Raw genomic sequence first — 67,600 nt, 5'->3', positions numbered from 1 at the left:
ACTTCAGCGTCCTCCCAGGGGTCACGGCCCCGATGCCCCCCGCCCCAACCCCAGACCAGCAGACCCCGCCTGGCCTGCGCTTTGTAAAAGAAAAGCAGCCAAGCCTTGAGTTGTTCTCATCCGAATGCAAGACAGTTCAAGTCCGTGAAACTGGGGGCCTCCCGTGTGGCAGCCTGAGGGGTTGTGGCTCCCTCTCCAGGGGTCTCTGCTCCACTTGGGCTGGGGTTCCCAGGTGAGACCCAGGCTGCAAAGACCATGAAGGGAAAGACTGACCCTCTTGACCTCAGCAAGGTCACATCAAAGCCAAACCCTCCTGGTGAGAAGAGGCTCCATTAACCAAGTAATAAGCAGACAGGTCCTATCACTCCATGGCAAATAGATGGGGAAACAATGGAAACAGTGACAGATTTTATTTTCTTGGGCTCCAATATCGTGGCAGATGGTGACTGCAGCCATGAAATTAAAAGATGCTTCCTTCTTGGAAGAAAAGCTGTGACCAAACTAGACAGAATATTAAAAATCAGAGACATTACTTTGCCGACAAAGGTCCATCGAGTTAAAGCTATGGGTTTCCCAGTAGTCAAGTATGGATGTTCAGTTCTGTTCAGTTCAGTCACTCAGTCGTGTCCGACTCTTTTCGACCTTATGGACTGCAGCACACTAGGCTTTACCATCTCCCGGAGTCCACCCAAACTCATGTCCGTCGAGTCGGTGACGCCATCCAACCATCTCATCCTCTGTCGACCCCTTCTCCTCCTGCCCTCAATCTTTCCCAGCATCAGGATCCTTTCCAATGAGTCAGCTCTTCTCATCAGGTGGCCAAAATATTGAAGTTTCAGCTTCAGCATCAGTCCTTCCAATGAACACCCAGGACTGATATCCTTTAGGATGGACTGGTTGGATCTCCTTGCAGTCCAAGGGACTCTCAAGAGTCTTTTTCAACTCCACAGTTCAAAAGCATCAATTCTTTGGTGCGCAGCTTTCTTTATGGTCCAACTCTCACATACATACATCATTACTGGAAAAACCATAGCTTTGACTAGACAGACCTTTGCTGGCAAAGTAATATCTCTGCTTTTTAATATGCTGTCTAGGTTGGTCATAGCCTTTCTTCCAAGGAGTAAGCATCTTTTAATTTCATGGCTGCAGTCACCATCTGCAGTGATTTTGGAGCCCAAAAAAAATGAAGTCTCTCACTGTTTCCTTCTTTCCCCGTCTATTTGCCATGAAGTGATGGGACCAGATGTCATGATCTTAGTTTTCTGAATGTTGAGTTTTAAGCCAACTTTTTCACTCTCCTCTTTCACTTTCATCAAGAGGATCTTTAGTTCTTCTTCACTTTCTGCCATAAGTGTGGTGTCATCTGAATATCTGAGGTTACTGATATTTCTCCAGGCAGTCTTGATTCCAGCTTGTGCTTCATCCAGTCCAGCATTTCTCACATAAGTTAAATAAGCAGGGTGACGATATACAGCCTTGATGTACTCCTTTCCTGATTTGGAACCAGTCTATAGTTCCATGTCCAGCTCTAACTGTTGCTTCTTGACCTGCATACAGATTTCTGAGGAGACAGGTCAGGCGGTCTGGTATTCTCATGTCTTGAAGAATTTTCTACAGTTTGTTGTGACCCACACAGTCAAAGGCTTTAGCATAGTCAATAAAACAGAAATAGATGTTTCTCTGAAACTCTCTTGCTTTTTCGATGATCCAATGGATGTTGGCAATTTTATCTCTGGTTTGACCCGTTTCTGTTTGACTATAAAGAGAGCTGAGCACTGAAGAATTGATACTTTTGAACTGTGGTGTTGGAGAAGACTCTTGAGAGTCCCCTAGACTGCAAGCAGATCAAAACAAGTTAGTCCTAAAGGAAATCAGTCCTGAATATTCATTGGAAGGACTGATGCTGAAGCTGAAACTCCAGTACTTTGGCCACTTGATGCAAAGAACTGACTCCTTGGAAATGACTCTGATGCTGGGAAAAATTAAAGGTGGGAGGAGAAGGGGACGACAGAGGATGAGATGGTTGGATGGCACTGCTGCCTCGATGGACATGAGGTTGAGCAAGCTCTAGGAGTTGGTGATGGACAAGGAAGCCTAGAGAGCTACAGTCCAGTCCATGAGATCGAAAAGAGTTGGACACGACTGAGCGACTGAACTGAACTGAAGCAGACAGGGCTGGGAAGAGTTCTTGCAAGAAATGACTCATGTCCAGGACTATAGGCCTGTACAAGATCTCAGGCTAGTCAACCAGGCTACTGTAACTTTACATCCCACTGTTCCAAACCCCTATACCTTGCTTAGCCTCCTCCTACCGAGGACTAAAGTTTACACTTGCCTAGATCTCAAGGATGCCTTCTTCTGCATACGCCTCGCCCCAGCGTCACAGCCCATCTTTGCCTTTGAATGGGAAGATCCAGTGGGGAGCACCAAACAACAGCTCATCTGGACTCCCCCACAAGGGTTTAAAAACTTCCCAGCCATCTTTGGGGAAGCCTCGGCTTCTGATCTAGACTCATTCCATCCGGAAGAGTATGGATGTCAGCTCCTACAATAGGGGGATGACCTGCTGCTGGCTGCCTGAGACCAAGGAAAAATGCTGGAAAGGGACAAATGCACTGCTCCAGCTGTTGATGGAAGCAGGTTACCGGGTGTCGAAGAAGAAGGCACAGATCTACAAAGAGGAGGCCCAGAGCTCTGAGATGGTGGAATGAACCAACCGGACACTTAAAGAGACTCTCCAAGTGGATCACAGAGACTGACTGCTCCTGAGTGGACTTGCTCCCAATGGCTCTGCTCAGACTCAGGATGACCCCACAGTCCCAAGGCTATTCTCCACATGAAATTGTGTATGGGAGGCCTTCTCCCATAAGAAAACAGGTGTCAACAAATTTGCCTCAGGTAAGGGGGGATAGGATTTCACAGCAGATGGAACTGGGTAAGGTAATAAATCGGGTAACTAAGTTTGTACAAGAAAGGGTGCCGTTCCCCCTTGGGGAACAGATTCATGAGTTTACACTTGGTGACCAAGTATGGGTCAAAGATTGGAAACATGATTTGCTAGCCCTTTGATGAAAGGGCCCTTATGTTATTCTAACTACCCCTACTGCAGTTAAAGTTGCAGGTATTGTCCCTTGATCCATCACACCAGAGCAAAGAAGACATACCACGCTGACCTGGAGAACGCCAAGTGGACCACCCAGTAGGACCCCACCGACCCACGGGAAACCAAGATCATTCTGAGGAGGAAGAAGAAAACTAGGTCCCAGATGAGCCCTCTACAGGATGGAGCTGGGTAAACGACTCCTGCTGCTCGGCCTCACCAATGCAATTCTGAACTTGGGTATGTGGGGCTATGCCCCTGTCAGTAATAGACAGACTCCCCTGGTGGGTATCGCCACTCCGTTATGGGGACTTTAACAACAGAAAGGAACTTTCCTCTCTCTCACCAACCATAACCTTTCTTTGCCCTCTGGTGTTAGAAGAAGCCATCAATGGGCCAGGGACATAGGGTTACATTTAACATGAACACCAGCCTTACGGAGATAACAAAGGCTTATACCTCATATATGAGAATTAAAGAGGAAAAGGGCTCCCTTACAAAAGGGGGACAGGCCTCCCGGTACCTTGAGCAATACTACCTGGTCTGGGATGAATATTTCTGGATGACTCCTGAGAAAGGACAGTTGATTGCCCCTGCTACTACTTGCTGGGAACAAAAGGAACAGAAAGTTGGATTTGGAGACCATCCCCTAGACCCAAAAGAATAGTTATTTGTCCCCTGAACAAAGTAAACAAATCTTGGAAGTTACCTATCACCCCAATCAGTCTGCTCAGTGGCCCGGTTCTGACTGGAAATATAATCCTGGAATCCGCTGGGTAGCCCCCAATGGGACCCAGTGGCTCTGTGGGCTTAACTTATGGCCATGGTTACCAGTCAGCTGGGTGGGGCATTGCACATTAGGATTTGCTTTCGCCCATGGCAGAATTAAGCCTAGCCTACACCAGTCTCCAGTAAACCTGCCTTATCTGCATGCAAGATGGACACGATCTGTGTTCCAATGGTATGACTATCTTGCTGCCTTGTTTATACCCTCTGTAGGGACAACGGATATCATGGTTAAGGTAGAGGCCTTAACTAATTTCATTAAACAGGCCCTCTTAGACAGTACTAAAGCCATTCAAGCTTTGAACGAAGAACAGATTCAGATGAGGAAGGCAGTAATTCAAAATAGGATGGCATTAGACATACTCACAGCAGCCCAAGGAGGGACTCTGGCGAATGGTGTGTACATCCCTGACCTGTCTGAAGATGTATCTACTGCCTTGGAGGATATGCAAAATCAAGTGAAAGCCATGTCTAATGAACTGTTGTTATAGTAATCTTGATCATACTGCTTTGTGGGCCCTGCTTCCTACAATGCCTCGTGAATTTTGTAACCCAGAGGTTGATAGCATTCTCTCATGTGGGTGGCAGGGGGCTAAGGTACAATATATCTCAATAAATGATGCTCGTTATGGAAACTAAGAGCATCAAGAGGGGGGAATGAAGAAGGAATTCATAGGGCCTGGACTCCATCTCAGGCCTGTCCGTGCTGGTCGTGCACGGCCACCTCTCCAGTGGACTCTGAACTCTGTGCTTAGCGCCTGTGGGAATGACAATGGAAGGATAAGACCCCCCTCTGGGCAGGGGAATCTTGAAGAAGAGAAAACAGACACTAATCACCCCTGCCTCCGGACACTATCTATCAGAATGTAAGCACAGGCTTATCAGTTATTAACTATTTGGAATGTAACTGCGGGCTTATTGATTATTGACTGTTTGAACACATAACACGTGAATGATGGGGTTATTGTAGTTGTATTTACCCTTCCTTTGTTTATGTAAGTCTCAAGGGAATTGGGATAGTGGGTTTGGACACATGGGGTATAAAAGATTTTCACAAATGCTGGTCGGGGTCCTTGGCTAAGAGGAGACTCTGCCTTGGGCCCACCGGCGTAATAAACTGCACTCCACTAAAAAAAAAAAAAAAAAAAATGACTCATGTCCAGAGCATAGAAATCCTCTTTCATCTCATTGTAAACAGCACAGGGACCAAGGGGAGCCTGGCGGGGGGAAGCGGAGAGGGGACCCCACTCTGAGAAGGACGATGTGCCCGGACGCTCAGGAAGGACAGTGCCCTGGCCCCAGGGTGACACAGCAGGGCGGGCCCGTCTCACACCGAGAAGATGGGCGAGGATGGTGGGGTCGTCTGGGGCAGCCGACCCGGATGACTCCAGGAGCTCCTAAGAAAGCCCTAAACCCAGGCGCCTCAGGCCCAGGCATCACTTCTCTCGAGGGGCTCACCTCTGGATTCAGGGAGCGGGAGGGTCAGGCCAAGAAGGAGGCTTTTGTTTCTGTGTATGTGTGTCTCGCGCCGGTGTCAGTGGTAGAGAACCCGCCTGCCAATGCCCTGTGGGCTCGATCCCTGGGTCCAGAAGATGCCCTGAGGGGAAAAAGCAAACCTATCCAGTATTCTTGCCTAGAAAATTCCATGGATAGAGGAGCCTGGTGGGCCACAATTCATGGGGTTACAAAGAGTCGGACATCACTGAAGCGACTTTGCACGCACACACCTGTCTATGTGCTTGTGAGCACATGTGGATGTGGGCACATGTTCATGTCTGTTTGAAGGAGAGTCTGTTGTCTGTATAGGTCAAACTGAAAACAATGACACAGTTCAGCTCAGTCGCTCAGTTGTGTCCAACTCTTTCCGACCTCATGGGCTGCAGCACGCCAGGCCTCCCTGTCCATCACTAACTCCTGGAGCTTGCTCAAACTCATGCCCATCGAGACGGCGATGCCATCCAGGCATCTCATCCTCTGTCGTCCCCTTCTCCTCCTGCCCCCAATCCCTCCCAGCATCAGGATATTTTCCAGTGAGTCAACTCTTCGCATGAGGTAGCCAAAGTACTGGAGTTTCAGCTTCAGCATCAGTCTTTCCAATGAATATTCAGGACTGATTTCCTTTAGGATGGACTGGTTGGATCTCCTTGCAGTCCAAGGGACTCTCAAGAGTCTTCTCCAACACCACAGTTCAAAAGTATCAATTCTTCAGTGCTCAGCTTTCTTCATAGTCCAACTCTCACATCCATACATGACCACTGGAAAAACCATAGCTTTGACTAGACAGACCTTTGTTGGCAAAGTAATGTCTCTGCCTTTTAATATGCTATCTAGTTTGGTCATAGCTTTTCTTCCAAGGAGCAAGCATCTTTTAATTTCGTGGCTGCAGTCACCATCTGCAGTAATTTTGGAGCCCAGAAAAATAAAGTCAGCCACTGTTTCCACTGTTTCTCCATCTATTTGCCATGAAGTGATGGGACCAGATGCCATGATCTTAGTTTTCTGAATGTTGAGTTTTAAGCCAACTTTTTCACTCTCCTCTGTCACTTTCATCAAGAGGCTGTTTAGTTCTTCCTCACTTTCTGCCATAAGTGTGGTGTCATCTGTATATCTGAGATTATTGTTATTTCTCCTGGCAATCTTTATTCCAGCTTGTGCTTCTTCCAGCCCAGCGTTTCTCATGATGTACTCTGCATATAAGTTAAATAAGCAGGGTGACAATATACAGCCTTGACATACTCCTTTTCCTATTTGGAACCAGTCTGTTGTTCCATGTCCAGTTCTAACTGTTGCTTCTTCACCTGCATGCAGATTTCTGAGGAGGCAGGTAAGGTGGTCTGGTATTCCTATCTCTTGAAGAATTTTCTACAGTTTGTTGTGATCCACACAGTGGAAGTCTTTGGCATAGTCAATAAAACAGAAGTAGGTGTTTTTCTGGAACTCTTTTGCTTTTTTGATGATCTATTGGATGTTGGCAATTTGATCTCTGGTTTCTCTGCCTTTTCTAAATCCAGCTTGAACATCTGGAAGTTCTCAGTTCATGTACTGCTGAAGCCTGGCTTGGAGAATTTTGAGCAATACTTTGCTAGCCTGTTAGATGAGTGCAATTTTGTGGTAATTTGAACATTCTTTGGCATTGCCTTTCTTTGGGATTGGAATGAAAACTGACCTTTGGCCTGTGGCCATCGCTGGGTTTTCCAAATTTGCTGACATATGGAGTGCAGCACTTTCACAGCATCATCTTTTAGGATTTAAAATAGCTCAACTGGAATTCCAGCATCTCCACTAGCTTTTTCGTAGTGATGCTTCCTAAGGCCCACTTGACTTTGCGATCCGGGATGTCTGGCTCTAGGTGAGTGATCACACCATCGTGGTTATCTGGATTGTATAGATCTTTTTTGTACAGTTCTTCTGTGTATTCTTGCCACCTCTTCTTAATCTCTCCTGCTTCTGTTAGGTCTATACCACTCCTGTCCTTTATTGTGCCCATCTTTGCATGAAATGTTCCCTTGGTGTTTCTAATTTTCTTGACGAGATCTCTAGTCTTTCCCATTCTGTTGCTTTCCTCTATTCCTTTGCATTGATCGCTGTACACACAGTGTTTACGTGCCTTTGGGCACATGTCCATGTCTGTGATTGAAGGACAGTCTGGTGTCTGTACAGTTCAAATTAAAAACGACGACGCAGGTGTGGGCAAATGGGAGCCTCGTGCACAGCTGGTGGGAATGTAAAATGATGTGGCCGCCATGGACAGCAGGGTGGAGGGTCCTCAAAATGTTAAACATAGAAGTCCCATGAGATCCAGCAATGCCACTCCTGGATCTGTTCTCAAAATAAGTGCAGACGAGTCTCAAGCAGATCCTTGCACACCTGTGCGCACACCAGCTTCACTCACAGCAGCCAAAGGGGGAAGCAACCCGGGGCCCCCTGCAGACGATGGGTGCACCAGCTGCGGCCCATCCACACGACGGACACTGTGGGTGTGTGAGTCACTCCGTCGGGTCCGACTCTTTGCGACCCCATGGCCTGTAGCCCACCAGGCTCATCTGTTCCCGAAATTTTCCAGGCAAGAATACTGGAATGGGTTGCCATTCCCTTCGCCAGGGGACCTTCTCAACCCAGGGATTGAACCCCAGTCTCTTGCATCGCAGGCAGACTCTCTGCCATCTGAGCCTCCAGGGAAGCACGGTGGAGCATCATTCCGCCTTTAAAAGAAGAGGAATACCGACACCAGCCGAATGTGGGGGACCCTTGTGGGCGTTGTGTTCAGTGAGAGAGGCCAGACACAGGAGGACCCATCCCGCCTGAGTCCTCCTCTGAGAGGTCCCTGGAGGAATCACGTCCTTGGAGACAGGAAGTAGGTGTGGGGACCAGGGGTCGGGCAGGGGCAGTGAGGGAGGGTTCGGTGCGGACAGCGTGGCCGTTGGGGAGGAGGAATGATTTCCAGAAGTGTCTGCGGCGACCGTGTGTCACAGCGAATGCACTTGATGTCCCTGAGCTGCGCGCTGAAAATGGTTGAGACAGCAACTCTTGTTTTATGTGTATTTCACTGCAATTTTCATAAATAAATAATTACTTTACAAGCACAGTAATATAAAGGGCCTTTGGGATGGCGGCTGGGGGAGTGTGGGAGGTGGGGCTGGGGCGCACCCCGGCGCAGTGGGAGGGGTGGGTGGGCTCGGGGTGTGGAGACGGGGCCTGCAGGGCCGCGGAAGGGAGGCTGGGGCTTCGCTGACCCACAGGCTCCCGGCTGGTGGGGCCTCCAGCCCCTCTGGTTTGCCACTGGGAGCTTGATTGAGCCCCCCACCCCCAGATTCTGTCTCTTCGTTTAACAGAAGCGAGGGACCCGCGGTGCAGGTGCTGGGGAGACGAGGGCCTGAGGACACCAAGACAACCCTCCAGGGGGAGACACAGACTTACGCTGATCAGTCACAGCAAGAGACGACACAGTCACGGCCGCGGTTAAGTGCTGCAGTGGGCCGGGCCCAGAAGCATCTCCGCGCCTGGGGAAGTGGGAGGCGGCAGGGGTCCCGGGGCTGTGCCAGGAGGCAGCTCCCCGATCCTGCCCCCGCAGCCCGACCCCCTCTCCAGGACCCCCCAAGGGCTGCCGTACAGAGGACCCCCCGCAGCCGTGTGGTGGTCCAAAGCAGGGGTCTGGCCTCCCCTGGGGTCGGCCGAGAAGAGCTTTGTGCCCAGGAGCTGGGCCCGGCCCCGGAGCCGCCGAGGGGGCAGGTGGGCAGGGGCCACTGGGAGTGGTCACAGGGGCCACTGGGGATGGTGGTCTGCACTCTGGCCCCCGACCCACTCCCAGCCTGGCTGGGCTGGGAAGGTGCTCACCCAGCTCTCCTGGGGCCTCGGCGTGGCCTCTCCCAGCCCATTTCCTGAGGCTCTGCATGGCCCTCCTGTCCCTCGGGAGCAGCCAGGCAGGCAGAAGGGCCCAGAGGAACCCCCACCCCCTCGCCAGGGCTTTCCGAGGCCCAGACATCCGCGGAACTCTCAAGAATTTGGAACTCTCTCCCAGAAACCCTGGGGTGAGGGGATGTGACCCCGACATGCCACCCCTCTCCCATCCTCCAGCACCCCACTCCAGCGGGTGACCCCCGGCCGCTATCTCCCTGGAGCATTGTGGGTTTCCCTCCGTCCCCCTTCCCCCAGCCATGCTGGGTGGGGCCAGGACCCACGAGTGCCCCTGCTTCCCACTCAGGACTCGGCCTGGAGGCTGGAGGCCCCGGAACATTCGCCCTGTCAGGACCGTTCACGGGCCTCTCTGAGCAGCCATGAGACCCCTGATGGAAAGGGCCCTGGTGCAAAGGCGGGCGGGCATGCGAGCGGGTGGAGGGCCTGGGTGGAGCAGAGCTGTGGCCTGTCTACCCCGCTGGCCTCCCCTGGTGGAGGGGCAGGCAGGGATGGGGCGGCAGCCTCGGCTTTTGGGGGCTCTGCAAGACCCACCCCGGTGTGGAGGCCCAGGCCCAGGGCGACATCCCCGAGCACACGGGCTTTGCCCCCGTCCACCCACACGGCAGGGGGAGCCGGCGCTGCCTGGACACGTTTATTTTATAAAACACAAGCTTCAGATCCAGGTGAGCCAGCTCGGTCTCTGCCGAGCTCACCGTGGGCCCCAGAGTCATCAAAGAGAAGAGCGAGCAAATAAGCCCTGTCTAAATATCACAGCCAGCCAGGTCAGCGGCTCGCGGCCCGGAAATGTCAGCCGGCGGCGGGGGCTCCTCTGAGCCGGGATTAGCCGGAGGCAGCTGGAGGGGTTGAGCCGGGGCCCCCTCCCACCCAAGACCCCGGCCGGAACCTGGGCGGAGACGCAGAGGGTCAGGGCAGCCGGGCCCCTTCTTCCAGCCCCTCTGGTCCCCAGAGAGAATGTGCACTGCAGGGGGCGTGGAGCCTGCCCAGACTGGGGACACACACGCGGGCCCAGGCTGAGCGCCCAAGGTCGGGGGTGGGGGGCAGCCCCAGGGAGAGATCTGTCCGTCCGAGATGCCGGCGGGGAGGCCGGTGCAGAGGGGCCGGCAGGGGCCCCGTCCAAGCCTGTCTCACCAAGGTGTCAAGTGCGTGGCTTGTCTGGGAGTCCCGGGCTCCCCGCAAAGGCCCCACCCTCCTGGGGGGAGGTGCTGTTTGTTTGGAGAGCCAGCAGGCCACACCCCCGCCTCAGTTTCCCCACCTGGAAAGCCACATGCTGGTACCCAGTTCTGGGCTCCCAGAGCCAGAGGGAGCTCACACGGAGGGAGACGGGAGTTTGTGGCTGGAGTGCATCTCCCGAAGGATCAGGGGGCTTCCTGAGACCACCTGTTCGGGCAGGAGGTGGGCAACGCCTCTGCCATTGAGCACGGATGTCCAGATTGGGGACGAGGGGGTATTTCAGAGCAGCCCCCTGAGCGTCCCTGAAGCAGGACCTCTGGGGAGGGGGCTGCCCCGCCATCCCCTCCCCCGGGAGGAAGGGCAGTGAGGCTGGCAGAGGGGGGGATGGGGTAGGGTCAGATACAGGGCACCTCGGTCCCAGGCAGCCCCTGGACCCCAGCCCAGCTGCAGGAAGCACCGGTGAGGCCTCCCATGTGCCCGGGGGCGCAGGTGGACTGGCCCCCTGGGCGCTCCCCGCGGGCAGGTCTGAGAGGGGCCCAGAGGGGCTGGATGCCCAGTACAGCTGGGTGGAGCCGAGCCTGGGACCCCGGCTGCCCGGCCGTCCTGCTGACAGGGTCAGCGGCTGCGGCCTGGCCCACACTGACCGCAGCACGGCTGTCTCCTCCCCTGTCTCGGCCAAGATACTCCTGCTGATCCAGCCCCGGGTCACGGTGAATGAGGTGGTGCTGGGAGCCAGGCTCTCCTCATGGGATGTGCGGGAGGCCGGGGGGTGGAGATGCGGCATGGGCCAGCCCCTTGCCATCGAGGGCTCTGGGTGCCCAAGCAGCCGCTGGGCCAGGTGACTACACCCAGGCCCGGGCCCCGGGGTGGGAGGGACTCTGGTCTTGCCGTTAGACCTGATTGCTGTCAAAGCCCAGCTGCCTGGCTGACTAATGCCAACTGAATGTGGCTCTTATTGCTTTTTTCCAGCTAATTTGTCAGAGGGCTGAGAGGACCGGGGGAAGGGGGCCGTGGTGGGGGGCCCCCGGGCAGGCTGAGTCACTGGCATGGGGACGGGGTGGGGGGAGGTCTGAGAAGGGACCCCCAGGAGTCAAGAGCAGCTGGCAGGACCCCGGGGCCTTGGCTGTGACCTCCGGTGAGGGTCCGGAGGGCCGTGGAGCCAGGGGTCGCCCTGCGTGCCGCTGACCGCAGCTGGTCCGGCTTTCTGAGCCCTGCTACACGCCGGTGCACACATGCTCACCCACAGGCACTTGCACAAGCACACATGTGCATACGCGTGGACGCACACCTGGCGGAGACGTTTCGGCTGTTGGTTCCACTCCGCCTCCAACTCCGCCCCGCAGTGCCCACGCCCAGCGCTGGGCCGATCTCTGCTGGGAGGGTCCTGGGATGGGGACCCTGGGGAGGTGCAGAGGGCTCCTCAGGAGACGTGGGTGGGAAGGTGGGGTTTGGAGCGTGAGGGGCTGAGCCAGGACCCCCACCCACCCCCTAAAGACATCTCTAGCACCGAACCAAGGGCCAGCCTCCTGCCAAGGCCAGTCCCAGCCAGGAGAAGACAGAGCTGATGGGAGGGGAGCTCAGAGAGGGGGCGAGAGGGAGGCATGCCTGGGAGGCTGGGGGCAGCTGCTGGGCCTGAGGGGCTGGCTGGGGGTGGGATCGGGGGGCCCAGGTGCGGTGGGGGTGGCACTCCTGAGAGGCAGGGACACGTGGCCCGCTCTGCCGGCTCTCTCCCGACTTCCAAATGCCCAATTATCCCTGGGCGCCTCGCATCGACCGGCAGGGCGGCCAGCCCCAGGCCCAGCTCTGCCGTCCCTCCGCTCCCTGCGACGCTCGTCAGGGCTAATTGCTCTGACATTTCAGCGCTGACAGGCCCGGGTGCCAGGACATCACGGAACTTCTCCCAGTCTCGGGGGCGGTGGGCGGCTTTTCCGGGCCTGTCCCCGGGCGGGGTCTGGCAGGAAGAGGCTGGAGGCAGGCGGGCGGCTCATGTGGGGTCTGCCCCTGACCCCAGGGGGGACGGTGGGACGCAGGCTCCAGTTCCTGCAGACTCGGACCACCGGCCCAGGCAGCGCGACAGCCGAGGGCCCTCGAGTCCCGGACGTGTGCGTGCCGTGTCTGCGTGTGTCACACAGCTCCACGCCTTTCCCAGGGCACACGCGACGCGGGTGCACAAAGACAATCCTGGTCACACCTTGGAAGTGACCTTTAGCCCCCGGATGGCTGGGGACAGTCTCCTGACGGCTCTCCAGAAGGCCCCTGTGCTTTTCTATGGGGGGGGGGGCCCTGCAGAGCCCCAGGATGGGGACCCCCAGAGCTGTGGCCCTCTGGAGAGGGTGTGGGGAGGAGAGGAAGGGCTGGGGTCCCATGGCGCTGACGCCTGTGCCTGGGGGGGCGGCCCGAGGCCTCACGCTGGCCGGCAGGCAGGAAGCGGGCCTGGGTGCTGATTGCCCTGGCCCTGGCCCCCACCAGTGCCCGCCTGATGCCAGGAGCAGGTACTCTATCATTACAGGCTATTACCTCCTCCGGGGCCTCGCTTGTTGAGAAAACACTCCAGCTCAGCGCCTCCTAATTGCCTGGCAAGACAGCTGTGATCACCCAGCGTGACTGCGGGGGTGGGGTGCTGGGGCTGGGGGGTGCGGCGGCGAGGGCCGGGGCCCAGAGCCGGCGGGAGGGAGACCCACGGGTGGCGCTTCGGGGGCTCCAGAGAGTTCTGGTGCCACAGTGCTTTAGGTCTCCGTGTGATGAGCGGCAAAAGGGAGAGATGAGGAGGGTCTTATTCGGAAAGGACGCTGGTGAGGCTCACAGCTGGGCAGGCAAGAGGCGCCGCACCCAAGAAGCTAGCGGGTGACGGTTTTCTAACCCAAGGGAAAGTGGGGCGGGGGAGAAGAGCACCCTCCTCAGTTGGGAGCGGGCGTCACACCTCCGTCTCCAGCTGCCCCTGCAGGTCGGGCCGCTGCCCCTCTGTCTCTCCACGGCCACGCCAGGACTCTGGTCGCACCAGGGAAATATCATTCCAGGTGTCAGTGCACTGAGGGTCTTTCCTTTGAAATGTCACCTTTCCATAAATTATTGTTTCTTACGCATGAGGAGAAGCGTGTCCTAGAGGTCACTGAGGTCCTGAGCTCGCCGGCAGGATGCGGGTCTCCGGACGTCTTTGTTTTCCTGTCTGGAGCATCCCTCCCATTTGTGCTGTGTGGTTCTGTTGCTCAGCCAGCCTGCTTGCTTTGCGGTTAGCCCACCTGCTCTCTTAGCTACTGTTGACTCACAGGGGTGTCCCGAAGCCTGTTCTTTCTTTACCGTCCCCTAGCGGGATTAGCTGTTTAATTACCGACTTTGCCCTTTCACTTCACCCCTGTCCGAAGGGTGGCGACCTGGCCGTGGACCACATCCCTGCGCCCGGCGCCTCCACACGTGGCCTCCCTTCCCAGCTCACCCCCAAGCCCGGCCTGCGGTGCTCGGCCCTCTCCGCCCCGTGGACGTGTGCAGGCCGCAGGGCTCCCTGGTGCCTGACCTCCGCCGGGGACCCCTGTCCAGCCCCACCCTCCTCTGGGGAGTCTGCCTGCCCAGCTTGGGTCTGTTAGATTTCTCCCCTTGGGGCCTGCGTCCCCTTAGCTCCTGGGACAGACTCCACTGAGTCCTTAAAAGAGCTGAATCTCAGGAGATGGGAAATCTGGGCTTGAGACTCACTGCATGACCCAGCGAAGTGGCTCCCCTCAGTCTTCCTGTCTGCAGAATGGGCCTGTGAAGGAGAGCAGGGTGCAGAACCGGGGAGAGGAGGTTGGCGGGGGCAGGCTTGAGGGGCCCTGGGTCCCCTTAGCATCCGGGGTGGGGGAGGGTGCGGCACGCAGTGGGGGGCACAGCCAAAGGATGGGGGCGCTTCTGTGCTCTGGGGGACCCAGCATCAGGCCTGGGGGCGGGGGAGGGCCGGTGAATGGGAACGGCTTCCCAGGACTGGAGGGCAGATAGACACGTGGTCAGGTGTGGACTGGGGACCAGAGGGCCCGAACCGGCTTCTGGAGTGTGTCCATCTGTCTGCTGGCCAGGGGTCTCACCCGGGGGGTCGCCTGGCCCCAAGGCAGGCCCAGAAAGAGGGCTCCACCCAGCTTCCACGCAAGCACTGGCTCAGGGGGACAAAGGGATTAGAAACAGTATTTGTGTCAGCAGACATTTGCCGAAAGGTTAAGTCCACACCCGGAGGCGAGGCGGTGCTCCTCCTGTGGGGCGTTTGGCAGACGTGCCGCCTCCCAGCCCGGGGCCGCCGCTGGGCCCACGAGTACCAAGCGGGCACACAGGAGAGTCTGCGGGCTTCTGGGGGAACAGAGAGCCTGTCCAGGGCTGCAGCCTGAGGCTGGGCGTGGAGGCCGGGCCACCCCGGAGACCACCGGGGACCTGGGCAGGGCGGCTCTGGCCTGGGGCAGCAGGGCGCCCACAGCCTCCACCTCATCCCACCGGGGTCTTGGGCAGATCCTTTCAACTCCACTGGGAGCACACATCCCCGTGGAACCGCCTCTGGGCTGGGCCCTGGGGGCGGGGACCTCGGCGACCCGTCCTCCAGGAGCCCAGGGTCTGGCAGATGAGACGGGCAGGGGCCTGAGCGAGTGACAGGGACACAGACACGGGCCAGGCCAGCAGGGCTCCTCCCTTCAGGGAGTGTGCGGAGGGGGAGGGATAAGCCAGGAGAGCAGAGCAGGGGGAGTGGGTTCGCATCAGGGGCGAGAAAGGGTAGGCGCTGCAGAATGAATGGTAGCTGAGCTGGTTTTGTGGGATGCGTAGGAGTTCACCAGGAGGAGAAAAGGGTGAGCAACAGCATTCCAAACGCGGTGTCATGGAGCCCAAACTCCTCTGGAGCAGGAAGCAGGGATTTGGGGGAGTGAGACCAACAGCGGGGAGGTGACGGGAGTCCCTCGGGCCGTGGGGAGCCTCGGGGAGCAAGGCGGGTCACGGTCAGACCCCTCTGGGGAAGCGCCAGGAGGCGAGGCGTGTGGCGGCCACCGTGATGAAGAACGGGTGCTGCCTTGGGGCCGATGGGTGCTGAGGAGGTGGACAGAGACCGCTCAGTGACCAGCCAGGGATGGACCTCTGGGAGCGGAGAAAGGGGATCCAGGGCAGCCGGCTCCTCTGTGTCCAGTACGTGGCCCTGGGCGGCCAGACATGAGGAAGTCTGCCTCAGGAGGCGGCCCCAGCAGGCACGCCGCGCCCCCCCAGGTGGCCCTCCCTCACTCCCCACTGCCACTTCCTGGAGGCCCCGGCACAGGCCAGCCCTGCGGAACCCACAGGGCCCAGGGCCACGCGGAGACGCCCCCTCCAAGAGATCCCTTCTCAGAGAGGAGAGGCCTTCCCGAGGGGCCCCGGAGCCGCCCGTGGTTGGGGAGTGCTCACAGTCAGGAGGCCCCCACACCCGCCCGAAGCTGCGTATGAATGAATGTGCGTGGGGAAGGGCCGGGCTGCCGTGCAGACACCGCAGACTCACGCTGCCTGGCACTGAGGTGCGTCCCCGCTGGTCGCCCAGCCTCTGGGGCGGGGGGTGGGGTGGTCCCACCAGAGGGGCCTCGTGCCTGGAGCTCAGGAGACACTGGACGGGAGCTGTCCTAGGAGCCCCATGGTGCAGGGACCCCCCGAGAAGGGCCACAGGGGCCCGAGCACGGTGCTCGGGGCTGGGGTGTCCTCGAGGTGGGGACCCCCCTGGGGGAAGTGGTCAGAGGGCCTTAGGGGGACACTGGGGGGCCAAAGGTGGGCTGGGGGAGCCAGGAGATGGCCGTGTAGGAGCAAGTGAGACAATTATTAGAGACCGCATGGCCCTGCCTCCCTCACCCTCCTCCACACTGGAGTTCAGGCCCTGCTGGAACATTCTGGGCCCTGCTGGGTGTCCCTGGGGGCCGGGCACAGGGGGTGGTGGGGGGCAAATAATGCTCCTGCTGAGGGCGTGGAGCAGAAACAGACCTCCGGACCCTGCTGGGAAGCGGGGTGGGGTGAAGGATCTTCTGGAAAGGCAAGCTGCCTTCAGACAGCTGGGGTCAGAGCCTGCGTGCCTGGACCAATGGCCACCAAAGATCAGAGTTTTGTGTACCGGACACCCTGGGGTGTCCGGAACACCCCCTCCCCGCGAAGCCGCCCATCACACTTGTGCTGGGCTGAGGGGTGGCTGCACCCCGCCCTGCAGAACACGCCTGCCAGAGTCCAGATGATTCAGAGGCGGGCCGGCCACCCGCCCGGGGGCCTGCGACAGTGGATGCAATTAGATTTAATGGGACAGAGCCCTTTCTCAGCGGCTCAGAGCTCCGCTCCCACTCCGCCTCCCTCCGGCAGCAGAGGGAGGGAGCTGTGAAGGAGGTGGAGGTGGGAGGTGGGGGACCCGGGGGGCTCTGACGTCAGCCCAGCCTATAAAGGCCGCTGGGCAGAGGGCTGTGGAGACGGAGCCCGGACCTCGCCAGCACCATGCCCACCCCCAACGCTGCCTCGCCGCAGGCCAAGGGCTTCCGCCGGGCCGTCTCCGAGCTGGACGCCAAGCAGGCCGAGGCCATCATGGTAAGAGCGCAGGTGCCCACGGGCCGGAACGAACCCGAAGCCCAGGGGTGGCCCCCAAAGTCTGGCGGGTGGCCCCAGGCTCAGGGTCCACACGGCCACCCGGGGCCAAGGCCCGGCATCCAGTCCTGGCCACGAGTGCGTCCGTGCTGGCCCAGGGAGCGAACCCTGAGTCCCGGGGTTTGAATCTCTGCGGGGGGTCCTGCTGGACCCAGAGTGTGCGGCAGGGTCCTAGGCCCTGCAGAAGCGCATGGTGGGGGGGTGGAGCAAAAACGGTTCCGGCTGTTCTGCTGAGCTGAAGGCAGTCTGCCCTCAGGGGCCATTCCCACCCATCACCTGCCTCTCCGCCTGCCCATCCTCCATCCACCTGTCCGTCCACCATTCACTTGCACACCTGCCACACGCTCTGTCCCACGAGGAATCTCCAGTCTTGAAACCCCCCTCCTGTCTCCAGAAAACCTGAGCCTCCGTGACCGCCAGGAATGGTCCCCAAAGCACGGCCCACCCCATGGGGGCTCCGAATTCGAGAGAGCCTGTGCTGGGAAGACCCACTGGGCCAGCCCTCTCCCTGAGACTGAATGACTGGGGGCTTCTCGGGCTGGAGGAAGGGTCTCCAGTTCCCTCTCAGGGATGGGCTGGGATGATCAGCTCGTTTACAGAGCTTTAATGAAAATGTGGGTAGGGTTCTGGACATTTAATTTGCAGGCACTGTCTCAGGGGACCCGCTGTGGGGTAGAGGGTTGTTCCCCCTTCTTGGGGTCCCAGGGAGGTGCCCCCCGGCCCTGGAGGCCCCTGACTGTCCACACCCTGCCCGAGGTCAGGTGGAGGGAGGTCTCCCCCAGGCCTGGCCATGTTCTGAGACCCGAAGGCGCCAGAGTCTTCTTGGAAGTTCAGCTCCAGGTGGTGAGCCCAGAGGGGCTTCTGTGTTCAGGAGGGGTTGGGGGCAGACACACCAACTCCAGGGGCTCATGGTCTCAGGGACAGATGGTGGGTAATGTGCTGTCAGGCCAGACTAGAGGTGGGGACATGAGGAGGGGTCATCCCAGGCCGGACGCCGTGTCCTCTGGCCCCAAGGCAGCCCCAGACGGCTCCCGACCCACCGCCTCCCATCCCCTGACCCGGTCAGGTGGGCACAGAGGCCGCCCGCACCCCTGGCCCCAGGCGGGGCGATGCTGGAGCCAGGCCCAGAGCTGCAGGCAGGCCGAGGGCGGGGGCAGCTGGTGTGCCTGTCCCCACAGTCCCCGCGCTTCGTCGGGAGGCGGCAGAGCCTCATCCAGGATGCACGCAAGGAGCGAGAGAAGGCGGAGGCCGCGGCCTCATCCTCGGAACCCAGGGAGGCGGGCAGCCTGGCTGAGCAAGACGGGAAGGCGGTGCTGACCCTGCTGTTCGCCCTGCGGCCCACCAAGCCCCCCGCGCTGACCCGGGCTGTCAAGGTGTTCGAGGTGAGGGGCGCTGGGGGCCGTGGGGGCCTCGAGGGGAGGGGTCCCTCCCGCCCTGGAAGCTCCCTGAGCCCGGCCCCCCGCCCACCCCACGCCCACCGCCTCACTCCAGGGGAAGGCCTTGGCGCTGGTCCCCACGCCCACGGAGGGCCTGTCCCCGGCGGGGCGGGGCTGAAGGGCAGCCATTGGCGTGAGCTGCTCTGGTCACAGCAGGCCGGGCGGGGTCCGGGGACTGGCTCCCCCCACAGGCGCCAATGACAGGACTGCAGAGCCCGCTCAAGCTCCCGTGTGGCCCGAGGGCCTTGGAGACCAAGGCTCCCTGGTCACTGGGGCCGCGCGCCCGTAGGGAAGGAGACCCTTCCTACCATCCCTCCCCCCACCCTCCTCGGTGGGCACCAGGGACTCCGGACCAGGCTGCGGCGGGGTCAGCGCCCACCCTCGGCCACCGGGGTCTGCACGGGGCCTGGACGAGGCCACAGGGAGGGAAGTCAGGCCTCCTGGGGTGGCCGAGGGCACACAGAGGCCCCGTCCAGAACGCTGGGTCTGGGGGGCCCTGAGACAAGTGCGTTCGCCCAGGTTTCCCGCCGAGACTGCCCCGGGCAGCGCGTCTGGGACGTGGTGTGTGTGCTCCTGGCCACCGGGGTCCCGGGCGGGGCAGGGAGGGACCCGTGCCTGCTTCCCAGCCCCCCGCCCCCTCCCGTGTCTCCATCTGTCCATCCGTGTGTCTGTCCACCTCTCACCCCCTCCTTCTCCCTGCTCTCGCCCCAAGACATTCGAGGCCCACGTCCACCACCTGGAGACCCGGCCGGCCCGGCCGCCGCGGGCGGGGAGCCCGGCCATGGAGTGCTTCGTGCGCTGCGAGGTGCCCGGCCCCGCGGTGCCCGCCCTGCTGAGCGCCCTGCGCCGCGTGGCGGAAGACGTGCGTGCCGCCGGGGAGAGCAAGGGTGAGGCGGCCCTCGGCCCTGAGACGGGAGGCCGCGGGGACCGGGGCGTGGCCGGGGCCCCTCCCCGCGCGCCCAGCACTCACTCCTGTCCTCCCACCTCCCCCCTCCCCGAAGTCCTCTGGTTCCCAAGGAAAGTGTCCGAGCTGGACAAATGTCACCACCTGGTCACCAAGTTTGACCCTGACCTGGACTTGGATCACCCGGTGAGCTGGCCTCCCCAGGTGATGGGCGGTGGGCGTGGACCTGAGTGAGGAGGGTGAGTCTGTGGGCCACCCGGCGCCCTGAGGCCTGGCTGGAAGCAGCGCCCCGGCGCCTGCCGGGGTCACCAGCTGTGTCTGGGTGGCAGGGCGGCTGGACGGTCCCCAACGTCGCGCCCTCTCTGCCTCCAGGGCTTCTCCGACCAGGCGTACCGCCAGCGCAGGAAGCTGATTGCCGAGATCGCCTTCCAGTACAAGCAGTAAGGACCCTCCTCGGGGCTGCGTCCTCTGGGACCCAGACCCCCATCCTCGGGCCTCACACTAGACCCCCCACCCCGGGAAGGGGGCGGGATGTCCTTGTCACCAACGCCATTGCCTTCGCTGTGACCGTGGTCACAGCAGGGAAACCTCGGCCCAGAGAGGTTAAGCAAGGCGCCTCAGCCACACAGCCGGTGGGGCGCTCAGCCTGGGCCCCTCCCGTCCACTCCCCACACGTCCTCCCTGAGGGGGCCTGGACTGACTGCAGACCCTCCCCAGAGGTGACCCCATCCCCCACGTGGAGTACACGGCCGAGGAGATCGCCACCTGGTGAGAGTCCGTGGCAGAGGCGGGCCGGGCGGGCACAGGGGCCCGGGGAGGACCCGCAGAGACCCCGTGGCCTCCAGGAGGACAGACTAAGTCCGAGGGGAGGAGGGACTTCCTGGGGCCCCCCAAAAGTCCCCCAAAGCCGCGCCCAGTGGCCGGCTTCTTGGGCTGGTGAGAAGCCTGCAGTGCGAGGCTGCCGGGGCCTGCCGGGGGCAAAGCAGAGCCCATGGGGTGGGGGCGCTCTGGATGCAGGGAGGGTCTGGGGCAGGCGCCGGCCTGAGCCCCTGGCCCGCAGGAAGGAGGTCTACTCCACGCTGCGGGGCCTGTACCCCACCCACGCCTGCCGCGAGCACCTGGAGGCCTTCGAGCTGTTGGAGCGCTTCTGTGGGTACCGCGAGGACCGAATCCCGCAGCTGGAGGACGTCTCCCGCTTCCTGAAGGGTGCGGTGCCTGCGCAGGGTCCCCGGGTCCGCAGCCCGCGCCCCGCCACGCCCTCCGCCCCCGCCACCCTGCCCCTGACCGCCCCCCCCCCCCCGCCCCGCCCCAGCAGAGCGGACTGGCTTCCAGCTGCGGCCCGTGGCCGGCCTGCTGTCCGCGCGGGACTTCCTGGCCAGCCTGGCCTTCCGCGTGTTCCAGTGCACCCAGTACATCCGCCACGCCTCCTCGCCCATGCACTCCCCCGAGCCGTGAGTGACCAGCCCCTGCCCCCGGCCTGCGGGGGAGGGCGGGAGGGCGAGTCTGGGGTTGGGGGGGACAGGCTGCCTGCCCGGAGGGGCCCCCAGCCCCACCCACTCTCCGCCCCCAACACAGGGACTGTTGCCACGAGCTGCTGGGGCACGTGCCCATGCTCGCTGACCGGACCTTCGCCCAGTTCTCCCAGGTGGGTTCTGGGGGCCTTGGGAGCCCGGTCACCCAAGGGGCTGGCCACCAATGGCCTCCCCCCGCCACACCCCCGGGCTGCACAGTGCCCCCCTGGGCCGTGAGACTCCAGGGGGCGTGCGTGGTCCTGGAATGGAGGGCTGGGTGGCCGGGGCCGGGCATGCTCAGGCCCGCATGGGCAGACCACCTTAGCTCGTTGTCCGGGAAGAACCCTTCCCACGGTCCCAGGGTCCAGGCTAGGGCCGTGTCCCGGGCCTTGTGCTGCCACCTGCTGGCTCTCCCAGGAACGGCGGGGAGCGGTCCTGGGCCCCCAGCAGATCCAGGAGGCTCTCTGCAACCTAGCAGCATCCAGGAGACCCCGGGCGGGGGCCGCGGACACCCCCAGCACCCTCACTGCTCCCCCCTCCACAGGACATCGGGCTCGCATCCTTGGGGGTGTCGGACGAGGAAATTGAGAAGCTGTCCACGGTGGGTTGTGTCCCCTGCAGGGCCCTGGGCTCAGGCCGGGCCCTCTTGTGCAGGCTGAGGTCTCTGCTTCTCGTGCCGTGACCCCACCCGGCCCCGGAGCCGGCTCAGCTCTGCCCAGGGCTGGGGGTGCCGGGGCCTCGGTGAGCGGGACGGCTGTGCTGACCACAGCGTCTCCCGCCGACCCCGCCGCTGCCCCATCAGCTGTACTGGTTCACCGTGGAGTTCGGGCTGTGCAAGCAGAACGGGGAGGTGAAGGCCTACGGAGCGGGGCTGCTCTCCTCCTACGGGGAGCTCCTGGTGAGACCCCGCCCCCAGGGAGGGCCGGGGCCTGGGCCCAGCAGGCAGGACCCCCTTGGCCATCCTCCCAGACTCAGGCCGACCGGGAGGCTGAGCAGGGGGCTGCCCTACCGGGGGGCCCCTGCCGCCTCCCACGCGCACCATCCCCAGGCCTCGGGAGGACCCGCGAGGGGCGGGCGGGTGCCAGTCGGGCCCTGGGGCTCCAGCCACCTCGGGTGCTAAGAGCCCGGCCCCCCTCCTCCCGCCAGCACTCCCTTTCCGAGGAGCCCGAGATCCGGGCCTTCGACCCTGACGCGGCGGCCGTGCAGCCCTACCAGGACCAGACCTACCAGCCCGTCTACTTTGTGTCTGAGAGCTTCAGCGATGCCAAGGACAAGCTCAGGTGGGCTGAGGCTCCCGGGCAGAGAACCCCCCGCCCCCGCAACACTGCGCCTCCCAACTGGGCAAGCCGGTCAGCAGGCCGGGCCTGCGGACCCGTTTCACAGGGGAGAAAAGGGCGCATCTCAGTTACAGCGTCCCTCCCGCAGCGAGACCCCCTACAAGTCTGGGGAGGGGAGACCTGCAGGGTTGGTGGCCAGCTCAAGGCCAGACTTTTAGAAGGTGAAGTTTGACTCCGTAAGACAGATGTGTCTGACCTTGTAAGACGGGTCCTTCCTGGCCTCCTGCCCTCTGAGCACCTGGGGCTGTGGGTCGGGGGGACAGAGAGGGGAGGCCCTGCTGGGATGGCTGAGGGCCGGGGGGGAGCCTGGCGGGCAGGGAGTTTCCTGGGCTCCAGGCACGGTGGCCAGCATTCCCCAGGGGAGGGGGCAGAGCCCGACACACCCGACCCGGTCACTCTCGGGAGGGGCCTCTTTCCAGCCAGACTCCCGTTGTCAGGAGGGAAACTGAGGCCCAGGATCTACTGAGCCTGGAGTAAAGGGGTTGTGGATCTCATACGCGAGCTTATGGACAGGGACATAACGGACTCTCCAGAGCACACGTCTGGAGGCCTTCCTGGAGGAGGAGGCCTGGCTGCGCCTCCCTTGGGAAGGAGCAGGGTGGGATGGAGTGCCTGGTAGAGGTTTGCTTGGAAAAGGGCCTGTCCTCCCCGCCCTTTGCAGGAGGCCTTGGTCCCCAGACTTGTCTGGGTGGCTGGACAGAATGAGCTTTGAGGGCCTCGGGCTCAGAAAAGTCCTGGGGCTCTGAGCCCGCTGTGATGGGGGAGATGGGCCCCCGCACTCTGGCTCCTCCCCACTGGTGACTGAGGGTCCCTGCGGCTGCCCACCCCCCCAGGAGCTACGCCTCCCGCATCCAGCGCCCCTTCTCTGTGAAGTTTGACCCGTACACGCTGGCCATCGACGTGCTGGACAGTCCCCATGCCATCCGGCGCGCCCTGGATGGCATCCAGGATGAGATGCACGCCCTGGCCCACGCTCTGAACGCCATCAGCTAGACGCGGGGTGCCACCCACAGGCCCCCGTGGGCCGGCCTGGGGCTCCCGGCCTCCCCCCGCCCCCGCCTGCCCTGGCCACGCCCACATGAGGGGCTGGCTCACGGGGAACCCCAAGAGCCCACGGAGACCCCTCCTGCCAGAGGCACCTGCCCAGCGTTTGCCAGCTGAGTCGGCGTCTGTCCCGCGAGCTGCCCCCGTGCTGTGCCGCCCGCTTGCAACCTCAATAAAAGAGAGACTCACCCCTGAGTGCCCGCCTGGGGTCTTTGTCTATGCCACGGGCTCCGCGCACAGCCCCGGGCCCCCCACATGCTGCCCCAGCTCCGCTCAGAGGCTCCCCCGCTGCCCGCCTCCTCCAGGCAGCCTCGGGGTCATCCGCTCACCCAGAGGACCAGCCCGCCCTGAGCCACCAGCAGCCACAGAGCGCTGCGGGAGTCGGGCTGAGCTGTCCCGTCTCCGTGGGGTGATGGCCTGGTGCGGGGGGCTGGTCTGGGTTCCAGGGACAGGGCTCACAGCTGTGGTCTCCAGGGCAGAGCTGCAGGCTGAGCCCCCCGATCCTCGTACCCTGCCCGCCCAGAGCGGGACCTGGGGATGGCCCCCACATAGGACGTAGCAGCGGAGAGCTCTGCTGGGCTGGCTCTGGGGGACCTCCCCGGGCCTCAGTCACCCAGCAAGGTGGGCGAGTGCTGGATTCTGCGCTCTGTTTACTTGCCCAGTCCGGACACGGCCTCCAGCCAGAACCTCCAGCTTCCTCCAGGACTGGCCCTCGAACCAGCAGCCTGGGGCTGCCTGGGAAGGGTTTGGCTCCACTGCCAGGATCCTGGCTCGAAAAGCTCTGAGGATGTTAATCCCGGGAACTCCTGCACATTGGTTAAGACCTTGCAGGCAACGCCCTCCCCTCTCGTCCTCCCTGGGGGGTCTGTCCCTCCAGCCGCATCTCAAGCACCTGGTTTGTGACCAGCCCTTCTGTAGTCATGTCCCACAGTCACTCCTGGGGTGACGTGCCCCGCTGAGACCCTGGGGAAGGGCTGATGGCTGGCTCACCTCCCTCCTGCCCTGCTGGGCCCTGGGCTTTGCGTTCCCCCCGGGTCTGCCCGCATCCAGCCTCCTGCCTGGCACACCCCTCTCTAAGAGGCCACGGGATCTCGCCCGGCTGCAGGGGGGCCTCCAGACACTGTGATGTCCTGGGAAGACAGGCCCCAGCCCCTTCCTTGGAGTCGGGGAGCCGCCAGGGTCCAGGCCTCCCCTCAGGGGCACTGCAGGGGAGTAGCCCAAATAACAGCCAAGGGTTGCAAGGGGGTTGGGGGCTCATCAGACGGGCTCAGCCCTCCGGGGCTTCCCTGGTGGCTGAGTGGTGAAGGCTCTGCTTGCCAACACAGGAGACACAAGTTCGATCCCTGGTCTGGGAAGATCCTGTACTCGGAGCAGCTAAGCCCGGGCACCACAGCTACTGAGTCTGTGCCCTGGAGAGCAGCCCCCTCTCTCCAACTAGAGAAATGAAGGCCCAGCGCAGCCAAACATTACATAAATAAAATTACATATATGTAGAAGAAAGGAAGAGATGGGCAGGGGCTCCAGGAAGAGGGGAGGGGCCGGGAGGGCAGCGGGGTGGGTGGGTGGGGGCCCCTGCGGCCTCCACACTGAAGATGAGAATTGGGGCCAGCCTGAAGGGCCTCACGACTGTGGGTCCCTGGGTTCAACCCCTCAGCATCCCCTGAGAAGCTGGGGGTCTTGGCGGGCCACTGTGCTGGGGTTGGGAGGGGGACGGTGGCCAAGGAGACACAGGCCCGCTGCCCACCCCATGGCCTGGACCGTCACCGGGACCTCAGGGGCCGCCCAGGGACACAGCAGGGGTCCCCCTCTTGCCCCCCTGCCTGGACTAACATGGACAATGGGGACCAGGCTGGCCAGGCAGAGGACTTCGCTCCCAGCAGGGCAAGGGGACAGCTTGGCGTGGATCGGGCCCCTCATTAAGACTCTAATGACCCCACGGCCCCCAGAGGTGCTGACGACCAAGGAGAGGTTCCTGCAGACCCAGCAGTGGGGAAATGATCCAGAAACTGCAGCCTCAGCCCCCGGACCATCTGCCGCACTCTTGGAGGCCATGATGATGGGCCCGGCGGTGGGCTCAGGGGCTATAAAGCCAGCAGGGCACAGCAGCCCCACGCCCCAGGACTGGCTGCATTCGAGGCTGCCAGCAAGCAGGTCGGTCCGTGGGCTCCGCGTCCACCGGGGTCTGGGGCTGCCCCGCTGGGGCTCAGGGCGTCGGGGCCCAGGTCCGCTGAGCGGCAGGAGGACGTGCGCGCTCTCGGAGCACCCGGGGGGCCTGACCGAGGGTGCTGGGTTTGGGGGGACTGATTGAGGGTGCTGGGTGGGGGGCAGCCCTGACTGAGGTGCTGGGTGGGGAAGCGGCCCTGACTGAGGGTCCTGGGCCCCCCACCCCGGCCTCAGCCCCCGCTGTCCCCCAGGTCCTCGAAGCCCCGCCATGGCCCTGTGGACGCGCCTGCTGCCCCTGCTGGCCCTGCTGGCGCTCTGCGCCCCCCGCCCCGGCCGGCGCCTTCGTCAACCAGCACCTGTGCGGCTCCCACCTGGTGGAGGCTCTGTACCTCGTGTGCGGGGAGCGAGGCTTCTTCTACACGCCCAAGGCCCGCCGGGAGGTGGACGGCCCCCAGGGTGAGCCCCTGTGCCCCCGGCCCCTGCCCTGGCCTCCCGCGGGCGCCTGGCGGGAGATCAGGGGAGATTTTTAAGAAGGAAAATGATGCTCTCCTGGCCATATCCTCGACGTGACGGGCTCCCTGGGGGCTAAGCCAGGATGACCCCCAAGGGGCCCTTACCCCCTCCACCCTTCCTTCTCACCAGGGCCCCCTCCTCCCATGAGGGCAGCTCTGGGGGCATCTGACGACGCGAGGCCAATCCGGGGGCTGAGGGTTTTGGTGGGTGGCCCTTGGTGGCGACGGGGGCGGAGGGTGCCCATGGGAGATGCCCCGTGACCTGGAGAGGCGGCCCCGTCCAGGGTGGGCTGTCCGGGGCTGGCGGGTGGGGGGAAGGGCGGCTGGGCAGGGTCCCGCTCCAGGGCCGGGCAGGGCGGGCAGGGGTCTCCTGCTGGCTGACCGTCTCCCTGCAGTGGGGGCGCTGGAGCTGGTGGGCGGCCCCGGCGCGGGCGGCCTGGAGGGGCCCCCGCAGAAGCGCGGCATCGTGGAGCAGTGCTGCACCAGCATCTGCTCGCTCTACCAGCTGGAGAACTACTGCAACTAGTGTGCCCGGCGCCCCGGCCCCGACGCCAATAAACCGCTTGACAAGCCCTGCTGTCGTGTCTGTGTGGCCTGGGGTCCGCGGCGCCCGTGGGGAGGGGCCGAGGAGGGTGGGGGACCCCGGCCCGAGACCCCTTTCTGTTCTCACTGCGTCAGCATCAGCGTCTCCGAGCTGTCTCCACGCGAGCTGGGTGCCCGGGGCGGGGCCTTCACGGTGGCGAGCTCCCGTCCTCAGGGGTCCTGCTCGCAAGGTGGGCTCCGCAGGGCACCCACCCAGGTCACCACCAGTCACACCCAAGAGCCCGGGGCTGCCCAGGTTGGCCACGGCTCCGGAGGTCAGCGGCTGACCTGGCTGTACCAAGGCCTGGCCAGCCTGCTGGCCGCCCAGGCCAAACCAATCTCCTCCTCTCCTGAAGGCGCCACCCGGGCCGGGGCTTGGGGTGGCAGGACCCGGGGCTGGGTACCTGGGCTCCCCCGGCTGCAGACCACTCAGAGGCCGGCCTGGCGCCCCGCTGGCGGGGCAGTCCTGCATGTGCCCCGAGGGCTCTCACCCTGTCACCCCCTCCCCGGGGCCACATCAGCACCCCCAGGGCCTCCAGAAGGCCCCGCCCCTCGGGGAAGGCCAGGGTTGTGCAGGCAGGTGGCCGGCCGGACACTGGACCCGGAAGAGGAGGGGGCGGGGGGCTGGGATGAGCAGTGATCTGCCCGTGGGCTCACGCGGGCGGGCCTGTGCGCGCAGGTCGGGGCAGGGGTGCCCCGCAGGAGCTGAGGTATGTGGGTGCCTGGACCGGGGACAGCTGGGGCTGGGAAGTGGGCGGCTGGTCATCGCCAGGCTGCCCTCAAGGCCCTGCCAGCCAGTGAGACCCTGGGGACCATCTGGATGCTCCCCCTCCCTCTCAGGTGCCAGCAGACTCTGTAGAGAGGGCAAGGAGGCCTTTGGGGTCCCGGGGTGCGTGGGGCTGTCCCAGTATGCCCTGGTGCAGTATGCCCTGGGTGACGCGGGCTGGGGGGCTCGGGGGAGGTGTGTACGGGGGCAAGGCTGTGGGTCACGGTATGTCACGGCCCCCCACAGGGGCCTGCCTCCCTGACCCCTCCTGAGACCCGTCCCAGCCCTGAGACTGGGGACCAGCCCCCCGAGTCTCTTCCACTAGTCCCTGGGCCTGGGTGATGTGGTTTTGAGCAGGAGGGCTGGAGGCCCTGGCATGAACAAGGTCACAGAGGCAGGGAGAAGCAGCTGCCAGGGCTCCCTGGGCCCTTGGGGCCAGGACAAGGTCAGACTGGGTCTCCTGTGCGGCGCCCCTTTGAACCCCAGAGGCCCCTGCTTCCCGGAGCCCGCATGCCCCCCACAGCAGCCTGGCCCACGGACCTTGGCTCTGCCACCCGCCCAGGCCCAGGCTCCGCCCCTTCTGGGAACTGGAGGCCCGTCCTGGCTGCCCTTGGGACCTGGGCTTCACCCGCCCGCGGGGCTGACAGTGGCCGCCCGCCGTGTCCGGCCCTGCGTGTTGCCCTGCTGTGGCCGTGGGGGTCCAGGGGCCGAGAGCGGCCCCCCACGGCCGGCTCACTCCCCTGTGCGTCTGTTCCACGGGGCACTGTCCTCACATGCAGCGGGGGTGGGGCTGATGCACCTGCGCTCCTAGCGGGGACCCCGAGGCTGGGGTCAGGCCCTCCAGCGTCCACCCGACAAGGACCTTTGCTAGTGTGGCCGCCTCCAGGCTGGCCCCCCAGATCGTGTCTGCTCCTGGCACGAGGGAGCTGGCACCTACGCCTGGCCGTGTTTGCCTTCTCTGGGTGGCAGTAAATATTTACCGTCCCCGCTATTCTCCGGGCCCTGAGAAGGGCATGGGAGGTGGGCGCCAGGATGCTGCGCTGGGCCCCTCCCTTGAGGGCCCAGGGCCTACTGGGGGCCAGGCTGGGAAGAGGGAGAAAGACCAGGAAACGGTGGCTCGAGGGCCTCAGAAGACCCCGTGCAGAGCCCAGGCTGAGCCCCGGGCAGAGTCTTCGTCCAGCTAGGCTGGGAGTCCTCACCCTGGGGAGCCTGCCCCTTGACCCTGTGGGTGGGCCCCTGTCCCCGCCAGGCGGGCGGTCAGAGTGGTCATTCGCAGGTAGAACCAGCAGAGGGCACCAAAGCCTCACTTTTGCTGCACTTCCTTCGTGCTGGGCTGCAAGCCCCAGCGGCGTCCCCTCTGCAGGGGGCTTTTGCCCCCGCCGCCCACATTCCCAAGGGCCGGCACACAGGGGCTGTGCGGGACGCCCAGCAGGCTGGCTTCTGGGGCCTCTGGAGGACGCAAGGCTTAAGTAGGAGAGAGGGTGCCCCAGGCCTCGCCCCTCTAGTCAAGCCGGCCCTCTGGAGCCCAGGTTCCCTGGGGCAGCAGCTGGACAAGGGGCTGGGTCCCCAACATTCTGGGTCACGTCTCCAGGAGAGTCTGACCCTCTGGCTGCAGAATCAGACCTGGGCCAGGAGGCCGTGGGGGTGGAGGCCAGTTCCAGAGGGGATGCTGGGGGCAGGGGGTGGCCAGGGGTCCGGGAGCTGCGGAGAGAGCAGGCAAGCGGGGTGGTGGGGCGCCCGCCTGTCCCTCCCCACAGAGGCTCAAACGTCGCACTCCCTGCCATCTGCTGCTGTTGGGGATCTGACCCAGGCCGCCCGTGGAGGGGTCCCCAGTGTGGCCCCCAGAAGCTGGGCCTGGGACTCTCACCACACAGTGCCCACCCTCCAAGGCGCAAGGCTGAGATATGGGATCCTGGGGCCACCCCTGGGCCCTCAGGATTGGGGTGGAGGTGGGGGCGGCCTCCGAGGCCCCCTCACACAGAGATGCTCAGACCCTGTGTCGTCCACTCCTAGCGGGGCCTGGCTCTGTGCTTTGCCAGAGATGAAGGTGGGCCTCCATGCCCACAACCTGGGGGTCGAGAGCGCACGAGCCCAGGGTGGCCCCACCCTCCCTCCCCACGTGGCCGAGGCTGCTGAGCCATCGGAACCAACCTCGCGGCGGTGGGAAGGGCGCGTTCCGCCCGCCTCGCTCTGACCCCCTTCCTGGCCCATCTGTGTTTTTGGAAAACAGAGCCGGCACCCCCGGGGGTGGCCCTGCAGCCCAGGGCTGTTCACACTGCGTCTCAAAGAACACAGTTTTCTTCAAAGTCCGCTTCCCTTCAGAGCTTGACCCCGTTCCAGCCCAGCCTCGCCGGAGCACCCTGCCGGCCACCCACACCCGAGGCCCGCTTGCCCAGGGACCTTGGAAGTCCCCTTCCCTCTCTGGGCCTCAGGTTCTGAGCTAGAGGTCAGGCTTGGGAGGCGGCTCAGTGGGCAGCCAGAATAGGGCTGGGAGGAAGGGAACCTGAGGGTCCAGGTGAACCCGAGGCCCTGAATCCACGACCCAGGCCTCCCTGGCCCTACTCACCCTCTGTGGTCCTCCATGGTCTCCCCGACCTCGTCTGGTCCCCTACAGCCCTCCATGGTCTCCCCGACCTTCTCTGACCCCTACAGCCCTCCATGGTCCCCCCCAGCCTCCTCTGCTCCCCTACAGTCCTCCATGGTCTCCCCGACCTTCTCTGGTCCCCTACAGTCCTCCATGGTCTCCCCAGCCTTCTCTACTCCCCTATAGTCCTCCGTGGTCTCCCCGACCTTCCCTGACCCCTAAAGTCCTCTGTGGTCCCCTATAGTCCTCCATGGTCTCCCCAGCCTTCTCTACTCCCCTATAGTCCTCCGTGGTCTCCCCAGCCTTCTCTACTCCCCTATAGTCCTCCGTGGTCTCCCCGACCTTCCCTGACCCCTATAGTCCTCCACGGTCTCCCCGACCTTCCCTGACCCCTACAGCCCTCCATGGTCTCCCCGACCTTCCCTGACCCCTACAGTCCTCCATGGTCTCCCCGACCTTCTCTGGTCCCCTATAGTCCTCCGTGGTCTCCCCGACCTTCCCTGACCCCTACAGCCCTCCATGGTCTCCCCGACCTTCCCTGACCCCTAAAGTCCTCTGTGGTCCCCTATAGTCCTCCATGGTCTCCCCGGCCTCCTCTGGTCCTCTGTAGCACCCTCCTGAGGTCTGTCAGCTCAGCCTGTCCAAGAAGGCTTCCAGGGCCAGGGAGAGGGAGAGGGTGGAAGGTGGGCTTGCTCCTTGAGGCCTAGATGAGGGGTCTGTGTTTGGCTGCCTGCTGGGGTGCTTCCCGGACTCAGACCGGCTGTGGGGACAGAGCGGCAGAGAGGCCAGGCTCCAGGCGGTGGAAGAGCCAGCAGAGGAACGGAAGAGAGGAAGGCTGAGCGCGGGGTCCTCCAGCCGCTCAGGTCAGAGGAGGGTAGAACAGGCAGGCTGGGAGGCCTCCTGAAGGAGGTGTCCCGCGTCCCCAGTCAGGGGCCGTGACCTTAAGATCGAGTCCACACTTGGCTATCTCTGCCGCAGGTGCAGACCAAGCCTCGGGATCGGGATCGCCGTGGGGCGGTTACAGCCGGCCCCGCCCTCTCTGCAGCCGCGCTGGGAGCTGTGTTCATGTTGAGATGCCGTCCTCCAGGCCCTGGCCACAGAGATGGCACGGGCTGAGGTCTGGGGGACACAGTGGGCCAAGTCCTGTGGGTGCCTTGGCTCCCCAGAAGCCCTCAGCCTGCTGGGGCCAGCAGGGGGTCCACTGCGGGCCAGTGCGGGGCTGAAGGGTGAGAGTTGGTAGGCAAGGCAGGCTGGGATTAAGTCCTTGCTCTGACTGTGTGGTTTTGGCCAAGTTACTCAGCATCTCTGAGCCTTGGTTTCCTCATCCATTGCAGGGGAACCCAAGGAGACGCTCCCTGTTGTGGTGGCAGAGGGTCCAGCAGGGCCACACGTGTGAGTGAGGCCCCCAGGCCTGCTGCCGTGGTGACGGCCGGTCCTCCGAGTCGCATCCTCGGCTCCTGCCCAGCGGGACGGGCGGTGGCCTCAGACGTCCGCCCCGGCCCCCGTGTGTGCCACGTCGTCCCCTCTGGGCCGGGCGTGTGGGCAGGCGGGCCCAGGGCGGGTGGCCCGCGTAGGTAGCATCCTGCGGCTCCACGCTCTGCATCTCCAGCAGGTTTCTTCCCCTCTCTGGGCCTCAGAGCTCCGCAGGCCCACTGCTCCTCCAGGCAGCAGAGGCAAGAGGCAGCTGACGCTCCTTCCACAGCAAAGGAGCAGGCCCCAGGGCTACCAGGGTGCCCCGTGGGTGCGGCTGCCAGGCGGACCAGCCCCCAGGGGAGGAGGCCCAGGGCTCGGGGGCCTGCGGGGCCCACCTGTCTTGAAATGAGGTGGAGGGCTGGCTGGGGGAAGGAGCATGCATCCCAGCGGGCCTGGGGGCTCCTGTGTGCCGGGACCAGGGCCAGACTCCCTCCCCCCAAACTCCAGAGCCCTCTCAGGTGGCAGGTTTTGCCTGCAGGGGATGGAGGGCATGACAGGTGTCCCAGGACCAGCCTGGCCGTGACTCAGCCACCAGCGTCCAGGAAAGAATGCTCGTGTGGTGAGGGGAGTCAGGGGCAAACACACCTTCGCATTGAGACAGTATAGTGATGCGCAATGATAAACACGTGTTTTATCAGTAGGTGGGCTGGGCTGGGCGCCGACCTGTGGGCGCCGACCTGTGAGGTCCAAGGGACGCGGAGGCCCCGGGGTGACGGGCTCGCCCCTGCAGCCTCCGGGTCCCCTCCCACCCCGTCCTCTCCCGGCCTGGAGACCCCTTGGTCCTCCCGCTGTTTCCACGCCGCCCGGGGCAGCCTCACCCTGGCCTCCCGATGGGGCGGGGCTCTTGGGACATCAGTGAGTTCAGGATGGGGGCTCTGATACCCCCGGCTCTTGGGTCTGGTGAGCTGGCTCCTCTGTTATCCTACCGGCCATACCCATTTCTAGAAAAGCCAGGTGCATTCTCATAAGGCTGTGGTTGCATTTCTCGACGTGGCCACGAGGTGTCAGGCTTGGGTCAGGTTTGGAAAGCTGCGCAGGGCGCGGGAGTCAGGCGCCAGAGTCAGCCCCCCACTGCCGCTCGAGGACGGGGCTGGGGGCGGGCTGGGGGGGAGCGGCCCCGAGCATCCTGCTCTAGAGCCTTTCAGTAATCTGACGGATTGTATTCAGGTATAAACATAATGAAGTTTTCTCTAATTCTCAGGACACGGTGGATGCTTCAGGAAGGCGTCCCGGGCTCAGCGGTGCTTGGGTCACCCACCTTGCCACACCCTTGGGGTGGGGACCCCCCCAGGACCTCCCTCCACCATCGGTTCTGTAATGCCAGGGCGGGGGGCTGATGAGAGCCTCAGGTCCGATGCAAAGGTGCAGAGCCCACCTGAACCCCAGCAATGCAGAAGGCCTCTCCCTTGTGGGAAGTCACCCCTCAAGACCTTCCGGGCGTGCGCTGTAATTCTAGAAGTGGCCACCAGGTGTCAGCATGAGGCCACTTAAGCCACCAAAGGGAGGCAACTTGCAGCTGGGGCTTTCTAAGCGTCTCCCGAGTCTCTCCTGCATAAACAGGATCTGACCAGAACCCTAGGCCAGGGTAACTCCCTCCCAGGCCTAAGAGACAGTGAGGCAACAAGGTTTATGTCTTGAGGTGTCCCCGGCACCCCAAATTTGCCTCTTCCGTCCCACTGCGTTGCCTCCCCGTAGGCCTTGTGGTCCCACCATGGATGGTAAATAGAAGGTCAAGCTCAAGGTCACAACCCTCACAGCCCCTTTGCCTCCAGTCCTGCCTCAGCGGCACCAAGCTGTGGCCAGTCCTCCTGGGGGCCTCCCCACCCCGAGCCCCTTTCTCTGCTCCCCTTCTTTGCTTAAACACTCTGGGGTTCAAGGTTCCGATGGAGTAAAATCGCCCTGCACGGGTGTGGTCCCCTCTGGAGCTGTGTCAGGAACAGGGATCTGGACTAGAGGCAGGGCTCAGATCCAATGCACTGGTTTAGGGGTGGGGGTCCCCCATTCCAGCAGTTTGATCTGTGGGTTTATTTGTTACAATATTACTTCTGTTTAATGCTTTCGGTCTTTTGGCCTTGGGGCATGCGGGATCTTAGTTCCCCTGACCAGGGACTGAACCCGCAAGCCTTGCACTGGAAGGCGAAGTCTTCACCCCTGGACCACCAGGGAGGCCCCCCACCTTCTCAGTTCGGGGATACTCCCCTTGGTGGGCCTCTCATGCAGCCTCATTATCTGGCATGGGGTCAGCCTTTTCCCCTCACTGGCCCCACCTTAGTCGTGGGAAGCCCCAGCTAAGGCTTCCCATAAGGATCAGCAAGGAGCTCCCCTGTGACATCTGGGCATCTTGCAGCAGACACCAGGGGGCGGGGGTGTGTGGCACAGGCTGTGAAAACTCTAAGCCACAGAGTCCCCAGACAGGGCCAGAGTGGCATGAGCAAGTGACTGCTGCACCCCCAAAATTGTGGGGTGCTTCACACACTGAGTCCCCTCTGTGTGAGATGGGCCTGACTCAGGACCTCTAGCGCCCTTGCATTCCTCTCCTGCCCAAGAGCCCAGGGGATGGTACGGCTCTGGGACTTCTGCATCTTGTTTAGGACACTCCCACCAGATCTGAGTCCCCCCAACCCCAAGTCTGACTCTCTTCCCCACTGAAAGCCCTGTCAGATGACCTATCCCTCCAGCTAAGAAGGGAGTTCAGACGAGGGCTTGAAAGATGAAGGGAGAGGAGAGAATTAAACACCAGCCCAGGCTCGCAGGCTGGGGCACAGGGACACAGGGAGGGTGGGGGCCAGCGACCTGCAGGGAGCCACACACACCTTTGCCTCCGGACGCACCTTGGCTCTGCCCCCTGCTCTACCTGAAGGCTCCGGGGGGAGATGTAAGTTCCCAGTGAGGCTTGGTCCAAGCTGCCTGGGGCTTCACCCAGCTGTTGACACTTCTGGGTCCCAGGCTCAGCTGGAGTTCTGGCCAAGCTCAGAAGGCTGTGGACCCCAGTCAACCCTCCCAGGGGTGCCTGCGAGCAGGACGTGTTGCTTGCTACCTGCTAGTGCCACTTGCTGCAGCAGCCTCAGGGCCTTCCACCACACCTGTGGGGTGGGGGGGTGTCAGATGCCACCAGGGGAGAGAGAAAGCCCCCAGGTGTGCCCCCTGCCTCTGGAAGAAGGACCAACCTGGCCACGCTGTGTTGCAGCTGCACTGGGAGCCCCTGAGGGAAGATTTTTCTGACCATTCTCAAACCCTGATTTTTCCCCAAGATGGCCCACCCCCATTTTACCCGTGCCATGCCCACTGGCATGCCCGGGAGGGTGTCAATCAAGGGAGGACCTGCCCATCCCCACCCCCTCCACAAAGCCCCAGCTGGCAGCGAGTACTTTCGGCTAATGCCCATGCCCACTAACACCTTTCTGCCAGGCCAAGGGTGGGCCAAGTCTCCAGCCCTGATGCGCCATGCCCTCACGTGGGAAGGCCCCAGGGCCAGCTGCTCCAGCAGGCCCAGCACCACCAAGTTGGCGCAATGCTGCCTAAATTTGGAGGGGCTTGGGGAGCGGCGTGGGGCGGGGATGAGGTGAGGGGCACACCATAGATCCCGTTGGCATTTGGGCAGGCGCTCCATGGTGGAGAGGCTCATCTTCTGGGGGCCGTTACAATGCACGCTCTCAAAGTGCCCTTCACTGTCTCTCCAGCCTCAGCCTCATCCCCCTCCTCTGCCTCCCAGGCAAGCCTGCTGGAGGGTCTGAGCACCACAGCCAGAGCACCCCCTGCCTTGGCAGCGACCGCTACTGTTGGCCCGGCCAGCGGATCACCTGCCCGGCAGTTCCCACAGAGAGCCTGGGGCATCAGCGACTTCCCGGTCCTCTTTATCCACTGCCCGGGAGCTTTGGGGGCAGCACAGCGGTTACAGCGCAGGTGCCTGGGCTTCCCTCCCTCGCACGCGTCCCTCTGGGTGCTAAGAAAGCTGCCTTCAGAGCGCTCAGGGAGCAGTGGGCGGGGGGCAGTTAGCAGGAGCTGGAGGGCCCTGCTGCCAGAGGGCTCAGGCGAGCTCCCACTTTGGAGGGGACAGGACAGGTGGGAAGGGGACCCTTCAGGGGAGCTGCCTAGAGCCACAGGGGCTTTTGCATGGGAAATACGCTTTCCTTCACTGAGCTGGCAAAATGGGAGGGGTGGGCTGGAGCGTGAGGGCACAGCTGCTTTTGGAAAAGTAAAAGGATTTTCCTGTGTGAGAGGTTCCTTCTGGCTGTGCCCCGCCTTCCCCGATCCCAAGCAGGATGCTGCAGCGGGGCTGAGGCCCCGAGGTTTGGGAGTTTTTTCCCACACCCCCTCTCTCCCCACTCCCTGCACCGCCCCTCCCCCAGAGAATCCCACCGTGTAATTGGAGAGGATGGTGAGAGGGACCAGGGCGGGGTGCTGCCCCTTGGGGTCCCAGAGCAGAGTCTAGAGAGGACCGCTTCTCTCCTGCTGACAGTGTTCCGGCCGCCCTGGGCCCCCTCCATGCCTCCCCTGCCCTGGGTGGCTTTTGTTTTGTGCATGGAGTGTGCGCCTCCTCCACCCAGGCTCCCGTGTGCTGTGTGTGGGGAAGCAGTTCATTTCCCCAGAGGAGCGTAGGCTCCCACCACCCTCAGCTGCCTTTCCCTGGCAGAGGTGTGTGTGCCTGCCTCCCTCCTTGCTTCCATTCAAGGTGGGAATGTGCTGGGGCAGAGGGGGGAGTTATGTTGCGTGCTGTGACCCCCGAGGCAGGCTGTCTGTGTGCGCCCCGAAGCTCAGGCAGAAGTCCGCTGCAGGGAGGGGCATCCTGTCCCATGGATGGGTCTCCAGCTGCTCCCGTGGGACCCTCTGCAGGCCCGGCCTCAGCGAAGCCCAGCTCTGCTGAGCTGTGGACACGTTTCCCCCTCCCTTCTTCAGAAAAGGCAGAGCTGGGGAGCCAGAGGGACAGGCAGGGGAGCCATCACCCAAATCCTGACAAGGTGACCCCAGGGCCTCTCCGCCTGACAGCCAGCGGAGGGGCAGGGGCCAGGGCCCTGGCTGGGTGTGTGTGTGTGCACGCGTGTGGATTTGTTTTAAAAGACACCATCTTAGGAACACCCCTCTGCTCTCCCCAGGGGACAAAGAGTCGCTGCTGAACTTGAGGAAGAGAAAGTGGCCTCCGGCTCCCAGCCCCAGGGCCCCACACCCACGCCAGGTCAGCCCTTTGCCCAGGCTGCCCCCTGGCCAGAGCCCACAGCCGGCCAGAAACCCCAGCCCAGAGGTCAGCTGCTGTGACCTGCGGCTAGCGATCCCCACCGCTCAGAACCGAGGCCAGTGGCCCCAGCCCTCAGAGGTGAGTGCTCCGGACGCCCCCGGGCAGGACGGCGTGCCGCAGGCTCTGGACAGTGGCTCGGAGCCCCACCTCGGGAAGCTCCCGCTGCCGTCACCCCTTTCACAAGGAGTGGAGCCTCCAGGGGGCTGGGTTCGTATCAGGGTGACGCAGCTGGAATCTGGGGTTCAGAGGGTCGGCTCCTGGGGGCTCAGCTGCAGGTAGAGCAGGCCCCCGCCCCCTGGGCAGCATGGTCCTCAGAGGGGGACTCCTGGTAGAAGGACAGAGGGACGGCGAGGGGGGCAGCCCAGGGAGCGGCAAGGGTGACAGGTGAGGACAGAACTGGAGGAAGGAGCGTGCAGGCAGAGATCTCCAGCACGTTGGGGAGGAATCCTGGGAGGCCTCCCGGCAAGCTGGGCTCAGCTGGGCATGCCAGACCCGGCCCTCCCTGCCCTGGGCCGTTGCTGTGGGGCCTCACACGGGTGGTTTGACCTCTCTGTGTCCCCATCTGTCAAAGCAGGGGGACAGTCGCAGAGCGGGTGGTTACTGTGTGGTAGAATGAGGCTTCCTGTGTGTGCCTTGGGGGACGGAGGGGGACACTGAAAGGGCTGGGGGGCAGTCAGAGCCCCCTCTGACGCTGCTGGATGGAGCCGGGGTGGGGGCAACAGGCTGAGCCGCCCCAGAGCGGGACTCGCTCCAGGGTCTCTGGAAGCGGAGGATGGGGGCTGTGTTCCCGGTCCTGACCCCAAAGCCACAGAGGTCACTCTTCAGGGCCTGCCGTGGGGGACCCAGCAGGTGCCCCCTTGCAGGCCGATTTGCCCACCGGAAAGAGAGAAACCGAGAATGTTTTTCAAAGGTGTCTTTAGTTCAGACGCTACATAGAATGGTACAACAGTGGCCACGCCTGGGTCCTTGCAGCTTGGGGGCCCGGTGCCCCACACTCCTACACACTGAGACGTTGGTCTACTGATCAGGGGCTGGTGGGCCGGGGTGGCTTGTGCCGTTGTCGTCGTCGGGTCCTGGCGGTTCAGTCCAGCTGGGGCCTGGGTCCCCGGGCTTCCAGCCCTGCTGCTGGGAGCAGGCGCATCCCTCCGGCATCCAGTGCAGGGTCCTCGCCCCCAGCGGCGCCAGGCGCCCTGTGGGGGCTGAGAAAGGGGGCGCTCAGGGGACTCCTGGAGAATGGGCTGGGTTTGTAGAATGCTGGGCTTGGTCCCAGGGAGGTGGGGAGCGGCCAGCTCGGAGCCAGAGCCGGGGGAGGAAGCGGGGAAAGGGAAGGCAGGCTGCAGGGCAAGCGGGAGCAGGGAGCCGCCGCAGAGCTGGAGCCTGGAGCCAGGTCGGGCGCGGGGCTGGGCTTCCTGGGGTGAGTCCGAGTCTCCGGGGATGACTGTCCTCTTGGAATATGGCTGGCACGTCAGTGGGGGAACCAGGGCTGCTGCAGAGCGGGAGGGAGGGGCAGGTGGTGGTGCTTGGGGCCGAAGTTCCCACCAGCCAAGCCCTGTGCTGGGGAAGACCCCAGTCCCACAACACACCAGGGCTGTGCCCTTCCTACTGCGGTGGGCGACCGGAAGTTGGGGCGACCTGGGCGGCTGGTCCCGGCTGGGGGTGGCCAGTGCCCGTTCTGAGCCCCACGGTGACCCGGGTCTGCCCCCCGACAACCCTGCCCCTTTAGCTGCACTCGTGACTAAATGAGGCACGGGCTCAGCCTGCCCAAGAAGTGCCTCTGTGCCCCCTCCCGGCCCGTGGCTGAGGCCAGCACCCCAGGGTAGCCTCTGCCTTCCTACCTCCAAGGTCCAGGCACGTGTCTCCAAGCACCGGGCCGCAGCTTCTCCAGGGCTGGCGCCTGTTCCAGACTGAAAACAGGGAAGGGTCCCCAAAGGGCACACACCCCCAGCATGAAGATGCCCAGAAAGCCCCACGGACACACACCTCACCCCGGCCCCCCTGCCGCCCCCAACCTGGGAAGCAGGCCTGGAGGAGAGGTGGGGAGCCCGGAGCAGGGCCAGGGAAGCGGAGACCCTCACCCGCTTTGGGGTCCCAGGGAGCTGAGGTCTGCAGACAGACACTTTAAAAACACTCCTCACCCCCAAATGCACAAGCTGCCACCCTGCCAGGCTTCCCGGGGAGCCCCCTCCTCACCCTCCCTTCCATGGGCGCAGGCCTGACGCTGGGGCCTGGGACTGCAGAAGGCTGGTGGGGAGGGAGCGGGGCAGTGATGGGTGGGGGGAGACAGGCCAGATGTTCTTGGAATGGACACGGGGTGATTGATGTGGACTGGAATTTGAAGGGGGAACATTCCCCACGTGCCTTGGGCTCCGGGTGGAAAGTGGGCTGCTTTTTTCATGGTGGGGGGGGGTCGTCCCCGTCTTGCCAAACTCCTCTGAAAGAGCTGCCTCAGCCCTGCCCAGTCCCCACACCTGTCCATGGGCATTAACCCCTGCCTCTCCAGAAGGTCAGGCTTTGGGAGGCCCCCTTTCTGGCTAGGGTCCCTTTGTGGGGTGACTGTGGGGACAGATATCGGCTGGTGAGCTGGCCCTGAGGCCCCATCATCCTGCTGCCCCCAGCAGCACCCCCTCGCTGGCAACACCCTCAACCCACAGATGCTCAGGAGGCAGCCGCCCCCCACCCGCAACATTGTCTAATTCCAAAGGGGTGATCCGGTTCCCACCAGTGCGTGGGGCTGGGTAGGATTCAGCGTTCCTCTTGTTTGTCTTAAGGAACTAGACTTTCACAGCCTGGAAAGGGAGGCTTGCCGTGAACATTCTCTTAGAGAAAACGAAAGGAGACCCCTGACCCCCGCCACCATCAGTCCTGTCTCCCCCCGCCCCCCATTCTCCTCCTCTTCCCTAGTCCTTCAACTCTCTCCCGTTATCAAAACAAAATTGGGTTCGCCCTCGTCGAGGGGCCCGAGAAGGCCCGGACGGCGCTCGTGGAGCGCCTGGGGTGAGCGGGGACGGCCGCCGGGGGTGCTCCGGGGCCCCCCAAACCGAGCTGGGGACGAGCCTGCCCGCGGCGGTCGCTGGGCCGCGGCTTCGCCTAGGCTCGCAGAGCGGAGCGCGTGGGGCGCGGCGGCGGCGGGGAGCCCGCGGGCCTCCTCGGAGGCAGCCGAGCGGGGAGCCCAGAGCCCCCCGGAAAGCCAGGGAGCAGCGCCCCGTCGCTCCCCCGCCGCCCCGGCGTGCCTCCCTTCCACCCGACGCGCTGCCGCACGGAAGCGCTCTCAGGGGCGAGGGGGCAAAATCGGGAGAAGCGACGTGCCAGCCCCGCCGGGGCGGCGGGCGTCCCAGGGAGCCCCGCGTGCCGCCCTGGAGCCGCCGCCGCCGCGCGCAGCCCGCGCCCCGATCCCCGGGGAGGGCGCCGCCGCTCCGCGCGAGTCCCTGGGGCGGTGGATCCGCAGCGTCGCGGTGCTTCCCTGGCCGGAGCTCAGCCTGCCAAACGAAGCTCTCCATCTCCAGGGTCCCAGCTCACCGAGCCACATCCCCCGCTCCTCCTGACGGCAGACGTTATTTTATTTTTTATTTTTTCTGGGCTTTTTCAAATTTAAGATTTCCTCCCTGATCTCCCCCAATACATTGAGCATTTCCCCAAGTCACAGGATTTTTTTTTTCTTTTTTTGACATTAATTTCTGGGGACCTGAAAACACATAAGCCCCTACTGGCTTTTTCAGGTTTTCACTGGTGACCTGGGTCCCCACACTTACTGGGTGTTTTCTCCCACCCAGGCTCTTAACAGCTTCACTGTACCCCCCACCCTCACCCCCACCCCCACCCCCAGGTTCTACAGAGTTACACAGTGCCAAACCCTATTCAGAAAAATTTAAACATTAACTCCAGGTCCTGGGCTCAGGCTGACTCCCCCAGGATGAACACGGTGTTTTTTTGGCATTAAGGCATCTTTCCCAAAGAACAGGACTCTTTTCCTGTGTCCCCATAATTTTGGTCGACAGGGGCTCCCCAGCTTACTGCCCCTGTCCTGGCTCCCCCGTGCCGAAGCCCTGTTCCTCCGCTTCATTAGAGTTTAGGACATAATCTGCTGAGTTCCACAACTTTATTGGCCCCAACCTGAGTTCCCTAAATTTTAGGTAAAGAATCCCAGGTCCCCCCACCCCTGCCACCCCCTCGCAACAGACTGATCAATTTCCCCAGGGCCCTCAGAGTTGGAAGGTTGCTGCCTACGCCTCACCAAAATTTATGCATTAAACCCAAAGCACAGTGACCCTCTTTTTGAATCATAAACAGTCTGTGCTCTGATTTCCTGAGTTCCACAAAATTGAGAAGATGGTTTCTGGCCCCCAAAACTCACTGAGCAATTTTTTTGGTGGGTCATAAAGACACGGGGCATTCATTTCTGGAGCTCTCCAAGCTTCCTTGCCACTAGTCAGGTTTCTTGACGCTGTTACCCAGACCCCCAAACACACAGCACTTATCTGTTGTGACCGTGGGTCAGGCCGGTCCCCCCAAATCACGCATCTCTCAGGTCCTCCGGGTCAAGCCAAGCACAAAACAAACACTTGCACAGAGCCTGTATCTTGTTTTACCAGGCTCTTCTGAGTGTCCCAGTAACCAAATATTCTGAATATTTTCTCCGCCTCATAACATTCTGAATATTAAAAAATTCCCTGGGCCCCACAAGCTTACTGACAAGAATCCGGGTTTCCTAAAATTCAGAACTGATCCCAAATTCCAGGCCAACCGACTGGACCTTTCCCCGGCGCCCTGTGTGTGGACACACTGGGCTCTCAATATCAGGCATCACCCTCTCTAAGCTGCCCAGACACATGCAGAGTCACAGAAAGGCACTGATTTCTCGGGCCCAAAGCATTTCTCCAGGCGCTCACTGAGTCACCCCAAATTCAGTCAACATTTCCTGGGTCTCAGACACTGCCAATCTTCTGTAGACCACCAGGCCCCACCGCCTAGGAATTCTTAATCCTTTCCCCCTAAAACTTCGATATTGACCCTCTGTTCTCCTGGGGACTTTGAAGACTTCTTTGGATCTCCAGATTCAAAAATTATTTTCTGGGGCCTCTGAATTGTGATGCTGCCTGCTAGCCCTCCAAAATAAACTGAGACTTTTTCCCCCTTCTCCACAAAACAACTCAACTTTTTTGAACATTGATTTATGGGTCCCCTGATTTTATGATCCTTACTTACCCTGAGCCCTCCTAAATTTAGGCAATTTTCCACAGGCCTCCCAAAATGAAATTGCCCAGATAGCGAAAAATACCCCCAGGTCCTGGAAATCTCAGGTATCACAGGCCTGCGTCCTACAAGATTCCTTGCTATTAACCAGGTTCCCTGAAATTTAGATATCAGTCTCTACTGAACAATTTCCATGGATCCCCCACACTTGGGCCGTATCTTCCTAGGGGGTCCCCAAATGCAGACATTGCCCAGGAAAATATTTTCTTTTCCTGTTCACCAAAAATAAACTAATCAAAACTAATTTAAAAATTAAAATATTAAAAAGATTTTGATTTCCCGCCTTCTCCAAATGTATTGATCACACCCCAGGTTGCCCCAAATTTAGATCGTGTTTCTTGAGTTTCTCAAGGACATTGAGAATTTTCCCAGAAGCCACAACAATTATGGAAGTTTCTTTGCTCGGGCGCTGCAAGCGTCCACTAACCTTAATTTCTAAATCTTGGAAATGATTCTCCACTCTTCTTCACCGCACCTGGATCCCCAAGACCCACCCACTGTTTTTCTTCCCCGAATTTTAGACCCTTTGCCCTTTTGGAACCTTCCAAGTTCCACACGGAGAATTTTGCTCTGGTCATGGTCATCCGCAGACCTACTGCCCTACAAATGGGGCTGTCCCACAAGCCTGCTGACCTACATGCCCGGTCCTCACAGTGTAGACTCGGCTCCCCTGTCCCCGGGCCGCACGGAGCAGCCTCCCCGGCCCCCAGACTCGGGTTCTTTTTCTGGAGTCTCGAATTTTGTCATTAATAACAGCTCCTCACCCCGACGCACCCTCCCTTGGGTCCCCACTTCAGGACCTTCGTTCTCTTCCTTGCAAACCAGGCGGCTCCGCACTGCGTTCCCGGCAGTTGGGCATTGCTCCCGGCCCCAGCGCGGTCTCTGCAGCTTCCGTAGCCCCGCGCCCCGCGGGCACCGGTTCTGGGCCTCTCCGCGTCTGCTACGAAGTCCCCGGAGCTCCTCGGATGCGGGAAGTTTCTCTCGTCCTCCCCACACACACTCGATCGGGCAGTGTGTCCGCCAGGACGTAGGCAGGGCTTCTCCCGCGTCCAGGAGAACGACTGGGCATTGCCCCCAGTTTCCCCCAAATTTGGGCATTGTCCCCGGGTCTTCCAACGGACTGGGCGTTGCCCCCGGACACTGGGGACTGCCCCCGGGGTCTCGCTCACCTTCAGCGCGTCCACCGCTCGCCGTAGAGCGCTCTCTCGCTGCCTCGACTCCTCCGCGCCCGCGGACGCAGCCTCGGCCTCCAGCCTCGCGGTGAGCTCCCCGCCGCCTCGCGTCCCGGCCTGGCTCCCAAACCCACCCGCCGCCGTCCCGCCGTCCCGAGCGGCTGCCGGGGACAGCGGCACGGGGCGCGGGAGCCGTGCGGCGGGCCAGCCCCTCGGCCGCCCCGCGCGCTGGGTCGGGCCCCGAAGACCCGCGCCGCTTTCCTTTGCTCTGTGCAAAGATCACAACGAGGGGAAAGCGCCTCGGCGACCTCCAAGCGGGGCCGGCAGGGCGCAGGGCAGGAGGGACGCGGAGGAGAGGCGCACCCCCGCTCAGGCGGCGCGGCGCCTCCAGCCGCCCGGGCGCCTCCAGCCGCCGGGCGGAGGACTAGGGTAGGCGCGCGCCGAGCGCGGGAGACGTGATTGATGGCGGAGCGAGGGGGCGAGCTGGACTCGGGCTTCCGCCGCCGGCGGCCCCTTCCCCTTGGAGGGGCGCGCGTGGTCGGGGCTCCTGGGGCGGGTGGGGCGCGGGGACTCGTGCGTGGTTTTGACTTGGTAAAAAAAAAAAAAAATCACACCGACTTCTTACCTCGTCCAAACCCTCTAGGAGATGGTTTCCCCAGACCCTCAAGTGACCGTGGTGGCCCCCGGGGCTGAACCCGAATCTACGCAAGTCCAACGCATAGAGGACGGGGGAACCATTATCCGGATATTTTGGGTGGGCCCCAAAGGCGAGCTGCTTAGACGCACCCCGGTGAGCTCGGTCATGCAGGTAGGATTTGAACGACGTTTCCCGCCCTGCTCGTCTCGCCCCTGGCACACGGGCGCAGCCCGGGCCGGCCCCATGCCTGGCCCAGACTCGGGCCTGGCCCGGCTGGCCCTCTCCACGTACCGCACCTGGCGTCCGCCGAGGCTACTCCCCAGTTCCCGCGCGGCACCGGGGGGCGCTCGGGCTCCGGCTGCAGCTCGAGGTGAGGTGCTGTGCCTGCTCGGGCAGGTGGAGACTGCGCGCCTCGCCCGAGCCCAGACTCCTCGCTTCTCCAGCAGGTCCCGGCGGGTCTGGGGGGACCGCCACCTGTGCCCGCACACACAGGGCACCCTCGCCGCCTTGCCCCCTGGTGGGGCGCGGGGATCCGGCCGTCGCTAGGGCATGTGACGCCGCCCACCCTGGTCGTCCTGGGTCCCCCGTGTACTGTGTAGGGACTCTGGCACCCCGGAACCTCAGACAGGGCCCCCACACACTTTAGAACAGTGATTCTAGATTTCTTTCGAACTCTGAGGATCCCTGCCCCCACTCCAATCTCGTCCCCGCGCACCCCACAGCCCCCCCCTCACCGCTGCCCCCTGGGACCCCAAGCCTGGCCCCCCCTTGGCTCGAGTTGCAGAGGCGGTCCGGGGGCGGGGCGAGGACCCCTCGAGCGCCCATTGGCGCGGGCACTCGGCCAGTGGGGCCCGAGCGGGCGCCGAGCCGCGGGTGGCTCGACTATAAGAACCGGGCGTTGGCGCCCAGAGTTCGCCTGCTCTCCGGCGGAGCTGCGTGAGGCCAGGCAGGCCCCCGGCCCCCCCTTCCGGCCGCCCTCGCCTCCTGGCCCTCGCCCGCCAGCGCCTCCACCCGGCTGGCGGTCCCGCGTCGACGCCGTCCGCTACGCTGCTGACCCCCATCTCGGGCGCCGTCGGCGGGGCCGGGCTCCGCCGGCCTGCGGATCCCCAGCCGCCTCCTCTTCGTCTACCTCAACGCCCGTCCCGCTTCGCCCGAGGAGGCGGTCCCCCCCGCAGGCAGTCCGGCTCGCAGGCCGCCGGCGTTGTCATCCCCCGCGCTCCCCCCTCCGGCCCTCCCCGGCGCGCAGCCCGGCCGCTCCCCCTCCTCGCTGCGTCCCGAGCGGCCCCCGGCGGCGCCACCGCCACCCCCCCGAGGCCCGGGCTCGCGACGGCCGAGGGCTCCGTCGGCCCAAGCCGAGCTGGGCGCCCGCGGCCCGGGTGACGCCTCTGCTCCGCCCCCCTCAGCACCTTCCCCGGCCCCCGACGTTGCGCCCTTTCCTCGGCTTCTCTGCGCTCCCCGGCCCCTCTCCAGCCTCTAGTCCCGGCCCCCCGTCTTCTTCCGCAGCCTTCCCTTCGCTCCCTCCCGTCCCCCCCAGCTCCTTGCCTCCAACTCCCTCCCCTTCCACGCCCGCCCTCTCGCCTTCGCCGTCCCAAAGTGGATTAATTATACGCTTTCTGTTTCTCTCTCCGCTGCTCTCTCCCGCTGTGAGCCTGCCCGCCTCTCGCTGTCCTCTCTCCCTCTCGCCCTCTCTTCGGCCCCCCCTTTTCACGTTCACTCTGTCTCTCTCACTATCTCTGCCCCTCTCTGTCCTTGATACAACAGCTGACCTCATTTCCCGATACCCTTTCCCCCCCTAAAAGTACAACATCTGGCCCGCCCCGGCCCGCAGACAGCCCGTCCTCCCTAAAGAATCAGAGAGAATTAATCCCCCCCCCCAAAAAAAAGCCATCCCCCCGTTCTGCCCCGTCGCACATTCGGCCCCGGCGACTCGGCCAGAGCGGCGCTGGCAGAGGAGTGTCCGGCAGGAGGGCCTTCGCCCGCTGTTCGGTTTGCAATACGCAGCAGGAAGGTGGGCGGCCCGGTGCCGGCTTTCAGGTAAGCGGCGTGCGGGCCGGACCCGGCGGGGCGGCGGGGCCCGGGCAGACGGGGCTGGGGGGCTGGCGGTCCCTTCCCCCGGGGCGAACCCCGCGCTCTCCCCTGCGCCGCGGAGGAAGGGGCGAGGGGTGGGGGCGGGGGAGGGACTTGGGGAGCGCCGGGGGAGGTGTGAGCTCTGTGCACGGCGACTTCCTGGTCGGCTTGCGGGTGCAGGGGGCTGTTACTCAAAGTTTGTGATTTGTGCCGTGCGGGGGCAAGGGCGGGCGTGGGGGGGGGGCGGCCGCCGTGTAATGAGAAGGGGCGCAAATCTCAGAAACCCACCCTGGTATGTTGACTCCTTGCCAGCAAGACCGAGAGAGGAAAACTGGGTGGGCGGGGCCAGGATGGAGCGAGGGGGGCCGAGTTGGCAAGAGAGTCCTGCCAGACGCCACATTCCCTCGGCGCCCCCCCACCTCCTCCCTCTCTCGGTCCCCGACATTTCCAACCAGGAATCTGGGTGGAGGGGGGGCTGGTCCAGGGCTCAGAGGGGCCCGGAATGGACCGTCCGGAGAGGGTAACTGCCCCTGCCCCCGTGGGCAGATGGAAGTTTCCATACAAGGAGGTGGAAAGCAGCCCCCTCCGGAACCGCCCCCCCCCCCCATTTCCTTGTGCCGAGATGGGCTGGGGGTGCAGGAGGGGCCCCCCTCCCCCGCCCTGGTACTTTGCTAAGAGACGCTGGGGCTAGCGGTTGGGGGTGCAGGAGAGGAGGGACTGGCTGGGAGGACGGAGGGGGCGGGAGCGAAGGGGGCGGGGGGAGTGGTCAGCTGGGAGCGGGGTGGGGGCAGGGTGGAGCCGGGGCTGGGAGGAGCCGGCCCAGACATAAAAGCTGAGGCACTGACCAGCCTGCAAACTGGACATTAGCTTCTCCTCGGAGGCAGCCTTCCAGCTTCCTCCTCCTCCTCCTCCTCCTCATCCTCCTTCAGCCCCAGCGAGCCTCCTGTCCAGCTACAGGTAACGCGGCTCTGGAGCCAGGACCCCGCTGCGCTGCGGCTCCCGCCCGCCGGCTGCAGCCCCCTTGGCTCCTGCCCGCCGCCCCTCACTCAACCCCCACCCCTCCTCCCTGCCTCTGCCCCCCACCCCTCCTCGGCCCACTGGCTCACCTGGCCCGCGGGGCTGCCTGCCTGCTGTCCAGCCTCGGCTCTCCGCTGGTGTCCTGGACTGGACCCCACACCAAGTGGCTGGGCTTGCAGAAAGATGGAGTTGCCGCTCGGACAGCGGGAATTCCTAGCTGGCCAAATTTGCTTTCAGAATTTGGAGGGGGCGGCGGTGGGGCAGCGGGGAAACAGGCTGGGGGTTTCGCCCAGCCAGGGGCGGTGGGCGAGGTGGCTGTTTAGATCTTCCATGGAGCTGGCCCCTGCTTGTCAGGGGCTTAAGCGAGACCGAGTTTCCTCCTCAGTCCTCTCATTTCCTACACGATTTATTGCATCAAAATTCCAGCATGCAGCAACCTTGCTCCAGGCGGGGAAGGCTGTGCGGCTCGGTGCCCCGTGTTCGCTGGGTGCAGTGTCTGGGACGGACACATGTGGGCAGCCCACCCAGGCCCTTGCTTGAGTAGCCTCAGGGTGACCGGCTGAGGGGCGCCGGGCCGTGACTGTCCTCCCAGAAGGGGCTCATGGCTGGGCCTGCCTGCCTGGGGGGCTTCCATCTTTTGGACAGGCGCAAGTGGCTCGCTGTGTCTCAAGGGAAGCCAAGGTCCTTCCCCTTTACAGGGCCTATTTACCCCAGTCTGCAGCCTTGCAGCCTTGTGAGGGGGTGTGTCCTGAGGTGTGTCTCTTCCCCCAGATGGGCCCTGAAGGGATCTGGTGTCTGGCCCCCCGGGGGGTCCTGACCTGCTCTCTTCAGCTCTCCGGGTGGGGTTTGGCATCCCAAGAGGGGAGCGGCTCTGGTGTTCCTGGAAGGACTTTGAGGCCCCTGGCCATTGGGAGTGCGATGCGAGGCCTGGAAAGGAGGCTTTTGGTTTTCATGTGTGTTTTGGGGACCCGAGGGAAGACTGGGGTCCGGGAACTAAGTGATGCCGGAGAACGAGGCTCCCGGGAGCATGGCTGGCACCCCGTGTCAGCCACCAGACCCTTGACCTTTGCTCAGCCGCAGGCCGAAAGGTTGAGAAAGGCTGTCTGGGAGGGAGAGGTGTGGGGCCGGGAACCCCCGCTGTTGCCTGGGGAGGGAGGCTGGTCCTCCTGGCGCCCTTGCCCGGCTGGTCCTCTGGGATGCACATGTTCTGTGCCGGGGTGGGGCCCTCTGCCATCTTGGCTGGTGCAGGGAGGCCCAAGAAGTGGCCACTGCCTCGTGCTGGCCCCGCCCCCATGACTTCATAGGATGGAGGCCAGGTCCAGTGTCCAGCACTGGCCCCTGCCGCTCTGGGTGTGGCCAAGCCTCAGCAATAATACGAGGGGGACAGTGATCCCCACCAGAGAGGCTCCACCCCCGGCCCTGCCCTCCTCGTGGGGTGACTCTGCATCCCACCAGCCTCAACAGAGAAAGCTCTTGTTCCTGTAATTAAAGCAATTAAGATTAAGGAGAAAGCCAGACTTCAAATCTGCAACTGGACTTGGACTTAGGAGGTGGCTGGGCTTAGGGTCCCAAAGGGAGCGGGCGGGCATGTCCTGGCTGAGCCATCCGGGGACCTGTGGAGGGCGGGGCCGGCCCCCGGCGTGGCGGGTGCGGGGCTCGCTCACGCCTCTGTCTTTCCCGCAGTCATCATCAATGGGGATCTCAGCGGGAAAGTCGGTGCTGGCGTTTCTCACCTTCTTGGCCTTCGCCTCGTGCTGCTATGCTGCTTACCGCCCCAGCGAGACCTTGTGCGGCGGGGAGCTGGTGGACACCCTCCAGTTTGTCTGTGGGGACCGCGGCTTCTACTTCAGTGAGTAGCTCCCTGGGGCCGAGGGCGGGGGCGCGCACAGCAGGTCCTGCGTAGACGCGGAGTCCTCCCCACGGTCCTCAGTCGCCTCTGCAGGTCCTCCAGCCTCCCCGGCTCGAGGGCTGGGCCCAGGCTTCTAGCCACATGACTCACAGTCCAGGGAGAATGGGCAGGTGTGTCCACAGAGGGGTCAGACCTGAAGCAGCAAGTGCGGGTGGGGTGCGGAGGGGGCTGAAGGCCTGCCTCCGGTGGGGGGGGGGTCGCAGACAGCCCTTCCCCTCCTGCTTCTCCCTGACCTGCCCACGGGCAGAGCTGTGGGCACCGGCTTCCCGCACCTTTTGTCCATGTCTTGGCAATGGGCACGTATCCGTGGACTGTTAGATTTGAAATGGAATCAAATGGGTTGAACGCCATTAAGAATAAAGGCACTTGTCACTGGGGGTGTGAGTGTGCATGCTGGGGGACGCCTGGCTCCATCCACGAGGGGGCCCGCTGCCCTGATGGGAGGCAGGGGGTCGGGGCCTGGGCGGGACCCACGCTCGAGGGCAGCGCGTGGTGCAGGCGCTGCCTGCTGGCCTGAGCGTTTTGGCTGGTTCTCATGGTTCCGGACTGGGGGCGCCTGGCTGGGCACACGGACCCCTCTGCCCCCCTCCGCCCTGCAGCAGGGCGTGTCCCCGATGGAGGCGATCTCTCCTTCAGCGTGGGCTCTTGCCCTCACCCCCCATAGTCTGGGCCTCCAGTTCTTTACCGTCAGGAGAGTGTCCACCTGGTTTCCAGGGGAAACGGGGGAGCAGGGGCAGCCTGACCCTCAAGGTGGGGCGTGTGCACTCCCTGGGCTCAGCCAAACGCCTCTCCAGGCCGTGGGGGGCAGGGGGTGGGGACACGGCGAGGGCCGTGAGGCTCCAACCCGGCCCACCACCTCCACGAGGCATCTTTCTCCACAGCTTTTACTTACCCACACTCTGAAATGGGCCGGAAACGCCCATCTTGGCATGTCAGCGCTTTGCTCTGAAAAGCACACCTGCTTCTCCATGCTTCCAAGGCCCCTGCCTGCCCTGGCTTCTCCCGTGGCCTCTCTCTCTGCCACCCTTGGGGGCAGGAAGTGGCACAGGCTTGCCCCCCTGACGGGCGGGCTGGGCTGAGCCCCCAGCCCGTTTGACCCTGCAGCCGGACCCCTTACTGGGGGCTCCCTTCCCGCCCCCCCCCCCCCACGGACGGCGGAAGGAAGGCGGGGACTTCACGTGGCCGAGTCTGGAGCCTGCGGTGGGGGGAGGGGAGGGCGGGAAGAAAGGAGGGCGTGGTCTGTGCAGCTCCTCACTCCTCTCCTCCCGTCTTCTCCTTCTTCCATTCCTGCTGGTCTCAGCGGTGGCGTCTCTGGGGCCATGGGCGCCTAGGCTCCTGGTTGCTGCAGGGGTGGCACCTGCATCCCAGCCGGCCTTCGGGCCGGGACCCCCCTGCCATTCGAGGAGGAGGCACAAGACGCCAGGGGCTGGTTCTGGTCACTCACGCTCACTGTCTCTTCTCTCCTTTCTGGGGCCCACCTCTCGCTTCCTTCCTCCACTCCAGGCTGCAGCTGGCTGTCTTTGCAGGGCCACTGGGTGTCCCGTCCCGAGGGTGGGGGCTGGGGGCTGGCCGGAGGACCCCTGCCTCTGCCAGGGGTGGGCACTGACCTGTCCTCCCATCCTCCTTGGGGGACCGCCAGGCCGACCATCCAGCCGCATAAACCGACGCAGCCGTGGCATCGTGGAAGAGTGTTGCTTCCGAAGCTGCGACCTGGCCCTCCTGGAGACTTACTGTGCCACCCCCGCCAAGTCCGAGAGGGATGTGTCTGCCTCTACGACCGTGCTTCCGGTAAGATGGCCCCGCAGCTCCGGCCCAGTCCCTGCGAGGGGAACTCTCCCCTCTCTCCCCCTGCAGCCCCGCGAGGCTGTCACCTCGGAGCCAGGGCACCAGGGCGCAGCCAGCTGCTTAGCTGAGAGGACGGCCAGGGAGCCCTTTGCACTCTGCCCCCCTCCCCTCTGGGGGCGTTGGCACTGGCCTGTCACACCTCGGGCACCTGGGGCAGTTTGGGTGCTGCCCCCCATGCCCCCCAGGGGCCTGGGCAGCCCCTGACTCGCTCTTCCTCCCCCAGGACGACCTCACCGCATACCCCGTGGGCAAGCTCTTCCGACATGACACCCGGAAGCAGTCCACGCAGCGCTTGCGCAGGGGCCTGCCCGCCTTCCTGCGAGCGCGCCGGGGTCGCACGCTCGCCCAGGAGCTGGAGGCGCTCAGAGAGGCCAAGAGTCACCGTCCGCTGATCACTCTGCCCATCCAGGACCCTGCCACCCACGGGGGCGCCTCTTCCGAGGCATCCAGCGATTAGAAGTGAGCCAAATGTCGTAATTCTGCCAAGTGATACCATCTACCTTGCGCCGTCCTCTTGGCCGGGACCGCCCCACTAAGTCCCTCTCTAAAATCTCTGTACCATCCTGTCTGCGGGCCCCCCTACCCCAGCCTCTGTGCCCCAACCTCCCCACGTCAGGCAACACCCCCCTCGGCCCCCTCCACCTGGCCGAGGGGATCAGAACAACATCTCTAAAAATGTACAAAACCAATTGGCTTTAAATATCCCCCCAAATTATCACCCCCCAAATTACCTCCAAATTATACAACCAAAATTGCAATCATGAACCCCTTAATCAGCCCCCTTGAAACGAATTGGCTTTTTAGCAACACCAGAATAGCAAACCAGTTTTCCAAAAACTTCTAAAAAAAAAAAAAATCAATTGGCTGAAAAAAAATACTAAAAATAAATTGGCTTAAAAACAATTGGCAAAAAAAAAAGAATTCGGCCCCCCCCCCCCCTTCCTTCTCATTCCTTTTGGATCTGGACTTAAATTGGCTTTGATCTAATCATTGAAGAGAAAGGAAGGGGCCAAATTTGCAGGTAGGCTTGTCCCTGCTGGGCAGTTATCTCCCCACCGCCGCCAGGCCCTCCCCGGGCACCAGCAGTGTGACACCAAAGACCCAAACCCGCTCCTCCAAGTTTCCATCACTGAGACCAATACAGAGCAGTGAGGGGACCCCGTAAGACCAGAGGAGGGGAGCACGGAACAGAAACCCCGCATCGCACTGGTAAAATTGAATTGGCAAAAAAAAAATAAAATTGAATTGGCAAAAAAAAATAAATAAATAAAATAAAATTGAATTGGCAAAAATAAAATAAAATTGAATTGGCAAAAAAAAAAAAAAAATAAATGAATTGGCAAAACACCCCCACACTCCAAAATCTGACATCACAATCCTTACCTCAGAAAGCAAACACAACCCTGCACGCACACACACACACACACACACACACACACACACATTCATGCAAACTCACACACATCCACTCTCACATGCATCCATGCACGCACACACACACACACACACGCATTCATGCAAACTCACACACATCCACTCTCACATGCATCCATGCACGCACACACACACACACTCACATGCATCCATGCACGCACACACACACACACACATCCATGCAAACACACACACACTCACATGCATCCATGCACGCACACACACACACTCACATGCATCCATGCACGCACACACACACATCCATGCAAACACACACACACTCTCACACGCATCCATGCACGCGCACACACACACACATCCATGCAAACACACACACACACTCACATGCATCCATGCACGCGCACACACACACACACACACACACACACACACACACTCACACTCTCTAGGGACACCCGAGCCCAGCCTTTGTGCAGCTGAGACCGAATTCCATCCAAAATTCTTTTCTGAGCTGCCCCGCGATGAGGTTTTCCTGTTCCGTGCTCCCCTCTTGTCCCCTGGGATGCGCCATGGTGGGAAGGTGTATCTCGGGCTCAGGCAGGTGGTTCCATCTTTCCGAGAAGAGGATGATCCCCACTTCTTCTCGGCACCTGTCATGACCCCACAGCCCACAGAATGTAAGTCCTGGGTGCCCCCAGACCCCAGGGGCATCCACGCACCGACCATCGTGCAGAGCGAGGAACGGTTTGGCCGGGCGGGAGATGGCTGCAGCCAAGCCAGACAAGCCCGACCACATAGCCTGACCCCCTGGGCGTGCTCCTGCGAGACCTGGGGAGCCCCCTCCCCCGAGCACACCCAGGGACCATCTTTGCCAGCCTCCTGGGGAAGCCTCTCAGAAATGAGGGGCCCCCCCGGAGGCTGGCAAAGGTGACGGGGAGTGTGGGAAGTCTGGAGGATGGAGGGGTGGGTGGGGGGCAGTGGGGGCTGGGTGGGGGGACATTCCTAGGCAGGAAGTGGTCCAGCAAGATTTTGGAGAGAAACGTTCGGGGGGAAGGAACAGCGAGGCACTTGCAGAATTACAGACAGAAATTAGAACCCAAATTGACGCCAATTGATCTATCTCCCCTCTTTAATTACTCCTGGGGCATCTTTCCTTTTTTTTTTTTTATCCCTCCTTAGCTTTTTACGCGCTCATTTACCAATTTACTCCCCACCCCACGTAACAGGGGGGCAGTGACCAAGGACGAGGAACACACGTAGTCACCACCGTCACCCGCGGCCCTGCCGCCAGCCTGCCCTCCGCCATTTATCGCCTGTTTTTTAATTTTTTTTTTAATCTGTCCCTGTCGCTTGGGTTGAGTGGAGAGTGGAGCCTCTGTGGGGGTGCTGGCCACTGTGCCCCCCAGAGAAGTCAGGGGAATGGAGACGGCCGCTGCCCGGCCTGGCCCCCGGGGGACGGTGGCTGGTCCCCGGGGGGTCCTGAGGGGCGGAGGAGGGGGCGGGGAGGCGTCTCTCCAGGTGTCAAGAAGGTGCTCGGTGGCCACCAAGGTTGGGGCCCCTGGCCAGCCAGGCTGGCCAGGGGGGAAGGGGCTATGGATGTGTGAGTGAAGGTCTCCAGCGGGCGGGAGCAGGTGGCCGCCTTCCGCGCACTTGGGGAGGCTCTCCCCGTACCCCTCGGGAACAGCTTGCCCGCCTCCTCAGCGCCCCGTCTTGCCCCCAGGAAGCTCGGAGCTCCGCAGGGCTTCCTGGCGTCCAGGCGGGGTGAGGCCGGGTGGTAGGAGAGGCCGGGAGAGCCGGGCCCTGCAGAGCAGAAGAGCTGCGCAGTCCTCTGACCGCTGGGTCGCTTGGGCCCCGAGGCCCTCGGGTCTGGTGACACGTCGCGGCCACCACTCTCGGCACCTCGGGCTGCGGCAGGGACCCGGGCGGCTGGGGGCTTACCTCACCCCCGCCTCTGCCCCCAGCGCGGTCCCCCTGCACGGCAGCCCGACTAGTGAGCTAGAGGCCCGCCGCCGCGGGGCCCCGGTGACGGGGCTGACACGGCCCAGGGGGCGGTTGTGCCAGCCCACCCCGGACGCAGCGGGCAGCTCTCCGTGGGTCAGCTCCATCCCGACCCGGGCCCGTCCCGACCTCCGTGCCCAGCTCGTGGCCCTCCATCTTGTCTCCTCCCCGAGTCCCCCCAGCTGTCTTCAGCGGGACCCCCTCTTGGGTCTGTGCCATCACGCGGGGACCCCCACGCGCAGAACACCGAGTGTCATCGTGCCCGCCGCCCCGTCCACCGCGCGGCCGTGTTCTCCTCCTCTTGCCCGTAACATGCTGTTTCTGGCAGAATCCACAGCCTGGGTTTTGTCTTTAACCTTTATCGCTCGCCATCCCAATAAAGCATTTAAAATTATTTTTTCTGAGTCGTCTGCTCTTTCGCTGGGGTGCCTGGTGGGGGAAGGGAAGGGGAGTCTGAGCCCTGGGGAGGGGGTGGGGTAGGTGGGAAGAGGGGGCAGGGAGACCCTGGGAGGGGGGTACCTCCTCTGGGCCCTCACGGCGACGGGGTGTGGGGAGAACCGCCAGACGGCCTGCTGCCCTCAGCAGTTGGGAGGGGGGCTCCGGGGCCATCTCAAGGTCCAGGTCCCCAGAGTTCAGGGGTGGGCAGGGTCCTGGGGGCTTTTGCAGGAGCCCACTGATGAGGAGCAAAGAGCCTTCACTGTCAGTCAACCCCAGGGAACTCTCCCAACCTCGGGGGACAGGGCGTGGGGGGTCGGCCAGGCTCTGGAAGCTTCTGGAGACTGTTGCCGGGGCCAGAGATGGGACTCGGGGCCGCTCACACCTGGGGACTCTCATCACCTGCGTGCCCACCTGCATGAGCAGAAAGGAGCCCCTGCCCCCAAGACTGAGAAGCCTGCCCCCAAGACTGAGAAGCCCTCCCCCACTCAGCCCTGCCCCACTTCCCAGACCCCTCTGACTTCTAAGTACCCATGTTCCTCGGAAGACAGTGAGGCTGGCCTAGAAATGCTCGAGGGCTGCCCACCACCCCCCACCTTATGTACCCCCGCACCCTCAGTCAGCAGGTCTGCCAGTGGGCACCCAAGGCTCTCTGCCCCATCTGGGTAGAACCAATCACTCCCTCTCTGATACTTAATGCTTGGCCTGGTGCTGGGCTGTGGCCTCGGGGGTCTCGAGGGGTGTCCCCGGGGTGGCCACGCTGCCCATGCCCACTGAGAGCTCAGCGTTGGGGTGGGGAGCTGCCTGAAGGAGGTGGGATCAAGAATGATGGGAGAGACTGTGCTGGATAGGGGGCATTGTGAGCTGAGGCTGGGGTGTGGGCCCAGCTCGGGACCCTCTGCTCAGCGCTGCCTGCCCCTGAGACAAGCTCAGAGTTTGTCCCCCATCAGCTCTGTGCATGAAGCCCAGCGCGGTGTCCCTCCCCAGACCCTTCGGTTTCTGGGTCCAGGGTCCCCCTTCCCCCCCAGCTCCGGGCAGCCCAGCCTGCTCACCCACTACAGCCGAGTCACCCCTGCCTCTGCCCGCACCCCGCTTCCCCCAAGACCCCTGCAGCCTCCCTCCGCTGGGCAGCCCTGGGCACAGCCAGCCCTGCTCCGGCGGCCCTCCTGAGTAGCCCCAGCGTTAGCCCACTGCCCTCGCTGCCCCCACCCCTCCTGGCTGGGTCCAGCCAGGTCCCAGTTGCCCCGGTCTGCCCAGTCTCCCCTTCCTGCTCCTCCGCCTGCTCTGCAGACTCTCAGCGCACCCTCAGGGCTCCATCCATCCACTCATTCCTCCATTCATGCCCACGCACTGCGCCCCAGGCTCGGCGTCATGGAGGCAGAAACTGAGGTGATTTTCAGGAGGAGAGAGTGACTCGGGAGTGTGGGCCTGGAGGAGGTGAGGGTAGAGTCTCCCGGAAGGAGGGTGAAGGACTGGGGTGTCTCGGGCTAGGAGTGGGGCTGCCACAGGGGGAGGGGTCCGTGTGGGGGATGAGATCAGAGGCCACTGTCGCTCACTCAAGGGACATTTGGGGACTCCTGTGGTGGTGGGCTGGTGGGTTGAATAGTGTCCTTCCCAGAAAGACGTGTCCTGTTCTAAGCCCCAGAGTCCTCAAATGTGCTCTGGTTTGGGCAAAGGGTCTTAGATGTCATGAAGTGAAGGGTCTGGAGATGAGACCGTCCTGTATTTAGGGAGGGCCCAGACCCAGGGACAGGACCGGGGAAGGAGGCAGAGGAGGGGCCGCGTGAGAGTAGGGCAGAGGCTGGGGGGACACGGCCACAAGCCAGGAGCCCCAGAAGCTGGGCAAGGCAGGAAGGACCCTCCCCTGGAGCCTCTGGAAGGACCCTGGCCCTGGACACCTTGGTTTTAGCCCAGTGAAGCTGACTGCAGGCCTCTGGTCTCCGGGACTGGGCGAGAATGACTTTCTGTAGTTTTAGGCCATCCAGTTAGTGTCATCGAGGAAACGAGTTACGTGAGGGCTCTGCGGGGCAGAGTGGGGGTGGGGCACGCCGCCCGCCTGGTGGGTCCCCGAGTGTCCCCACTCCTGACCGCCGCTCGGAGGCCAGGTGGTCTTCTGAAACATAGACCATGCCCTGCCCCCTGCAGACAAGCAGATTCCTTGTGACGGCTTGGCCCGGGGCTGGCTGAGCACACGCGTGGTGTCCCTGCCTGATGGCCTGGGCACCGGCTGCCTCTGCCCGGATTGGGACCGCTGTCCCTGCGGGCGTCCGGGTGCCCCTCGGGAGGCCCTCCCCGAGCACCCTCTCAGGAACGCTCCTGCCCCCCGACCACCTGCTGAGTGAAGAGGACGCGGGGAGGGCCGGAGGTGACCCTGGGCTTGAGTGTGAGCCCCGGGAGGGCCTGCCTTTGCTGAGCCGGAGGCCCCGGAGGAGCTTCCTGGCTGCTCACCCCACTGTGTCTCCCCCCGGCATCTTCACCTGAGCTGCAAGTGGCTCCTGCCAGGGCCTGAGCAGCCCCCTCAGTACACGGCAGACCCCCGGCCCGGCGTGCTCACGGCTGCCACCCCTCACCTGCTCCAGGGTCCTCTGTCCCTCCCCCTCGGCCCTCGGCTGCACCAGCCGCTGGACCCTACTGCCTCCAGCCTCGGTCTCTGCTCCAGCCACTCTCCACGTGCGCCTAGAGGCCCCTGGCCTGCTCTCCCCATAGGATCCTCCACGGCTCCCATGGGCCACCGGGCAAAGGGGTGCAAGCCTCAGGCCAGGCCTTCCTGGGGTCTTGGGCACCCAGCGCGCTCTGGCTCCTTGGGGGTCGCGTCTCAGTCCCCACGCCCCCCTGCCCAGCGCCCGGGCTCCTGCTCTGCCTGCCCCCTCTCTGCCCCTCACCCCTCCGGCTCCACACAGCCTGACGGCTCTGCCTCCTGGGCTCTCTGACACCCTGCATGCTTTCCACTGTGCTCTGCTGTCCTGGCTCATCACTGCCCCCACCCCTGGGTCTCTGGGGCCCGGAGCCGCCCCTCCGTGTAGACAGGGGGCCTGGCGTCCAGCGCCCTGCCTCTGTCCCCAGACCTGCCGCACCACAGGTGCATCGTCCCGCTCACCATCAGGTCCTCCCAAGCTCTCCCTCGGGGGAGCCCCCAGGGCAGAGCCAGCCAGGAAGAAGGCCCTGGAGGCTGGGGGCAGGGACCCCATCACACACACCCCCGGGGAACCCCTCGCCTCCCAGCCCGTCTGTGCCCCTCCTTCAGGGGAGAGCCCCGCATTCCCACATGGCCTCATCCCTAGTAACCCGCGTCCACCTGCCCGGCGGGTCCTGGCTCCCAGGGTCCTCGCGTCCCCCTGGCCGGGGCCTGGTACCCAGCGGGCACTCCCGAGCAGGTGTGGCCACCCTGGGCAGCCCGGCCTACCTGCCCAGCCCCCTCTGGCCTCATTAGGGCAGCTCCAGCCTCTCCCTCCCCAGCCCAGCCAGCCCCGGCCTCCACGGCCAGAAACCACAGAGAAAATGCCTGTTTGTGCCAGTTATGCCGAAAGCAAAACAGTTTGTGGTTTGTGACCCAAATTTTTTGCCTTTTTTTTTTTTTTTCAGAACATAACAAAGCTCAAGACAACTCCCCCCACCCCCACCCCCCCAGGCAGACAGAAACGATCTGTTTATACTGGCCCTCGCCCCAGGCCGGGCCCTCCGCGCTGGGCGGCCTCGCAGAAGGGGTGCGGGGCCTGGCCAAGGGGGGCACCCCCAGGCTGGGGTGCTGGGGGCTGAGGGAGCTCCTCCGTCTAGTTGAAGGGGGGTCCCACAGGCCCGCACAGAGGACGCGGCAGGCTGATGGGGTCCCCGGAAGCCCCCACCTGAGTCTGTCATCAGCCCCAGGCCCCACCCCTTCTCACGGACCCATGGGATGGCCGGGTTCAGCCCATCATCCGCCTGCCCGCCCCGCGTGGCACCCCCTTCTCCCAGCTCCTCCTTGCCCTAGCCCCCTGGGGGTTGTGTACCCTTGTCCAGCTCTGCATGGACACCACGGCGGGGGGCATGTCCTCTGTCCTGGGGGCGGGCGCCCGGGGAGGCCTGTGTCCGCAGAGTGGCAGGTGAGACCTTGGGGGTCCCAGCCCAGACCAGGCGAGAGTGAGGCAGGGCTCCTCCCAAGACCCAGCAGGGCTGGGCACAGGCTGGACCCCAGAAGTGGGGGCCTGCAGGACGCCGGCGCCCTGGCCAGGGGCAGGGAGTGAACCCCTTCCCACTCTGACCACTATGCTCTGCTCCCCCGGGGGCTCCGTCCCCGCAGGCAGCCTCCCCCTCGGCCCCTCCTTGGCCTGCATGGCCTCTCCCATCCTCCGTTACCCCTCGCCCTGTGCTGGGGCCAGGCAGCCAGAGCCTGAGGAGAAGGAATTCCTGGGCTGAGGGCTCAGGTGTCCTGCGGGCAGATCCGCAAGCACCAGTGGGGCTGAGGCAAAGGCGCCTGGAAGCCCCTGGGCCCGAGGAGGCCCACCCAGAGGGGGCGACTGCTGCTGACGCCGAGGCTGGAAGGGCATTCAAGGCAGAGGGAACAGCCTGGGTGGCTTTGGAGCGACCTGAGGTCTGAGCAGAGCCACTCAGGTGCGGTTGGTTCTGGAGACGAGGAGGAGCTTGAGGGTGGGGGCGCGGGTAGAGGTGGAGGGGACAGAGCTCCCGGGGAGCGTAGGATGGGGAAGAGCTGGGAGTGGTGGCCCAGCGCCCCTGCCCCAGGGCGGGTACAGGCCCCCCGCTCCTGCCAGGTGGTGGAGGCGGGGACGGCCTCCTGCCTTAGTCCTGGAGATGAGCCGGGTCGGCTGCTGCCGGGCCGGCAGCCCGCGCCCCCCGTCTGGCCCAGCATCATTTTGGGAAGGCCTGGCCCTGTACCTCTGCTCCCCCCTCCCTTCCTTGTCATCCCTGGCCTCCCCGCGATCAGGACCAGATGTGCCGCTGAGCAGGAATTCTAGCTATTTGGTTAACCAGTCACTCCAGGGAGTTTCTGATAAGGCGATTTGGTTCTCAGCGGAGCTGGGGAGGGGGAGGAGTGAGAACAAGCGGCTCTCGCCCCCACCCTCCTTGAGCCCCAGGGCCTGGGATGCCCGCTGGCCAGGGTCTCGCCCAGCCAGGCCACTCTGAGGAAGAAAGGCTTCCCAGGCCCCTTGTGGCTCCAGACTGTGCCAGCAGGTGGGTGCTAAGGCTGCAGGGGTGTCTGCCCTCAGGGGCCTGGGTGCAGAGCTTCAGTGGGAGGGGAAGGAGCCCACGCTGGGGCCGGCAGTATGCTCCCCGCTGTGACGCCTACAACACCCCTGTGAGCGCGCCGCCTCCCAACCGCTGGTCCTCCCCACTCTCATCTTTTATCCATTTATGTTCGTGCCAGGCTCTGAGCCGGGCCCCGGAGCCATGGAGATGGATAAGGTTCCATCCCCACCCTCGAGACGATTGTCATGCATGAGGAACCTGGTACATCAGCTCATGGTAACAGGGAGAGCAGGCCTGCAGTGGGGCCCAGTCAGGGGAGTTACCCCCAGGGGAGGGGGGTTCCCACCTGGGACTCTGGCCCTCTCCTCCAGGCCGCCTCCTCCCAACGGCCGCTGAGCACTCACCCCGCTCAGGTGGTGGACCAGCCCTGCTTGGAGCTTGACGACCCCGGGATCCCGGGCCAGCCTCTTATCTTGTTCCGCTCTGTTCTTACGGCGGCCTCCTGGGGCCATCTTGACCCTTTCTCTGGTCTTCCAGCCCTTAAGAACTTAGCTTCTATCTCCATGGACCCCAATACCTCGCCCAGGATCTGGTGCAGAGTAGAGACTCCGCGTGGGCGCCCTGAACGAACAGATGGGTGAGCGGGTGTATGGGTAGGTGTCTATATGTGTATATGTATGTACGTATGAATGTGTGTCTTTGTGGGTAGGTGGGTGGGTGGGTGGATAGACAGATGGATGAGTAGATATATATAGGGGTGGATATATGCAAGAGACGTGGGCTCAATCCCTGGGTCAGGAAGATCCCCTGGAGAAGGAAGTGGCAGCTTACTCCAGCGTTCTTGCTTGGGAAGTCCTATGGACAGAGGCGCCTTGTGGGCTACAGTCTGTGGGGTCACAGGGTCAGACAGAGCTGAGCAGCCAAACAAGCTAAACAACAGCAAAGTGGACTGCAGGTCAGCGTGTGTCTGCTGGGTTGTCCCTGCGGCCTTGCCTAACGGGGGAGCAGGGGACAGAGCAGAGACTGAAATTTACTGGGTGTCTATCCCTGGAGACATGCTCCATGCTGATTCATATAGAAATTTGTCTGCCTTTAGAGTCGGGAACACAATAGGGATTGGAAGATATTTATTGATTAAATGGAATTTGAAGATTTTGTTTAAGTGAACACGGGCTTCCCTGATGGCTCAGACGATAAAGAATCTTCCTGTAATGGAGGAGACCCGGGTTTGATCCCTGGGTCAGGAAGACTCCCCGGAGAAGGGAATGGCAACCCACTCCAGTATTCTTGCCTACAGAAGTCCATGGGCAGAGGAGCTTGGGCAGCTGCAGTCCATGGGATCGCAAAGAGTCAGACACGACTGAGCGAATAACACACAGCAAGGGAACATGCATCTGGAAATTGTCTTAAGGACCTAGAAAATCTGAACTCATCAAAAAACAGGCTGCCAACTGAAAGCTATAAAACCCTATCCTAGGAAAAGGCACAGGGCCCAGAGAGTTTTATGGGCAAGTTATTTTTTCTTCAGCATTCAAGATCAGCCCTCTACTGTACAAGACGTTTCAAGCATAGAAGATGAACACATTATGATTCATTTTCCATGTTCACGTAACCCTGATACCCAGTCAGGAGGACACACAGAAAAAGGGAAACCACGGACCGAGCTCACATGTGAAGACAGACACAAAAACTGTAAATAAAGGAACGAGCAAATTAAATCCAGCCGTGTATTGAATTAGAGTAATAATACACCCCGGCCAAGTGGAGTTTACTTCCAGGAATGCAAGGATGACTCAACATTAGGAAATCCATTGATATCATTCTGTTAATAGGCCATATGATAGGAAAGAGAGGAAAAGCCATACAGTAATAGCTTAATAGATAAGTGCCCAAACACGTTCCATAACATTTAAAGTGCACTCCCCGTTATAAAACTTGTTTACTAGGGAAGACATAGAAAGGAATTTCCTTAACACCAGAGAAGAAGCTCGTGTTCATTGCCTGCTGCCTCTCCCCAGCCTGCTAGCCCATCACCCTCTGAAATCAGCCCCACCACCATCCATGCAGCCAAATTCAATGTTTTTCTTTTTAATACGATGTGGCCTGTCGGGCGCTTTCGCTGGCTCTGCCCTCTACCCTCCCCGCCCCGTCCTGAAACCCCTCTCGGCTACACTTCTTGCGTGGAGAAGTCAGCCTCTGACAAACCAGCCCTCTGGCAGACAACAGTCAGAAACCTTGGACAACAGGCGATCAAACAAGTGAAAAACTACCCAGGGGCTCCAGAGAGTTAGCAAAAAGCAGGTTGTTTTGGAAACGCAGTCATAGTTCAGGCATCCTGAACCCCAATCTTTCTGGCTTGAGGAACCAGGAGAAGGGGCCTGGGGCAATCAAGATAGCTGAAGAGTGAGGCGGGAATCCCAGAAAGAGCCACGGAAGGGGGCGTTACAGATTTTATGTATAAACTCTGCTCACGTTCCAGGCGCGAAGTGTCTCTGCAACACAACAGTCACGAAGTGTGTGATACAAATCAAGATGACATGATATACCTGGGGGCCTAGGAATAGGAATTTTCCTCTCAACAGAAATATATTAACCGAGGCCAGCTCTGAGGTCACTCAGATACTAGACTGATCCGATACAGACTTCAAAAGAGCTAGGTTAACGATGCCTGTGGAGATAAAGGAAAACACATGCACATGAATGAAAAGATGGGAAATTTCAGCGCATAGGAAATGCTAGAAACATCTAAGTGGACGGTGAGGGCAGAAAAATTCAGTCTCTGAGATTAAAAAAAAAAAATCACTGGAAGATATTAGTGGCAGAATGGAGATGATGAGAGAGTCTCTGAACTTGAAGACAGGCGGGGAGACGTTATCCAAGGTGAAGCAGAAGCAAAAAAGAAAATTTGTTTTTTAAAGAACAGAAACTCAAGGTCATATGAACGGTATTAAAAAGTCTAAAACACAGGTGATTAGGGTCCTGGTAGGGGAGGAGCAAGAGAATGGGGGAGAAAAATATTGGAGAAATAATGGCTAAAATCTCCCAAGAAGTCCAGCAAAACCCAAAGTGGATCAATTTGAAGCAAACTGCACCTGGGTTCATCAAAGTGAAAATTCAAAAGGACAGGTCTGAAAGGAGGATGTATTACATTCCCAAGAGCAAAGTGCTAAAGGCGGCAGACTTCCCAACAGAGAAGTGGGGCCAGGGGAGAGGACGAGATGCTGAGAAAGGCTGAGGGCGCTCCAGCTGGCCTCGGGAGGCCCCTCTGCGTCCCGCTCCCCTCCAGGCATCTCCCACACCCAGGGCCCAGGAGCTGGTGGGGGTGCGGGGTGGAGGGAAGGAGGCGTATGTCCCTTCCATGGGTCACGGGACAGGTGGGTCTCCTTCCCAGGCCTGGAAGGAGGCGTGACAAGGAAAGGTAGGGATGCCCGCACCTGTGGCCGGTGTGGGACAGATCGGTGCCAAGTCTGTTCTCTCAACTGCACAGGTGGGATCTCGAGGCCAAGGATGTCTGAGAGATGCCTTGAGCGCAGTGTCGAGGGCTAGGCACCCCATCCTGCGGGCGATGGGGACCTTGCCGGTGAGAACCACTTTCGGGGATGACTGAAGAAAGGGGGCTGCTTTGGGGCTGGTGCCTCTGGACCATGCCACCCCCGGCCCAGCCCGGCCTGGGGCTCCCCGGAGAGGAAGCCAAGGGGGCTCAGGCCCCCTAATCCTGGTCATCCCCGCCCACCATGAGTTCTGTGGAAGCCTCTCCCAGCACCCCAGGATTTCAGGTCTGATTCCCTGTGACGTCCGAGGAAGGGCATTCCTGAGGGTGCCCCAGACGAGGGATGTGGGGCCAACTACCCAGCACAGGCCGCAGTCTCCCTGCACGCTCTGCTTGCCATCAGCAGAGAGGCTGGGCTCTTTTCCCAGCGCTTCACCAGGGGCTCTAAAGAATTCCCAGAACCAAAGGAGTCCAGCCGCTGCCAGGCCGGCAGGCAAGGCTCATGGAGGCAGCAACAGCCGTGGAGAAGCTCAGGGTGGACAAGGGGGAGGTATGAGGGGTGCGGGGGACTCTGTCCTGAGAAGTCCACACCTGACTTGGGGGCAGCCAGGAACACATGGAAGAGAAGGATGGGCCGTGGGAGCCCCAGGAATTGCATTCCTCCAGGTGAAGCTGGTCAAGGAGGGCTCCCTGGAAGAGGAGAGGCTCATGGAAGGCCTTGAAGGCCGAGGAAAATTGAATCAGGAGGGCAGACAGGCGGGGACGATGGGGTGCGTGCACAGAGAAGAGTGAGGAGACTGGAGCTGTTCCCCCACCAGATATCTTTATAGGAGGGGGGTTTGCCAGGGGCGGGGGGCGGGAGGTGGCAGTTCGAGGGGGAGGCTGGAGCGAGGGTCTCCCAGCCTGCTGGCCTCTGCTCCAAGAGGCAGCCGCGGAGCAGGCGCCCAGGCCGGCGGCCAGCTGCACTTGAGAACGCACTTGACAAAGTAGTAAACTTTATTAATCCCACGAAGCTGGACTCTGGAGTGTGTCTTGATGCTCTGCGAACACGGCGGCGGGGCTCAAGGCGGCGGCTGGCACCCCCCGGAGAAGCCCGCGCTGGGCGGCCTGCGTTCCAGACTCAGGGGCCCCCAGCCTGCACGCGCTGGCTGCGCTCTCCGAGGAGAAGGAGCGTCCTGTCACCTCGAGGGAAACGGCTTGTGGAATCCGCTGTCGTTGATCCCTTTCGAACTTCCAAGCAGAATCTGGGGCACGTGCACATGCGCGGCGTTCCAGTCCCGAAAGATCCCGAAGAGCCAGGTGATGGCATTCCTGGACCCTGGAGAGCGTGGCCTTGGATGCTCCCGCCTAACCTGGGGACTGGCACGTCCCAGTGACCACACACAGGAAAGTGTCCCCTGAGAGAGCCAGACAGACCGGGGGCGTTTCCCCCCCCAATCAGCTTTACTTTGAAACAATTGTAGATTTACAGACAAAACTGCACAGGCGGTGGAGAGTTTCCCGAATCCCCCTACGCGTGTGTGGAATGGCAGACTGCGAAGGTCCCCAACCCAGCTCCTGGCATCACCTGGGGTCACCGGGGTTTCTGCTCCGTCCCCCTTCTGCTTGTTCATCATTTCTTTCATCTCCCGGATGGAGGGGTTTTCAAAAAAACAGCATCTGGAGAGGTTGCTGATGGGGCTTCAGACCCCACAGTGCAGCTCACTTTTGAGAATCCACCCCTGGTCGGGGTCCTTGGAAGTCCGCTGAGTGACCCTCCCTCTCCCCAGAGGCCGCGTCTCCACGGGCACTTACCTCCCCAGCCACAGAGCTTTCCCGAGCCTGAAGCCATGCCACGCTTCCCACTAAATGTGTTTTGTCTAGAAAAGCTTTGTGACTTTTTTGCTTAAGAAGATGCTTTATGTTAATATGGAATATTTTGTGACTTTTAATTCACTTAGAGTATTTTTAAGATTTTTTGATGTGGACCATTTTTTTAAAGTCTTTATTGAATTTGCTACAATATTGCTTCTGTTTCCTGTTTTGTTTTGGCTGTGAGGCACGCAGGATCTTAGTTCCCCGACCAGGAATCAAACCCACATCACTTGCGTTGGAAGATGAAGTCTTAGCCACTGGACCACCAGGGAAATGCCTAGAATATATATATTTTTTTAACTTTTAAAAATTCAAATATTTGAGAACATTTCCATGCTTTAGTGTTAACATCTAATCTGGCAAATCTCAGCAGATGCCACCCTCCCTCAACTAACGCTCTTTGGGATCCTCTATGATGTTCAGGCATGTCAAGCGGTCCCGAGGCAAGAATAATGGGGAACGGAGGTCACGGGGCCAGGGCTGGGGAGCAGCTCTGTGTCCAAGCTGCTGGGTCTCATTTCTCTGCGCGTTAAGACAGGGACCATAGGAGCGAGGGAACCACACGGGTGGGCTGTGTAGACCGTCTGTGCTCCGTGGGCAGCGGCACCAAAGATCCGCCCCTCACAGCCCTCAGACGAGGGCAGAACCGGTTTAGGGTTATGAGAAAACTTCGCAGAAATTTCAGAGTCCCCTCTACCCCCCGCCCACCACACAAAACACAGGCAACACGCCCCCACCGTTCACGCCCTGCTCTCGGGGAAGAACTGGTCAGCATCAATGAACTCCTATTGAGACGTTATTACAGGTAACGACGTTCATGCTTCCCACCAGGGCTCACCCTCGGAGCTGAGCATTCTTGGGGCTTGGATAGACGTATAAGGGTGGGTACTCATGGCAACAGCATCACAGGGTCCCGAGAAATAGTCTCGCTCCCCTGAAAACCCTCAAGCTCTGCCCGCTCATCTGTCACCTGCCGTGAACCCCCGCAGCCGCTGAGCCTTTACTGTCCCCACTGTCCTGCGTTTTCCAGAATGCCACACAGTTGGGTTTAGACCACGCGTGGCCTTCTCAGACTGGCTTCTCCCCCTCAGTCGTGAACATTCACGTTCCCTCCATGTCTTTCGTGGCCTGACAGCTCATTTCTCCGTATCACTGAATAATTGCTAACAGTCCATTGTCCCGAAGGACCAGTTTATTAATCTATTCGCCCACGGAAGGGCATCTTGGTTGCTTCTGCGTTTGGATAATTCTGTGTGAAGCTGGTTTATGTCGACCTCTGTGTGCAGATTTTCTTGTAGCTTTTCTCTTTAATCCAATTTCACTTCAAATGGCTTGTGGGTTTCCTCAGGACAGTTTTGAAGGTCATTCCTCTTTGGCCCCTCACCGGAAGGACGTGGTAGGGCATAATTCACGGTGTTCTCTGCGGCTTGACGCTGTCTGTGCAAACACCCGGGTCTTTCACCAGGTCCCGTCTGTCCCCGCCGGGCAGCAGCTCCATCCTGGTGTGGGTTGTACTCCGTCCTAACTCTGGTTTCCATGTAACATGTTCTCACGTCTTGCCGGCTAAGCCCCGCTCTGCCCTGCTACTGAGAGCCTTCCCATAAAACTCGCCTCTTACCTAAGCGTCCATCGACAGAGGAACGGATGAAGGAGGTGTGGTACATGCATGCAATGGAGCATTACTCAGCCGTTAAAAAGAATGAAATGATGCCCTTCGCAGCAACGTGGATGGAGCTAGAGAGCGTCTTACTGAGTGAAGTCAGACAGAGACAAATATCATAAGATATCGCTTCTATGCAGACTCTAAAAAGAAATGATACAAATGAACTTATTTACGAAGCAGAAACAGACTCCCAGGTTCAGAGAGTGGACTTGTGGTCAACAGCGGGTGGGGCTGGGGAGGGATGGCTTGGGGAATCGGGGATTGTGGGTGGCGTGTACCCACCGCTGCTCAGTCGTGTCCGACTCTGCGACCCCGTGGACTGTAGCCCGCCAGGCTCCTCTGTCCATGGGATTCTCTGGGCAAGAACACTGGAGAGAGTTGCCCTGCCCTCCTCCAGGGGATCTTCCCAACCTAGGGGTCCAACCTGGGTCTCCTGCATTGCAGGCAGATTCTTTGCCACTGAGCCCCCAGGGAAGCCCCCATGTACACACGACTACATGTAAAATATACAGCCACCAAGGACCTAGTGCAAAGCACAAGGAAGTCTGCCCAGTATCATGGAGCAACCCAAACGGGGGAAGAATTTGAAAAAGAGTCAGATACGTGGGTATGTGTAACTGAGTCACTTTTTGCTGTAGGCCTGAAACTGTCACCACACCTGTACTCAGATAGCAAATAAAGTTTGTTTTTTTTTTTTTAAGTCTCCTCTTATTCCGCTCACAGCGGGCACAGACAGGGAGGCTATCGTGAACCCTGACCCACCGGGAAATGCAGGGAGCCTGCTCCCCAGCTCCGGGCCTCCTGGCTGCCCCAGGAGCTCGCTCTGTCTGGGGAGAAGCCCACTGGACGAGATGCTGGCTCTCACGCCCCGGCAGGCAGGCCCGCGCCTTCAGACACGGAGCCTTGAGGCCGAGTCTCTCGTCCGAGTAAGCTTTCTTGCTGTGGCTCTTTGGGGGAAGCGTAACAGACACTGGTGTGCTCCTGACCACTCACACTTGGAGCCTGTCCCCACGAGTGGCCCGGCTCAGAACCTTCTCGCCTCTGCCCCGAGCACCCGCAGTATGCTGAATGGGGTGTCCCAGCCATGAT

At 62.0% G+C, this 67,600-nt stretch overlaps 3 protein-coding genes across 9 annotated transcripts; all 3 read left to right on the top strand.

Moving 5' to 3' along the window:
• The first annotated feature begins 16,035 nt into the window (after positions 1-16,035).
• Positions 16,036-23,480, top strand: TH (tyrosine hydroxylase). The gene is made up of 13 exons (XM_043923566.1): positions 16,036-16,996; positions 18,232-18,435; positions 19,202-19,376; positions 19,491-19,579; positions 19,766-19,833; positions 20,111-20,161; positions 20,454-20,599; positions 20,709-20,844; positions 20,969-21,038; positions 21,449-21,505; positions 21,707-21,802; positions 22,051-22,184; positions 23,075-23,480. The coding sequence occupies exons 1-13, from the start codon at positions 16,907-16,909 to the stop codon at positions 23,232-23,234; spliced, it is 1,476 nt and encodes a 491-aa protein (XP_043779501.1). The 5' UTR covers positions 16,036-16,906; the 3' UTR covers positions 23,235-23,480.
• A 2,236-nt stretch (positions 23,481-25,716) lies between these two features.
• INS (insulin) lies at positions 25,717-26,537 on the top strand. Its single transcript, XM_043923632.1, is given in 3 exon segments — positions 25,717-25,770; positions 25,772-25,904; positions 26,356-26,537. Coding segments are annotated over 3 exon segments (318 nt in total). The 3' UTR covers positions 26,487-26,537.
• A 581-nt stretch (positions 26,538-27,118) lies between these two features.
• On the top strand, positions 27,119-52,004 carry IGF2 (insulin like growth factor 2). Of its 7 annotated transcripts, XM_043923590.1 has the most exons (6): positions 27,134-27,252; positions 36,459-36,676; positions 43,664-43,828; positions 48,425-48,590; positions 50,290-50,438; positions 50,719-52,004. In XM_043923590.1, the coding sequence occupies exons 3-6, from the start codon at positions 43,667-43,669 to the stop codon at positions 50,950-50,952; spliced, it is 711 nt and encodes a 236-aa protein (XP_043779525.1). In that variant the 5' UTR covers positions 27,134-27,252; positions 36,459-36,676; positions 43,664-43,666; the 3' UTR covers positions 50,953-52,004. The 7 variants fall into 7 exon arrangements, with proteins under 7 accessions (XP_043779518.1, XP_043779525.1, XP_043779555.1 ...); XM_043923620.1 differs by lacking the exon at positions 43,664-43,828 and having other exon boundaries at positions 27,140-27,252; XM_043923574.1 differs by lacking the exon at positions 36,459-36,676 and having other exon boundaries at positions 27,238-27,252.
• Positions 52,005-67,600: the final 15,596 nt, after the last annotated feature.

The sequence above is a fragment of the Cervus elaphus genome, chromosome 2 (genome assembly GCF_910594005.1).
Source record: "Cervus elaphus chromosome 2, mCerEla1.1, whole genome shotgun sequence".
NCBI lineage: Eukaryota > Metazoa > Chordata > Mammalia > Artiodactyla > Cervidae > Cervus > Cervus elaphus.
This window is presented reverse-complemented; position numbering and strand designations above follow the sequence as displayed.

Bases quoted from the DNA above. Each gene is read 5' to 3' on its own strand.
- TH (XM_043923566.1), top strand. From the start codon at position 16,907: ATGCCCACCCCCAACGCTGCCTCGCCGCAGGCCAAGGGCTTCCGCCGG. The intron at 18,436-19,201 runs GTGAGGGGCGCT...TCTCGCCCCAAG, and splicing joins GGGCTGTCAAGGTGTTCGAG to ACATTCGAGGCCCACGTCCA. The intron at 21,803-22,050 runs GTGAGACCCCGC...TCCTCCCGCCAG, and splicing joins CCTCCTACGGGGAGCTCCTG to CACTCCCTTTCCGAGGAGCC.
- IGF2 (XM_043923590.1), top strand. From the start codon at position 43,667: ATGGTTTCCCCAGACCCTCAAGTGACCGTGGTGGCCCCCGGGGCTGAA. The intron at 48,591-50,289 runs GTGAGTAGCTCC...GGGGACCGCCAG, and splicing joins GGACCGCGGCTTCTACTTCA to GCCGACCATCCAGCCGCATA. The intron at 50,439-50,718 runs GTAAGATGGCCC...TTCCTCCCCCAG, and splicing joins CCTCTACGACCGTGCTTCCG to GACGACCTCACCGCATACCC.